The sequence below is a fragment of the Perca fluviatilis genome, chromosome 22 (genome assembly GCF_010015445.1).
Source record: "Perca fluviatilis chromosome 22, GENO_Pfluv_1.0, whole genome shotgun sequence".
NCBI classification, from domain to species: Eukaryota; Metazoa; Chordata; class Actinopteri; order Perciformes; family Percidae; genus Perca; species Perca fluviatilis.
In genome coordinates this window covers 21,012,567-21,073,514 of record NC_053133.1, presented here as the reverse complement: position 1 = coordinate 21,073,514, position 60,948 = coordinate 21,012,567, and the positions used below count along the sequence as shown (strand labels likewise).

Sequence of the window (60,948 nt, the reverse complement as noted above, 5' to 3'; positions counted from 1 at the left end):
CTGATATCTGTGAGAGGGAATAGGGGGTTTAATAGTGGACATATTTGTAAAATGGTATTGTCAAAACATATGTCATCTTCTAAATACAGCATTTGCAAGTGTTTTATTTTGATCTGTTTTATTTGTCCACTGATTTTGCACATTAAAGGAGAACTCCGGACATATTTTATGTTAATCTTGATCGCTATAAATATGCTAGTACACTCGATAGAAGAAAAAAAACTAGCCAAAGTGGTGCTAGTAATACAATTCAAATGTCTGTGCAACATGAACAGGGCCCTTACGTGACAACAAGATGTGTTTTCAACTCAGACATCCTGCTGGTAGCTAGCTCGCCCCACTGTACTAGCATATTTATAGTGATCAAGATTAACTCCTTTAATGTCGGTTTACAGGTTTTGGAGAGTATGACTGCATATGTGAAACATTTTGTAAGAAGCATTTGTTGGCTCCAGAGGGAGCTACGTAAAATCTGATAACTTGCCTCAAGTGATGTCACGTAAGTCTGGAGACTGTAAAAAATGTAAACAAATCTGGATCTGTGGAGAATGAAGTGTTTACCAGACCTCTGTAGCCTGCTCCTCTTCTCTGCTTGAGCCTGGTGGTGAGTGGTGACATTAGCCGCTCCGTAATCTCCGTCCAAATTGTCGGAAGTGGAGATGCATTGTGGGAAATGTAGGTGCCAGGTTTTGACAAGGAAGAAGAATGTGTGGAATAGATAAGACGTTTGCGGCATTAACTCGCTCCTTTATAAAAAAAAAAGTTCATTGTGAGACTGACAATGTTTCAGGACTGCAATGCTAAATTGGTGGTGTACTCCTAATGAGCAGAATACATTGTGATTTTCCATTGCTCTCTCAGAGTCACGATTTTCCAATCTGTCTCTTTTTACAATAGAGGTGGCTAGGGCAAAATTATTATTACAAGAATAAGACCCAGGTTGAAAAATGTCTCCATTTATTCATCTTCACATTTAATGAATTGTCACTGCTTCACCACTTGAGTTAAGATGTCGGGATGCTAGGGATGCCACAAATATCCCAAACACAGATTAATATTCCTTTTGAGAGGCCCAGATTTCTTCGTACCTATACCCCTGTGCAGTGCATTTGGTTGTTTGCTATAAAAGAGTTGAATAGTCAAAGTCGTTCTCATCAAAATATCAGTCAATGGTTGTTGTAATTCTCATGCAAACCAAGTCGCTCTTCTCTGTGTTGTCTGGCTGTGAAATAAGACCCAATTACAGGCGTTCTGTATTCACTCACACTGTGTTTTCCTTCCCCTCCAAGTAATACTCATTTTGATGTCCTGTCAAGAGAAGTAAACAAAAGTATGAGACAGGTCAAATGTTTAGATGCACACAGACATCCAAATAGCCGGCCAGACAGACATGAACACACACACACACACACACACGGACGCACGCTTAACTTTCAATGACAGTGCCATCTTTCAAAGCATTTACGCTTCCAATTAAGTTTAGAGAAAGAGGAGTCTTGAGGAAAACGTTCGCCTCTGCATTAAATTAATTGTGCTCAGTCGGTGACAAGGAGCTGGAAGAAAATAGCTCACATCGTTACGTTCTGATGAACAAAATAATTGGCTTTGAAAAGGGAGGTAAACAGTGTAACAGCTCCATCTCAACTGAAAGACAAAAAGGGAGGAAGCAGAGGAAGAAGCAAGGTCCCTCTGAACAGATGCGCCCACATCTGATGTACTTACCTTGTTAACAGCAGTCAAATTAATTGTCACATCACATGGGGACATTTCCATTTCTGTGCGACTGCCACAGGCCCCCACAGAGGCTGAGGCAGGATGACCTTTTCAGCACAAAGTAGCAGGACTCTCCTGGCCACTACACAACCAGGAGCATTGTGGGACTGTGATTGTGGCATGTGCTGCATGAGCCCTTTTCATAATTAACTAACATAAGTACATGACAGTTAATTTGTTTGCATGCAGCGTTATTGTTCTTCTGTGCCATGCCTTTGCTTTATGGCATTCCTGCATTGCACAGTAGAGTGTACTGTATGTGTGGCTAAAGACAGAGGCAGGGACCAGATTGCTTTGGATTTTTGATGTTGGGCATATCTTTTGGACTTTTTTTGCAGATGCTAATCCATTTAAGTACTTTGTTCGATCACAGAAGCATGAAATTGGTTCAACTGAGACTGTTGGGACTAAATTGTGTGTGGCTAAAACTATCAGTTAAGTGTTTTTTAATGTGTTAGTTAAAAAACTTTTTACTTGTAGCATATGTCACTTTGTGCATGGTTGATTTGAAATGTTCCACCAGAATATGGTATTGATAGAGTCTGGGTCTGCCAAGGTTTCTTCCTAAAAGGGAATTTTTCCTTGCCACTGTTGCAATAGCCACTGCTAATGCTTGCTCTTGAGGGAATTACTGTAATTGTTGGGGTTTTGGAATTTATAGAGTGTGGTCTAGACCTACTCTATCTGTAAAGTGTCTCGAGATAACTCGTTATGATTTGATACTATAAATAAAATTGAATTGAATTGAATTGATACTCAAAATGTTAAAGCTTTTTTTCAAATTTTAAAAATCAGCAAATCATCAAAATTATTATGAGAAATGGGATCCTACATGAATACAAGATAATTCTGCCAAAGTTGTATCAGTTTGAGTTATTTCACAAGAGAGCTTATTAATTCATTAATATTTAATGTTATAGAGACATATTAAAAGGTTGAAACCACACTGTATACAGCAGATGGACATGATCACTGCCTCCTCTCCTACATTGCTCTTTTCTGAGTGCCCATAATAACAGAGGAGCTGCTACAACTGAACATACTGCACAAAGTGAGATTATGTAATGGCTACAGTAGTGTCATTATTTGTCAGCAGTGGGGTGGGGGAAATGACGAAAAATGGTCAATTTGTCTCCAGGATTTTCAAGGCCATTTATGAAATATACTGAGAATCATTTGGTATTCAAGACCTGTATGTTTCTCTTTTCTATGTCTACCTGCAAGTGTGTGGAAAAACCACAACTGGGAGGTCTTTCATTTCGATATACCTCTGCATACGTTTTTGTCACCTCTTTGGGAAGTGTGGAGTTAGGAATTCTGCCCCAGTAGTCAGAGTTAAAGGCAATAGCCTGTCCACCATTTCACTGTGAAACTACACACTTGCTGTTTTAGCCACAGGGCTCCTGTCACACTTTTATTTTACAAAGTATACAGTACAAGTTATGGTGTATTTGATCAATAACTATAAGCTTGATACAGCATCAAGCTGTATCTGTATTCCATTTTGCAATGCTTTAATTTAAATTTGAAGTTACTGTACTTATTAGCTTGTTACTAACCTAGCTCTGGGGAGCTTATTCCCCGGAGTCCTTATGTTTTTTTTTCGCCCAGCAGTTTCCCTTGGATTAGAGTGTCACCTAAATCATGGTTGCAGCTGTCGCCATGGTCCTGCTCCGCGCCCTGCTATGCCCCGCTACACCCTGCTACGCTCTGCAGTGCCCTGCTACACCATGAACTACTACAACCAATATTGTGACTATTATTGCCACTGTTCATCACACCACCAACCGGCACCGTCAGACACCGCCTACCAAGAGTCTGGGTCTGTCAGAGGTTTCTCCCTAAAAGGAAGTTTTCGTCACCACCCGAGGTTTCTCCCTAAAAGGAAGTTTTTCCTCGCCACTGTCGCGCTAAATGCTTGCTCTTGGGGGAATTTCTGGAATTGTTGGGTCTTTGTAAATTATAAAGTGTGGTCTAGACCTACTCTATCTGTAAAGTGTCTTGAGATAACTCTTGTTATGATTTGATACTATAAATACATTGAATTGATTTTAATTGAAGGTGGTGTATTATTTAAATCTCCACTATGAAAGATTTTTAGTTAACCAAACACACCTTTTGTTTAACATAATATTGTCTTCAGCTCTTGGCTATTTCTTTCTTTTCAATTTGTTTAATATCTTTGATGGGGACATATATTTGGCTAACCAATTTCTTTTGTGGCTAACAACAGTTTGTTGGCTAAAAGCTACTCAATACTGTGTCATCTGATTAGCACACAAGCTAGCATGTGCTAGCTAGTAAAATATTAACAACAGCGTGATGGTTAATTAACTAGCTTGCAAAAACATAGGCCTGCTGTTTGTTCAATTAAACAAAGCCACGTTTTGTAGCTACAGTTGATGCTGATGCATGAAGACTAAAGCTTGAAGATAAGACTGGACACTGCGGTGTATATACTCTAAATTTGGAAACACAATACTTCATTAGACTGATTGCTCTTAATTTCACAGCTGAGTGAAGCTTCACTGAAGCGAGTAATTTTTTTGTTGAAGAATCAATTTTAAGTACATCTTTCTTGCCCATTATCTATGCTGTATAATATAACAAACATGGTTGCTACCGAATGTTTGTTTTCATGTTGGGTTGCCTCATGGTTTCCCAACTCCTTCCTGATTTAGTATTTATATTCAACACTTTCAATTTAAAAGCTTTGCTCAATTTAGTATTGCTAATCAATACGTTTGTACTTTTATTCGAATTCTGCCATGGTCCAGCCATCATATTTCCTACTTCTTATGAAGTACCAGGCATAACAAAACTATCCTGAATATCCTGTTTTTCTTATATTTATGTTTTTTGTTATGGATTTTTGCCACCCACGTGATGAGCAACACAGAAAGTAATGCATTCTGTACTATACTATTATTTGTGGCTGTATTGTTGCTAGCTGTATATTTGCTGAGGGAGAGCACTAACAGCACAATGTTTAACAGTTTACATCTATTAGCAAAACAAGCCCGAAGGTACGGCGTTATAATGAGATCATTCTTTAGACTCACTAAGTCAAGGTGAAATGTAAGGGTAAGCTAATCAATTATGCAAACCGGTTATACATGATGCCAAAAAAAGTCCTTGTCAGTATGTCTTTGGATTGTACTAGATAGATGATTTTTAAGTTGATAGATGGGCTCAGATACTGTACTGTCTTGACACATGTATGTTCTTTTGTTTAGACTGTGTTTAATTTCCCTTGAAACCCTTAATGTAGAGTATGTAAATGTTAGTTTTGGTACAGCTTAGCATTAAGAACTTCGGATCATGTTGGGCATTTAATTTAGTGGACCAATACAAAAGGGGTGAATGCGGTTAGTGTGTTTGGGTGTGTGTCCAGGCTCATCTCCAAGCAAGGCTACATGTTCTCTTGCTTCAGCCAAATTGGAAGGTTTTTGATTTCAGTTTGTAAGCACAGGTGCTTCTGGAAGAAGGTTCTCCCAGCGGTTGTGGCAGAAGCCGTGGACATTCTTCTTAATCAGATCCTGCAGGAGCTGAAAGTGAAAAGAGGCCAGCAGTATTTTGGCAGCCATGCAGATCTTTCTTATATAAGTCTTCCTGAAAGCAAGAAAGAGTCTAAGGGAGCTTGCCTGCTATTGTTCATTCGCATTGAACCTTGCAGTGGTAGTGAATGGCTTTGTATGGTGCCTTTGGCATCTGAGGCTTGCAGCTAGCTGACTAGCTTCCAGCCCCTGCTGTGTGCCACAAGCCTCTTGGCTGCTCAACATGCTTCTGCAAGGCCACTTGGACTTTGAGGATAAGGTTGTACTGACATGTTTTACATTTCACCATCTGCATACTTTGGAGATACTACCCTGCAACATTACGTGGCTCAGTTAAAGTGAGAAAAGACAGGGAGATTTTTAGTTATAATCAGTTAAAAAAATTACTTTCTGAAAACTGTTTGGATAGATTATTTGAAAATTTAAGAGAGGATAGCAAATACAGTAGATAGAAAACAAACTAGCTCTATTCCAGAGTTTGGAAACTATGGGGTAAAATTATGAAAACTTGTTGAAAGGATTTTAAGAAACTGATGGAAGAAGCGATGGACATTTTTGTGTTTAGTTATTGAAGGTAGAAAATAATCTGGAAGTTTGTTGGAACTCTGTTGTATCCTTAATGTTTATTTAAACTAATAAAACATCTAAAAATATTAAACATTTTCTGGATAAATACCATAGATTAAAATTTGAGTTTTGGAAAACTGTACATATTTCACATACTGTACAAACATTTTCAGTGCTCAGATTAAAAGTTTGTGTCTCATTAAAAAACTTCCTCCTGGATGCATTTCATTATTTTGCAATTTGTTGGAGCAATTTCTTTTTTTAACTTTAATGAATTACACATTCATAACATTCAACAATAATCATAGCAATGTTACCTCAGGCTCTTCCATTAAGAAAAGAGTTTACCGGTAGATGAAACAAAAACACATTTTTGACCAAATTTCATTCAAGCATGTAACTTTTAATTATTGGCCATTCTGTAGAAACAGTTTACTTACTAATCTTTACAAGCAATATTAAAATACCTGCACTTTTAAATATCTTCTGAACATTTCAAGACCAGATGAATGTTTTCCAGCCGCTATTCTTCCACTTCTATTTGTGTAAGCTGTAATTTTCACATAAAGACATGATCATTTCAACAGAGAACAACAATGTTGTTACCCGATGCAGTATGTGCTTCTTTTGTTTTTCTTTGTGCTGATTGGCTGCATTAGAAAACAGTAATCTGAAATCTTCTGAGAGACAATTTCCTACCTACTCTCACTTTGTTTACAGATAACTAGCTGCTCATGATTTGAGTTTTGTATTGTAAGCACTAGAATTAAGTGGCAGATGCTGACTGTGGCTCTTTCTCCTATTGTTTTCTCCACATAAACATCCAGTTGTGACAAGAATGCTGCATTTACTCAACAGGGATTTGTAGCTTATACACTAACAACATGAATATTAATTATGCTTTCAAACTATCACACAAGGGGCTAAGCCTGCATCTAATTATGGGTTTCAGCTTAATTCTCAAGCCATTTGGAAGGAGTCAGATTTTATTCACATTTGTTTTAAAATTAAATATGGTAATTAAAGCAGATGAGAGAGAAGGAAACGTTAAAGCAAAGCTAAATTTGAAACCTTGGTTGCATGTTACATCTTAGAAAACTAGCTTCTGTGCAACATTATACAGGCGGACAGTGCTGATGACATATTCACTAACTGGGATTGTATTTTCTTTATGTGTATACAGAAAACAATATGTATTTTTAAGATGCTTGGTCCAGTGATGGCTTTAATAATTTCACCACTTACTGTAGCCTCCAAGCAAAATGTATTTATTTTGGATTTATCCTGCAGAGATCTGAAGAGCAGTTAACCATAGTCCTCAAACATTTTCTGGGTTTAAAATTACAACACAAAGAAAGCGGAAGGTAACGGACATCTGGCCGAAAACAGTGACATCCGGGCAGAATTTCCAAATTTCCACTTCCGAGCAATCCTGGAGGTGGAACGTCGTGGATATAGACTATACCTTACGTTACCTGACGATTAACTGTGAGATAAACAACAATCCAATTCAGATTCAGTGCTTAGAAAAGCAGAACAAATACCTCTTACCAAGATAGTTACTAATTAATGGCCGAAACATTGATGCAAATAAGATAAGAGTGCTTTTGATTGCTGAAGGAATTGACTACTGGACAGCTAGCTACTAAGTTAAGTACTTACTTTATTTGGGTTTTCTGCTACTTCTTTGACTGTTCTACTTTCTTTCTATTGCTGCTGCTGTGTATTTGCTGTAATTGGTTTTTGGTTGAGCAAAGTTAGTGGTTTTGTTAGAGTGAAACTAGTTAGTGTGAAGTGTGACTTTAGGAGTGGGGCCTAACGACTCCCAGGTGCTTTGACTGATTAGCGAGGGTGTGGCCTCCCACCGGTAGCCAACACAGTCCCCTCTTTTTATTTAACATTGGTATTTGCGTGAAGCGGCAGCTTCAGCGGCAGCTTCGTCGGACGAAGACTCGGAGGACAAAGACAAAGGAGTCTACGCAGGATCTTCGCGGGAGGCCAAGTGGGAAGTTAAGTAGGCTGATATCTCATATCCGACCTACATTGCTTGGTGACTTAATCCGGAAATGTGCTGCTTCTCCATTCCTGTCCGCGTGTCCTCTCGGAGATACTACAAACCACGCATTAGCTCGCAAGATTTCCGCAACCCCACCACTCTTACCTATCCCACCCGTTCCACACACACACAACACCTTGTTGCAGGTGGCCTGTGGAACTGCCAGTCTGCCACTCGCAAGACTGAGTTCATATCTGGCTTTGCATCCCTGCAATCCCTTGACTTCCTTGCTCTCACAGAGACCTGGATTACACCAACCAACACATCCACCCCTGCTGCTCTCTCTTCTGCCTACTCTTTCACTCACACACCCAGACCCACTGGGAGAGGTGGAGGTACTGGCCTTCTCATTAACCCCAAGTGGAGATTTTCTCTCTACCAACTGCCAGAGTTCACTCCTCTCTCTTTTGAACTTCATGCTTTCACCATAACTCATCCGGGGCAACTAGTCATCATTGTTATCTACCGCCCACCTGGTCCTCTGGGGGAATTTTTGGAGTAGCTGGATGTCCTTCTTTCAAACATCCCTGAAACTGGCCCTCTGCTGGTACTTCTGGGTGATTTCAACATCCAGACAGAGAAGTCAGCTGTCTTTCTTCACCTTCTCTCTTCTTTTGCCCTCTCACTCTCTCCTTCACCACCCACTCACAAAGCTGGTAACCGCCTAGATCTCATATTCACTAGAAACTGCTCTACATCCAACCTCACTGTTACTCCACTCCATATCTCGGACCATTTCTTCATCTCATACTCTCTCCCACTCTCACAAGCTCACAACCATATCTCAAGAGACACTGTACCTGTCCGCCGTAATATTCGCTCACTCTCTCCTTCTTCACTGGCGGCATGTTCTCTAGCTACCCTCCCTCCTTCTGACTCTTTCTTGCTCATGCCTCGCAACGCTGCCGCAGACACTCTACTCTCTACTCTATCCTCCTCTCTCGACTCTCTCTGCCCTCTTACTTCACGACCGGCTCATAAGTCCTCCCCAGCACCGTGGTTATCTGACTCAGTACGTGCTGAAAGATCAAATATACGGGCAGCAGAAAGGAAATGGCGGAAATCTAAACACCCAGATGATCTGCTTACTTATCAGTCTCTTCTTTCCTCCTTCGCTGCCTCTATTTCTGCAGCAAAAAGCTCCTTCTATCAAACCAAAATTGAATCCGCTTACTCAAACCCCAAAAAACTTTTCTCCATCTTCTCTAACCTGCTAGATCCCCCCATTTCACCTCCTCCCTCCTCCCTTCTACCAATCCACTTTGTCAACTACTTTGTAAAAAAGATAGATGATATACGCTCTTCATTCTCCACCACACCTTCTGAAATCACCTTACCATCTGTCACATCTAGTACTCTTGCCTCTTTCACCCCTCTATCTCCAAATCAAATTCTTACTTTGATTACCTCTGCCCCGCAACCACCGCCCCCTGGATCCTATCCCTTCTCACCTTCTCCAGTCCATTGCTCCTGACCTCCCTTCCTTTCCTCACTCATCTCATTAACATCTCCCTGTCAACTGGCTGTTTCCCCGATGCCCTCAAAGAGGCAAGAGTTACCCCGCTACTCAAAAAACCAACACTCGACTCCTCTGATGTAAATAACTATAGACCTGTCTCCCTTCTTCCTTTTCTATCTAAAACTCTTGAGCGTGCCATTTATAATCAACTCTCTACTTATCTCAACCAGAACAACCTTCTCGATCCCCACCAGTCTGGCTTCAAGGCTGGCCACTCAACAGAAACCGCCCTCCTTGCTGTCACTGAGCAGCTTCACATTGCTAAAACAACCTCTCTCTCTTCCATCATCATCCTTCTAGACCTTTCAGCTGCCTTTGACACAGTGAACCACCAGATCCTCATTTCAACACTCCAGAATCTGGGTGTCTCAGGCTCTGCGCTCTCTTTGCTGACATCTTACCTGTCAGACCGAACCTACCGGGTAACTTGGAGAGGATCCAGCTCAGAGCCTTGCCCACTCAAAACTGGGGTTCCTCAGGGATCAGTCCTGGGTCCCCTCCTCTTCTCTCTATATACCAACTCCCTTGGGTCTGTCATTCAGTCGCGCGGGCTTTTCTTATCACAGCTACGCGGACGACACCCAACTAATTCTTTCCTTTCCTGAGTCTGACACTCCAAGTAGCAGCACGTATCTCGGCCTGTCTGACCGACATCTCTTCTTGGATGTCCACTAACCATCTGAAACTCAACCTTGACAAGACTGAGCTCCTTTTCCTTCCAGGGAAGGGCTCTCCTACCCAAAACCTGACTATAACAATCGACAACTCTGTGGTAGTCCCCACCCAGACTGCTAGAAACCTGGGTGTGACACTTCGACGACCAACTCTCCTTCACTGCCAACATTGCTGCAACCACCCGATCGTGCAGATACATGCTGCATAACATCAGAAGGATACGTTCACTTCTAACGCAGAAGGCGGCTCAGGTTCTGGTTCAGGCTCTAGTCATCTCACGTCTAGACTACTGCAACTCCCTGCTGGTTGATTGGCCTGCCTGCATGTGCCATCCGACCCCTGCAGCTCATTCAGAACGCAGCAGCTCGACTTTTCTTCAACCTCCCCAAGTTCTCTCACACTACACCTCTCCTCCGCTCTCTTCACTGGTTACCAGTGGCTGCCCGCCGATCCGCTTCAAGACACTAGTACTTACATACAGGGCCATGAACGGATCAGCCCCAGCTTACATCCAGGACATGGTCAAACCATATACCCCAACCCGCCCGCCCCGGCTCTGCATCAGCCAAACTGCTTGCTGCCCCCCCACAGCGAGGGAGAACTAATCACTCAACCAAATCCATACTGTTCACTGTCCTGGCTCCCAAATGGTGGAATGAGCTCCCCACCGACATCAGGATGGCTGAAAGCCTACACATCTACCGCCGAAGGCTAAAAACACATCTCTTCCGACTACACCTCGGTTAAAAAAAAAAAAAAAAACTCTTTAACCTGCACTTTTGTTTCTTTGTAGCTTAGCTTATTTAAAGCTAATGTACTTGCACTTACTACTTGTTGTCTAGAGTTTGGACCTTCTCAGTTGAATGCACTTAATTGTAAGTCGCTTTGGATAAAAGTGTCAGCTAAATGACATGTAATGTAATGTAATGTAATAAGATTCCTTTATTGTCATTGCATGATACATACAATGAGATTCAGGTGCACTACAAAATGTATTTATTTTTTATTTATATTTATCTAACATCTAACATTCACACACATGCAACTCACATACATGATTATCAACATATGCATGTTAAAAAGTTAAGGAGTAAAAGAGTTTTGTGTATTGCAACAGTTGTAATAATAAATTAAATAAATATAATAATTTGGCATAATGCACAATTGTGTTTATAAGGTGTGTGATTTCAGTGCACAGTTTAGTGTAGTAATGGCTTTTCGATAAAAACTGTTGGTGGACTTGTATCTCTTCCCTGAGGGGAAGAGTTCAAACCCTTCATGTGCTGGGGGATGTTAGTCAGCATGAGCCTTCATCATACACTACAGAAGTAAGCTCTCTTTTTAAAGGACACATCATGCAATAGATAGGAAAACAACTGCACTTTTAAAGTTGCGAGAAGACAAATAAAGACTTTTTTTTAAATTACTAAAACATTTTTTGATGAAATAAGAGAGTAATGAAAAAAAGGTGAGAACGATAGGGGGCATAGGGAGGAAAAATAAGATGAGATAACCCTTAATTAGTCCCACAGCGGGAACATTTGCAGTGATACAGCAGCAAATGGGATAGTGAAATAACGAGTAGCATACGTTTTAAAAGCTAAATATATTAAGTAGACAGACTGAGCTGTTAAATTCATATTATTGCACATGGGAAATATTGATATTGAACAGTTTGCTATACATTGATATTGCACATAAGTGAGTTATCAGTTTTGGTATGTGCAGTCTACTTGTAATTATTTATTGTAAAGTCGGACAGGAAGGAAGGACCTGCAGTATCTTTCCTTCACACACCAGGTGAAGCAGAAGAAAGAGAAAAAAGGCATAGCATCGTAGAAACATTAATAAATAAGCAGCTCATGTAACCTAAAATACAAAAATCACATTTAATTTTAAGAGGCTCCATTTATTTCAAAACTCTCCACATCATTCATTTCTTCCATCATAGCTCTTCAACACCAAGTGCAGTACTTTTTTGAGACTAGAGGTGTGACCTACATGTCAAGTCAAAATCATTGGTGTATATCTTTGTGAGTCAAAGAGCTTTACAGTATCATAGTATAGAAATCACCAAGTAAAAAACATGAAAAAAGAGCATGTGGTTGAGGGGATGCATTCCAAATGAAGCCATATACAGTGTGTTTTATTTCACCAATTATTATTCATGACTCTTAATTATATAGATATATGGATTATTAATAATGTGCACTCTCATTGCATGTCTAACAATCTGTCATCACAACAGTTGACCTTTCTCAACATAATTGAACAGATTTCCCTCAACCTCTTTCCTTTTAAAGGCTTTGCTCTCATCCTAGTTTGTATTCCTCGTTGCGCTTCCTCCTGGCATACACATTACTATTTGCTTTGCCCCCTGCTGTGCCTCAGTTGTTTGTCATGCAACAATGAAAGACGTGCTGAACTCCATGCAAACCCGCTGTCTTTTCCATTGACTTTTTTTCTTTGTAGAAATTCTCTGCTTTTTGGAACCTCAACAACTCATTAGTTGGTCTCTGGTAAGACAGCGGATTCATTCATCTATCCGCCAACAATGAAACATAATTCTGCAATGTGTTAATGCTTTGTTGTGCTTCTCCACTTCACAGACAGTTATTATAAGCAGTTGCTTGTTTTCACTTGGAAGATGTTGATGGAGAGTGATGGACTGTGATCAGAATGAAAATGTGTCCTCCAACATCTGACCTTGACAGACCATCAAATGCACACAGGCCCGTATTCACAAACTGTGCCTTTAAACGAGCCGTCAGGACTTCTGTACAGTTGTGATGTCACAACTGGGTAGAAAGTGCCGTTACAGTCATTTCCCGGCTGCAATGACCGGTGCCAGAAGCACAGATGTGAAAGACCCGGAAAAACTGACCAATCAGAGCAGAATGGGCTTTTTTTTGGGAGGGGGGGCTTAAAGAGACAGGTGCTAAAACAAAGCATTTCAGAAAGTATGAAACAAATAATGTCTTTTTTCTAACATTAAAGCATGTAAACATGTTCTAGTAGAAAACCAAAATACTACTATGAACCTAAAAATGAGCATGATATGACACCTTTAAGGTTTTCAGGTTGGCCAACAAACTGCATGCCTTTTCAAGTTGGAACTTCTACTTTCAAGTAAAAAATTTCAGTAAGAAAAGAGAGAATTTGCTGCTTAGCCTTTTGAGATAATGTGGGATATTTTGGCAACAATCCACAGCCCGACTTTACATGTTTTGACATCCAGGCATTGCAGCACAGCTCTCCAGGGAACTAGTTTGGTGCTCATTGATTGTCAATCTGAAGAACATAAGGTGATATCTCTTTTGTGTTTCAGCGTGTGCTTAGATTTTAATGAACTGTTTCTCCTAACACCTCCTCCTGAGAAAATCACAACACCGACAGTTAATGCAGCATGGTGAAGAAATCTTGTTGATGCCATTCTTTCCCCAAAAATCACTTCTGCAAAGTTATTATAAGAAATTAAAAGGATAATTGTGTGGTATTTTTGAGGCAGCAGTCTTCACAGTGTTATGTGGCAGTGGATTTCTTTGGGAAAAATGTTCTCATATTGTTCCTTAATTCCTTTCTTTAATTGTCATCTTAAAAGAAAAAGTTTAAAGATTCAGTTGCAGAGTAGAGCTGTTTGTAGTAATATACTGGATACCATTTGTTGACTGACAAATAAATCATTAATCTTGATTAAAGTTAATACACATGGAAAAAAGAAAAATTCCAATCATCATTTCAAAACCTCATTTATTCAGCATTTTCCCTGACTTGTCTTTGGTTGTCATGCTTACAGAATCTACTTGAGTTGGTTAAAAAGGAGCTCAAACACGATTTCTGAATGCATCAAACTGTATCTTTTGTGAGGCCTGATTCACCGCAGGCAGCACAGCTTAAAAAAGAAACTTTCTCAAGGACATAAAGCAAGCACTTAAAATGAGTGAGTAGAGCCAATGCGGTCCGTAGACTGTTTCAATGAGAAAATGTGTAATTAATTCATCTTTTCTCAATTCCATTGCCTGTCAGGCATCCCTATGGCACGCTGCGCCTTTATTATTTTGCAATTAATGACAACTCACTATCAATCACAAAGAGTTCCTTAACTCTGCTTGATTATGGACTGCTCATCTTCCCATCTTCAACAATGAGTAATTGCCTGGGATCAACTTGGGGAGTCTATGACAAATGAAGGTTAACAAATGAGGACTTTGAAGTATCTTGTCTGAAAGCGATTAATAACTACTTGACAACTTGTGTAAGCATCGGGACAGAGGAGAGATGTTTATGTGGTCAACATGGAAAAACAGGATGTCCAGAGATTGTGACGGTGCTGGCATATGTCTAAGGTTTTAGCGATTATCATCAATGTTCCAGAGATGCCGGCTAAAAGAAGATGGAGCGAGTGGAAGAAGCAAGTGCAGAGAGAGATTTTTCTACAAAGGCCTAGGGCTGAAAGGAAGCTCTGATAAGGCTTCTAAGCATATGTCTTTGCCAAGACTTGCACTGTGGTGGAAATGGAATCATAACAGACAAGAAAAGATAAGCTATAAAATAATCATGCTTTCATTCTTTCAGCCATAACATAATAGAAGCATCAATCTCAACATTGCAGCTATTAACACTTAAAACACCACACAAATTAAAGTCCAAACAAAGTGCTGGTGTTGAATTAAGCAGGATTAAGCAACTGTGGTGTTTTCAAGCTCTAATTAGATTTAACTAATATGTTTATTAGTCTTAGCTATTGAAGATATTTGAAAAGTGGGTTGATAATGATGACGTAAATACAATTACTAAACAACTGTCCTTCAGGTTTGATCTTTTAATACCTTTAAGCACATCTGCAGCCACCAGAAGCACCTGCTTTTTATATTATATTATTAGACCAATGTCTTATGGCACCTACAATGGTGGCAATGTATGATTTTTACTATTTAATTATCTAGAAAGAATATGCAATTGTTGGGTGCGCTAAAACAGTGAAGTGAGTAAATATAACAATTAAGTAGTCAGACATAACCTTGCACAAAAATGGATAATTATTTAAATAATAATAAAATGAGACCAACATTTGTTGTAAACTGTATATCATATACAGTATTGTAAATCATTGTTGATAGCGTGGACTTACATTATTCCTATACCACATCAAAAGAGTGTATATCATTTTGAATAGTCATGAAAAAACATAATATTTTACCATTTACTTATACTACAATTTATACTTGTGGAGACGGACATACTTATGAGACAATCATGGCAATCAGTTTATTGCTTGGATAAATGTTTCATCATTGTTAATACTTGTACATTCACATGCAGCCATTTCAGGTGAATAGGAGAACGCGTAATGCCTCTTAGATTGTTTTTCAGATCACATTTTAGATCAAAATCTACATTTACAGGTACATTCATTCATATACACACCATATGCACAATGTTCATACTGAACATAATGTATTTGCCAAACGTTTCCACTCATTGTGTTCCACTTGTTTTCTTGTTCTGCCTGTATAATATCTATGTAGTTTAATTTAGATAACTAAACTTGGTTAAGATTAGGGTAGTCTATATCCTTGACATTCCACTTCCAGGATCGCTCCGGTGCTGCAGGAAATTCCGCCAGATGCATGTATTTTCGCCAATGTCCGTTTCCTTCCTCTTTCTTTGTGTTGGAATTTTAAACTCCAGTGGATTTATGATGACTATAGTTGACTGCTCCTCAGATCTCTGCAGGGTAAATTTAGACAGCTAGCTAGACTATCTGTCCAATCAGAGTTTTCTTTCGCACGACTATTTTGCAGCGGCTCATGCGTATCTTAGCACCGCCCATGACGATTGTAATTGGTTCAAACAAAGAAATGCCAATAAACCAGAGCAGGTTTTTCTCCCATCCCCGAACGCTGTGTAGACTGGCCAGACCCTCCTCCGCTCTGCAGCGTGTGGATGGTCTGGCAATGCGAGACTAAGATTAGGGAAACATTGTAGTCATGAAAGTCCACACTGAGTTCAAGTACTACGACACCCATCACCTTTACATTTCCCAGCACTCACACTCTTCCTAAATGTTCCCAGTAAATCACTGTTGCAAATTTGCAAATTAATGAAAATTATATGAGCCAGGGCTCTGCAGGTCTTCTTTTATCTGCGCTCTGTGTATTTTTAGTTATATCCCAGTGTTATTTGCACAATATTTAAAAAAATAAAGGCTCAGAATGATTTTACAAAAGGCTCCAGAAAGCCTGAATTAATGCTGCGTGATATGTTTTGTGGAAGGACCAAAGCCAGCTGGACTAATGTCATCCAATGCTTTATGATGAGAAATTACTAAACTGTGGTACATTAAGTATATTGGTGGAAAATAACTTGGCATTCACACTCGCTTAAAAAATAATTGGATGGGGAATACATAAATATATGGTTTGTTGATATATATATTGTTTAAAGTTTGAAAAAGCTGTTGATTTATAAGCGTAATAATGATTAGTTATACATCAGCTGTCCAACTCAAGTGTCCCCTGTCGATTGTAGCTTTGCTGGATAAATGACTGCACCCTTTGCTACTACACAGTGCATGGAGGCAAAGAAAAATATCTGACAGTATGATGATACTAAATAGAGTCAAAGCAGGGACAGGAACTGTGAAGTATCAGTCTGGCTTTCACCACAGAGCTGGTGACTCAGCACAGGCCAGCAGTGGATTTCAATAAATCAAAAAACTAACTGGACTCTCGGGGTGGCCATGGCTGAGTGTTTCTCATTACAGCTGGGTAAGTCAACAAAGAGCTGAGTGACAGTTTGGAGAGGAGCCAGGGAATAATCTACACACATTGGACGTTGTAAGCAACTTTCCTGCAGATTCTTACTTTACCTGTTTTCCCACAATGCATCAACACTCCCCTTTGATTTGTCTGTGGAGTGAAATGTGTCTTGGATTTACTGTCCACAACAGGACCACTGCAGGAACTCTAAGTGCTCGAGCCAACAGTCCTGTACTTTGACTAATTCTGCAGCCATCAGTGGAGGAAAAAAGCAGCTTAATCACAGAAATGCTAAATGCTCCACTATGTTCACCAGCTAGTTACCAACGTTATACTGTATGTCTGCTGTGCTGAGCAGTTAGTGTAGAGTGGGTTTATAGAGCCTCTTTGCTGAAAACAGCTGCCTGCTGTGGCCTAAAACAACACTATAAGAGCAGTGAAAGCAAACAAAAACAGTAAAGTTGCAGCCGGACAGCTGATCGATGAGCTGGAAGTCAGTATAAAGCTCTGTAAAGCTGAGGGGAGCTTCAGATTCATCTGATAATTCTCTGTAGATTCATCACCACCAACGACCCCTTTCACACGATTTCAAAAATATTGATTAAAGCCACTTTAACCAGCTGCTGTGAGTTTCATACATATATACAATGTTAATCATGCTTTGGTTTCCATTGTTGGGAAAATAAATGAGAACGGTTAACAGTGAACATTAATGCCTCATTGTGCTGATAATAAAACATAATGCAGGTGGCATTAAAGTACAGTCCATGCAAAATCTATTTGCTGGTGCTAATTGATTTTATGTGTAATATATTTTTTGGAGAGCAGCATGTGAAAGAATTATAGTAGTAAAAAATGGAAATATATGAATGGACATTCAGTACTATATAGTATCACTGCAGTGTCTTGGCTCTTCTTCAGTAATGCTCATAGCTGGGAAGGGCTGCACGATATGAAGAAAAATATCTAATTGTGATTATTTTTACTGATATTGCGATTGCAATGAGTCACAATATTGGAGGGTATGAACTTTTTTTGTATCATTATTCTCATTTTCCTTGAAAAATATCACATTTAAAATGATTATATTGTGACTATGATTATAATGATGATATATGTGATTTGTTTTTTGCACTACAATACTTAATTCAGAATGGTTTGACACATATTTTGCCTTTAACAAATATTGCTGCCCCCCTGCAATTTGGATGTTGCACTAATCCATATTGCCATTCCGATAAAATTGCGATTAATTGTGCAGCCCTATAACTGGGACAGGCTTTGGGTTAAAGGTGGTCTCCAGTTTACCAGCAAGTGTCAACTTCTCTCAATGTCTCCTTGAACAAGACACTAAACCCTTAATTGTTCGGTGGCTCTGTGCTTCCTGTCCGACTCTCTGGTAAAATTCATAAGCATATGAACTAATGCATTGTATGTGCTTTAGAGATATTGGCAGAGAAAATACTATACACCGGTTTATTGTAGTATGATAATTGTTAATACATGTATAGTAGCATTTATCCTTGAATCAAAATGGATTTAACTGAATTAGGAAAACTCTACAGCCATTATTTTAAATGGTGCCATTATAAGCAGCGTCTGTCATTACAAACCCATTTAAGCAATACTCTCGCCTTTCAGCACTGACATTATCTATTCCTTTACATAACTCCAGTGAATGCAAAAGAAGCTGTGAATGTCTTTGGAAGAAGCAAACAAAATTACAAGCTCTACTTACGCAAGCAAACATAATTAACGGGCACAAAATCTGACAGTGCACCTGTTATAGTCCTAAAAACCCATCCTGCCTAAGGAGAAAATCTGCTGCAGATCTGCTTCCTCTATAATGATGCCGCCGTTCTAAAATTGTAAAATTGTCTCATTGTCTCAGTTTTGTGTAAAATGCGAGCAATTTTCTGTAAATGTTTCCGAACACACCATGGTGACTGTGGTTTTCACCTCTTATTTTTTGTGAAGCTCCAGTGAATTCTGCCCTCAGTGCTCATGGACCTGCATCCTAAGTGGCCGCTGTGTTTGTGCGCACATACGTGGAACTGCCTGTGTGTGTGTGTGTGTGTGTGTGTGTGTGTGTGTGTGTTTTCAACACTTGACTATAATGAGCTCTGGAAATCTTCCGGACTGCTCTAATAGCTGCATTCTAAACCATACCCCTGGGCAAAAGGGTCGCGTTGCGTCGGTGGGAGCCGAGGCGAGCACCAGCGCCTGGCAGCCTGCAGCCAAGCCATCCATCAGCACAGCTTAGGCCATTGCTACTGCTCACAACTGTGGCAGAAGCGCAGGCTGACACCCACTGCCCTGGCTGCAAATACAGAGACAAATCGCACTTATACAATACATGTTGATATATGATGTTGCTGTGTTAATACATTGTTTATTATCTAAGAGTAGAAAAAGGAGTCACAGACGCAGCCAGTCGACATTTCAATATGCTCCAAAAATAGCGGCAACTACTTATCTCCCCTAAGATTAATACATGCTTTTATTACTGGTTGCTCAATCCATTAGCAGTTTCAGAGAAGTGGTTTGACTTTAAAGATTCCAGAAATTTAAAATAGAAAATTGTATGTGTCTGTATAAATACAACCTATGTGACGGATATTTAGGGAAACAAGTTCCTCAGTGTTATGTACTACAACTCGTATCAGTGTGGCTCTGAAAATGCCAAGCTCATTACCATCAACCGGCCCAGCTTGATGAAAACTAAGCCGTGATTTCAGAAGAAGCTGATATGAGAAGGGAGGATTAGCAGTCTGTCAGCGCGCGGGAGGAGAATTCAGACAGAGCCCCGCACAGCTGTCTGTGGCATCAAAGTTCATCTTTATTAAAAAATCTAATGAGAGGATTTCCAAATACTGACTCGAATAAATCACATATGATCAATGTAGCAGATACAAAGTTTTATTTAGCTCGATCGCAACTTTCTTAAATCTATTTTCATAATTTAAGACAAGTTCAAAGTTTCACTGACGATAATCACTGGTCCATAAATAGCACAACCCCTGGCGATCAATGTCACACAGTTATTACAAAGCTCATCATAAAAAAAGCTACACGTATCACACATAGATTCCAGTGTAATGCTGAGCAGTCAAATCCTTTGTTTCTGAACTCTAAAAGCTAACACTATGTAATCCAATGTGAAATACTTTATGAGGAGAATTATTCAAAAGCAGTAAAACCACAGAGACAAATGTAGTATTAAATACAAAAACAAAGACTTCATTCTCTGTGACCAATACATATTGAATGTGAAAAGACAGCAGAGGCAATTAAAGAGGAAGAAGTCTTGAGTTCCAATATTAATCAAGATTTTCTTTATGTATGGCTTGTTAAATAATGTAGCCAATTCATAATGCCTAACATAAGAGGTAACAAAAGCACTGTACCACAGGTATAAAAGTGCTCAATCCTTCAGAAATAATCAGATAAATCTTCACTTAAAATAATTTATCTTCTTGTAGCGTGCCTGGATAATCCTTTACTGTGACAGCAGGAAAGTGGGAGCATAGGCCATTGATCGTAGCAGCGATTGTAAGGAGGCACTGGATTGAATCAAGCAATCACCCACAATTACATTGATTGGGTGAATCTCCAATAGAGCACCACGGCTAAACAAAAAGGAAGCAGTTGGAGACCAGGGAGGACATTGTGAGGTGATGAATGATTCACTGTGTATTCTGCACCTGTAATTTTGTTTGACAAGCTGATGAGACTGCGTCGTGTGCCACACTGCATGCTAATACACTTCATGCACATTGTAGTCCTGACCGCCTATTTGAAGCAATTTTACCACCTAATGCTGGAAAGAAAGAACCTTGTGTGAGAGGAGTTTTTGATGAACAGGAAGTGGCCCCAACCACATTATTAGTCCCTCCATGTACCAGAAAAGACAAACCCTCTGACAGCTTACATCTGGATGGAAATGACCTATTCCATTTTTGTGTCCTGTCTTCCCTACACCTGTTTATTACTCACATTCGTGCTAGCGCTCCTCGTCCAGAAATCATATCCTATCACCCTCCTCCAAGACTGAGAAGACTGACTTCCCCCTTATTTTGTTTCATTCCTTTCCCATGTGATTAAATCCTTCCATCTGGACGAGGCATGTGCACAGTGATTTATGCCAGTTGTGAGGACAGGCATCCAGCATCTTAACACTGCAAGCTGGTTTGTGTTCAAAAGTGGATAAACTGGTGCACCATTTGACTAAGCTTTAACATCTTGCAAGCCCTTTAGAAGTTCCCATGTGTATAATATGATTTTGAAAATGGCTGAATAGTGATATTGTTTTGTTTGTCTGGGGTATATTTATTTGTAACCAATACAGGAAAGTGTAAAGGCCCGATTAACATATAATATACAGTAGTACAGAAGGGTGGTGGCTAGAGTTAGTTTCTGAATGCCGGCTCCATTTCAATGCTAGCTCTCATGCAAAACCTTTATCTAACCATTTATCTAACCTCGCTACATTCTAATTGCAGTAGAAAACGTTTAGGTAATGTTAGCATGATTGTCGTTTTATGTCAACGCCTACTGCCCTTTTCCACTGGTTGTTATTTATGACTTTATTTAAGTACAATAACAGTAACAGAGGATTCAAAATGTAATATGCAGGTTTAATACTAGATTTGGATTGGACAAAGTGCCATTGGGCCTGAACGTTAAAGGACAACACTGAATCCAGTGAATTAAAATCGTCAGATAAAGTATATCTTTTATTTATTGTATGGACTTTGCCCTTTATAACTGCTGGGCTCAAAACTTCCCTTCTACTTCTGACTAAATTGTATGAGATGTTACATCTAGGGGAACACAGGGAATAATATACTAACAAGTTATAATACATTTGCTCAAAAACCTTTGAATGTGACCAAAATGACAAGAAAACACTGCAGAAATATGTAAGTGTAACAATGAATGACATTTATTTACAGGACAATGATTGAAAGAGATAAAACTAACATTGCATAGCAAATAAGGTGTCAGGGTCTCCAAGGCTAAAATAATAAACAAAAAGCCCACACTCATTGGTCTAATCAAACAGAAAGACAATACTAAGCTCCCAAACTGACCACAAAACAGGAGAAAAAGGGGAAGCAGAATAACTCTTTTGTTGTCCTCGGGTCAAATTTGAGCTGTTTTCAAAGTTTTATATATCAGAAATATGGGTTTCTTTCAACCAAATTGCCCCAAAATTAACATGGATGCATGAAAGTACATTGTATTGTAGCCATACAACAATCTCCCAGGTCAAATTAATGATTACTTTCACTACATGTTGGGTGTTGAAAATGGTTTCAAAACAGTATCATGACTAAACTTTGACATAAACCAGTCTGTGATTCAGTCAACATCCTCTGATCATAACTATTAGTCAAGATAATTCTTTTTTTCCCTCTAAATTATAATTGGGTTTATTGACCATGAATAAAAAAAAAAAAAAAAGCATCAAAGGCATAAAATAAAACAACAAAAACGTTGGGGAAAAAGCGCCAAGAAAGGTAATCTTCAAATTTTGACCAGGAAGGACAACAAGTTCATGGTCAACGGGAAGACAACAAGGGATACGTGGCAGAGAACCCCTACAAGTTACCATGACTAATTGAACAGTTGTATCGGTAGATACATAAATAAATTAAGAATTTAATGAAAGGATCTAAACATGTTCCTCAGGTGATTAGTCCAAGGAACAAAACTTTTGGGTCTTGTTTCTTAGCCAGTTAAAAGCCCATTACTTTGTCTCTCTGCTCTTCCATGTGCCCACTCTGCTCTCTGCCTTTGCTGACGCATCAGACTAGACATCTGAGTTAGCTGGAGGGATGTGTGGAGCACACAGGGTGGCCGATACTTTGAATTACAAAGTCAAAAGCTGTTTTTGTTTGCTGTGGGAGCAGTTTTTTTCAGTTTCCTTAAAAAGCTGTAACATTTATACACTTTGCTTCTTATTTCCAAGAAAACCAGATGGAGCTGGCTTATTTTTAAAGCATCTACAATTACTGAGTGTAAAATGGATGCCTACAACAACTGCCGGCAGTACCGAGTTTGGCAAAGCCAACCGATAACTTCTCATCAAGTCCTGGTAATGCACTGGCACGATGAATGTTTCTTCACAATGACACTACTTATATTAACAAAGATGGTTCTATTTCTTATAACTAAAAGGTTGTTTTTAACTAGAGTTTGTCCAATGCATTTATTTTGAAGTTTTACTGTTCTATCCACCCTTGGTTAACCAGGAAAGTGGAAAAAATCTAATAAAATGTAATCCTGTCATATGCATTACAATTAGAGATGGTAAGAATTACAGGTTGTAGCACATACTGTACTGCACTTTGCATCAACATTTGCACAGTGCAATTGTGCCTGAGCAATATGTTCTCTACAAAACTATGAGTCCAAATTATTTGTCAAGCTCTGCAGTTAATGAAGTAAAGTAATCCCAAGGTACTTGTGTCTGTATATACAATACATAGTATTTACTGTGGGCAACACCACACCAATCCGCTACATTATTCAACACAGCAAGAGAATTTTACATTTGATATTATCTGTATTTTGTACCACAGAAGATATTAACATCCCAACATTTGTAGCTGTTACAAACATTTACATTTGAGAACATCATGTGTAAGAGTAGCCTATAGTATCTGATATTGTAATCCTATTACCCTACTTTATCTTGCTAGCTAACGTTACTGTAACAAAGCAGCATAGTCACTAAGACTGTAATATTTGCAAGTTCATCATTTAAATGACAAATCAACATTACAAACTTTAAATAAGGCTGGTGTGGAATAAAAGAAATCTTTTTGAGCAAATGTATGGAGGAAGCATATATTTATTATTAACAAAAACATTGATTTTAATCATTTTCACCCATTTACTGAATGGAAGAGAGTATAGTTCCAATGATGTATGTGTGTAAGGGTTAATCATGTCAACACTGTCTTTCAGTAGATGTGGAGAGTTACACTCACTTATTGCCAAATATAGTTACATTCCAAACAAAATATGTAACTGTCTAGCCTGCTGGAAATGTACTTATAGAAGAAGAAAGTGCATTGGTTTGTGCTACAATAAAGCTGCAAACAAACAAATCTTACACGGGGAAGCTGAGACGGCTTTTACTTCAATATATTTGGTTTCCTTTGAGATGGCTAATTAAATTTAAAGTGCTGATACACACAAAAGAGTTCAACAGCCTTTGATTAAACTGACATGTTTCATTATGTAACATATGTTGTATTAAATATCACAGGAAGAAACCTCCCTGGGAACAATTAACCTGCAGCTCCACATCAACCATCGCCATGACATACTGTATCGAATCTGTACTTTTTTTGAGGAGTTATAAAGGAATACTTTGCTTGTTGTGTTGTGTTAGTAGCAAATATCAGTGTGGATTGTGGAAATGTCCACTCAAACCCCCCCAAAAAAAATATCAATTGAAGCCAATTATAATCACAATTTTAAAGGATATTGCCAATTAACCAACAAGCTCCTTCACCCCCTCGACCCTACAATATGTCCTGATGTGTATTCCTGACCCACATCCTTTTGGAATAAATTGTTTCTGTCACTGCTAATTAATGTGACCTGGACCTAACTCCTGAACTTTGACGCCTATCTCTGCTCCACTGGAATATGTCCAGTTTTAAACAAATTTTAGTGTGCTGGTACTTAAAAGTAGCCACTTTGATCAAACCAGCAAAACAAATGCATTTGTTGTATTACAGTATATCCGTATAAGTTATAGTTATGTATAAACTACTCCCTTTAAGGACAGTTAAATGTAAATATGTAAATGTAAATTCATGTACAGCAAATGTAAACTCAATTAATTACCATGTCCTCTGGCTAACAGACATGTTATTTATTTTGTTCGCTCCCATTTAAGGACCAATTAAGTGTTTTCCTCAACTCATTCTGTTTGTCTCTTTCGATAAACTCCAATGCAGCCCATCTACACTGTGTTAATTAATCAATTTTAAGCTTTGTAGGTCTAAAACAGTAAGTAAGTAAATCCATCCAAACCATTCTTCAGAGTCTTCTTGTTGGACCTGCTTGGGTTTTCCATCATTGTAAAAACTGTCTTCATTGGTATTGTGCAATGTGTGCTGGCTGCTTATGTTTGCAGTTTAGGTAAACGTTGCTTTTACTTGCACACACTTGCAGATGGAAATGGGAAGATTAGTTTTGTTATCATGGGTCAATATCTTTGAAAATATCTGACACAAGAGCAGGGACACATGGAAGGAGATAAAGCAGACAAAAAAGTCTTTTGGACTCATTTTGGTAGCTTTTCATAGCTGCATACAAAGTCAATAGAACGAAGGCATAGACACAAATATGCACTATGCGGCATGAATTAGGGCAAAGACACATCAGTGCAAGTTTAAAATGGGCACTGTAACACAAGGTCAAATTTCACTTCACATTCACGCTGAACACAGTTTTAGTCACAGAAGCACTGTCAATGCCTTGTGACAGCTGTCAGCATTGAATACCGCCTAATATTTGGCATTTGGTTGATGTTTAAACTAGTCAGTACAATATATACCACTATGAAACCACTGAAAAACAAGACTAAGAGTCTTTCATGGCAATCCATCTCATAGATGTTGAGATCAGTCTGGACCAAAGTGGTGGCAGACCAACCTCGCAATTCAACTAGTGGAAATGTACTGTATATCAGTCTAGTCTTTATAGTAGATTTAAAACATTATACATTTCACTTTACAGGAATTAGACATAAAATTGAGTCATATTTTAAAAGACAAGAGCTCAAAGTATATGTTTCTTTGGCCTGCAAGATGTTCAAATCATCCCCAGCTACATGCTGACTTTGGCTCTTTGCAATGTCTTGGCAACGAGGGTTATGGGAGCTTATGAACTCAGAGCTGCCCATGTTAGGAGCCACTGAGACTCAACCATATGGACCAGAAAACAACAAAAGCATTCGCTGCAATGTGGTGCAGGCCAGGGTGTTGATACTCAGTGGACTCAATGGACCGTGCACTAGTATCACTCAGTAATTTCCTTTTAAATGACAGTGTATGTGGTTCCATGCAGACTGGTAGAAATGTCAAGTTGAATACTGCACTTAAAACATCTTCACTGACTTATGAAGACCGTTGTCTTTTTAACAAACCTTTATTTTACTGTTAGGATTTTCCCGATTTAATACCCTCACAATAAATATTTAAGCCCAAAATTAGTTTGAGTGGATCCATGAGGGCATGTTGTCAAAAGCAATGGCATAACAGAAATCTAATATGAATAAGCTTCGATGTGAATAAAGCAACAGCAAGGCCTCAGTGCAGACTGCATAATCCAGTAGTCCCAGAAGCTGCCTGGGTTGAATGAGGGGAAAAAATGCATAAAGCTGTTAAATCAATTAGTCAGAGCCTGGCCTAATAATTGCAATATAACCAGATAATATCCAGCCCAAAGAGCTTTCTCTGCCCTTTCGCCATCTTTCTCTTTGGCTCGGTCATACCTACAGGTATTTGAAATGGGCTGACTCTCAAAGGGAGAGGGAGACAACGAGGCAGACATGTCATTGGTGCTGGAACATCAGGGCCAGTCTGTTAGGGCTGTCTCTCTCTGTCACAGTCTCAGCCACTTCTCTGTTATCTGTACTGAACACATGTCCACCCGTGCTATTACACACTGACTGCTAATGGAGCATAAGACTGAGGTGGACCTCCCATTCACTGTTGGCTCCACCACTGCCTCTGACTCAAAATGCTATTCTTGGCTGCACAGAGACACACGGAGAGAGAAATGAACATGCATGCAAACAAGTTCTTGAAAATAACACATTTTCTATGAATTAAAATGTATTCCAGATTTTTTTTTTTTTTCGAATCAATGAAAAAACGCCCTTTTTTTACTGTTGGAAAAAAAATGATTATTTCCACGGAGACAGACGATAGACTGCATTGCTGAAGGCAAAATAGCTGTAATAGAAATGGTAATGTCCTCCCTCTATCTGATCATGTTCAGTCTGAGATGCATTCGCAGGGTGGCAATTTGAGTTATAGAGCTTTCCTATTTCCTTCCTCTGTGTCTTTCTGGATGCTTCTAATAACATGGTGGGATACTGAGAGAGAGGACTGTTTAGAGCCTGACAGAAAAGCAACTTAATGAATTTGATGTCACTCTTTGATCTTTCAAACCCAGCACATGCACACACACAACGCATTTATTTTCTCTAATCCTTTTCATGATGCTGTGGGGCTGGAGTCTGTCCCAGTATGTACTGGGCAGAAGTCATGGAAATACCCTGGACAGGTTGTGAGTACATAAGGGGGCTAACCGAGATAAACAGACACATTCTTATGGGTTAGTCTTTTTCTTTCCCCTCTGCTCTCTCAGTTCAGTCTTGTTCTTACTACTGTATTCATTCATTCCAACATGTAACATGATGGGAGAAGCTGGAAACACAGGAAAACCTTGTTGACTCCGCATGACCTTCTTGCTGCAACTCTATATCATGTGGAAGAGAATAAGTCACACCATAGCCAAAACCTATAGCATCAGCAAACCTGTCTCCTCAAAACATTTTAACACAACAAAAGCACTTAATGGTTTTGCACATAACTGCTGCTTGGATTATGGTCTCATTTTTTCATCCAGTCTACAAGTGTTGAATACCACAGAAGTCATAGGTAGATGGTTGGGGTGGATTTTTGCAATATAAAAAGTTCTAGGCCCATACGCTACTAAAACACTTTGGTAGGGTTAAGGAGAATTCATGATTTGGTTAAATACTGAACAAGTAAACATAAAATGTTGACATTTTTAATATTTAAAAAGGGGCTGTACTTGAAATACTGAAACAGCAGGCTGTGATCATAGACTGTGAAAATAATGGACGTAGCATCAGTGACATCACCCGTTTGTGGACTGTTTTTTTATTATTATTATTTTTGGGGCATTTTTAGACCTTTATTCAACAGGACAGATGAAGATAAGAAAAGGGTAGAGAGAGGGGTAATGACATGCAGCAAAGGGTCGCAGGTCGGAGTCGAACCCAGCCCGCTGCGTCGACGAGTAAACCTCTATATATGGGCGCCCACTCTACCAACTGAGCCATCCGGGCGCCCTGCTTGTGGACTGTTTTGAAGCCACTGAACTAAGTACTCCTACAGCAACCACTTCTATGTGGTTTAGTAGCCAGTGTTGTCTATAGTTGCAATGTCCCTGTGCTAAGCTAAATGCTAAAGAGAGAAAGTTGCAGATTTTCAACCTTCTTAATCGAGTCATCCGGCAGAGTTTAACACAAATTTGTTTTGAACAGTAGGTCATGTGAGAATTGCAGCACTACAGTCAAAACCTTTAGCCAGTCAAACAATAGGCCTTTTTTAACAGATGTAATTTGACTTGTAAATAATTAATTGACTGATGACTGAATTCCATTTAGCCGCTTTGATTTCAGGTTCCCGATATTGTGCATGCTGGCTCACTGTTACCCTCACTAGCTATGTTTCCATCCACGCGTTTTTATCCGAATTAAGTGATATCGAATGAAAAATGCCTTATGGAAACAGTAAAATCCGATTGAATTTCATGAATATCGACTCAAAGAAAATACTTTCGGTCTCATCAGATTTTCTCTTGATCGATATACGGCTTATGCGATAAACGCTGATGGAATCGTTATTTGCCGAATAAACAATGAATTGCGATTAAGTTTTAGGTCATTTTATGGTTGCAACCCGCAATAAAACGAAGAAGAATTAGTTTCAGTTCATTTCCGCCCAGTATTTCCGCTCTGTTTGCACACATGACAGGTGTCAACACAAACAGATGTAAGCGGACAAACGAGGAGACAAGATACTTTTTAAATTTACTTTACCAGAAAAATATAATGGCTATTTTAGATAGCAAAAATCTAAGAAACGCCATAATTTATCAGGAGCTCGCGAAGGAAATGACCAACAAAGGTTACGACAGGGACATTCTAAAACACTTAAAGTGATGGTTCGGAGTAATTCACCCTAGGGTCCTTTGCACCATGACCTCGAGCCAAACACCCCCCCAGAAGCTTTTTTCACCTGGGTCGAACATTGGGAGCGTTAGCGTAGAGTAGCGTTATCAGCTGAATAACTTAGCTTAGCGCAGGAGCTAATGGACCCACGTTTGTATCTCGTAAGTTACCCCACTAATAATGCCCGAAATGATACCAAATGTCTACGAGTAGTACAAATAGGTTATGCACTCATAAAACGATGGATTGGAAAGTTTGTAAGTACACCAGAAGTTTATGTAAATAACACTTGCCTGCTGGCTTCTGCTCTTTGTTGTTGCTGCTGTAAGACGAGTGCTTAGGGCCGTCTACAAATTACAACACCGAAAAGAGATGCAACAAAAATATTTATTAATTAAACTTTTTTTTTAAAGTAAGTGTTGTAGTATAACTAGCAGGAGACAAGTAATAATTGAGGTAAGTTTGGAGACATTACCTTATTTAATCATTAAATGAATAAATATTTTTGTTGTATCTCTTTTCGGTGTAGTAATTTGTAGACGGCCCTAAGCGCTCGTCTAACTGCAGGTAGCAGCAGCAGCAGCAGCAACAGAGAGCAGAAGAGAGCAGGCAAGTGTTCATAAACTTCTGGTGTACTTACAAACTTTCCAATCCTTCGTTTTATGAGTACATAACTTATTTGTACTACTTGTAGACGTTTGGTATCATTTCGGGCATTATTAGTGGGGTAACTTACGAGATACAAACGTGGGTCCATTAGCCCCTGCGCTAAGCTATTCAGTTGATAACGCTACTCTACGCTAACTCTCCCAATGTTCGACCCAGGTGAAAAAAGCTTCTGGGGGGGTGTTTGGCTCGAGGTCATGGTGCAAAGGACCCTAGGGTGAATTACTCCGAACCATCACTTTGTGAAAAAGCTTAACGTGGTTTAATGTATCTAAACAACGATCAATCATCACCAGATGTATCATGGTCATATCTTGTCATGAACACTTAAGCCTGTCAAAAAAACTAAATCAAAATCCAACAATTATAGAAGTTAGGCTTCTCTGTCCCGTTTGCAGCTCGTTCAGAACTCAGCTGCCAGACTTTTAACTGGTACTAAGAAGAGAGAACACATTACTCCGGTTTTAATGAAACTACATTGGTTACCCATACGATACAGAATCCATTACAAAGCGCTGTTGTATGTTTTTAAGTCCCTGCATGGTCTAGCCCCTGAGTATGTTACTGATTTAATCAGCCAATGTCAATTCAGCAGATCTCTGCGATCAAATGATCAGTCACTTCTTGTAGTTCCACGAACGCGCTTAAAGTGTAAAGGTGATCGGGCTTTCTCTGTTGCAGCTCCTAGGCTTTGGAATGACCTTCCTCTCTCTGTAAAAACCTGTCCTTCTCTGGGGGGTTTTCAGAGTGCTCTTAAAACTCACTTGTTTTCCTTAGCATTTGATAATGCTTTGTAAGTTGTTTGTTTTGTTTGTATTGTTTTTTAGGTTTTTATGTTTTTATACCTTATGTACAGCACTTTGGTTCCACTTGTGGTTTTGAAAGTGCTTTATAAATAAAGTTGAGTTGAGTTGAGAGTTATCTCACGTTAATGTTTTCTTCATCAATTGGCCCTATGGCGAGGAAAAAGCTTATCGTGGTTTAATGTACCTAAACAATGATCAATGATTACCAAATTTCTCTCTCATATTGCTCCTCATAACCACTGAAAACTGTCAAATAATCTAACCCAATGTCCAATTATTATGGACATTATTTAACATTAAGCGTTTCTGCTTCATTATGGAAAAGCTTAATGTTGAATGTACCTAAACAATGATCAATCATCACCAAATTTCTCTCTGATATTACCCCTCATAACCACTGAAAACGGTCAAATCTAACCCAATGTCCAAATATTATGGACGTTATCTGACACAATGATGAAGAAAACATTAACGTGAGATAACTTCTATAATCGTTGGATTTCGATTTAGTTTTTTTGACAGGCTTAAGTGTTCATGACAAGATATGAACATGATACATCTGGTGATGATTGATCGTTGTTTAGATACATTAAACCACGTTAAGCTTTTTCACGTTAAGCGTTTTAGAATGTCCCTTACAACAAGCCGTGGGACGTCCTGCGGAGTAAATGGAAGGCGTTCAAACAGCGATACATGTCTCAAAAAAGAGAGTTGTCTCGCAGCGGTGCCGGAGAGAAAATAAAAGGCAAGTTCCACCTTTTTGATGAGCTGGATCAGATCCTCAGCCAAAGGCCCATCGTAGCTTAGCTTGTCTTCTAATATTAACAACAATTACTTTTGTCTAGCAAAACTTTGTTCGCAAAAGTTCGCTTGAATGTTGTGTGATTCAGTGCAAAAATGAATGGAAACACCTTAAAATGTCTCAAATCAATTCGATATACCAATTTAATCGCAAAACAGCATGTGACTTCATTACGCACAGGTTTTTATTCGCTTTAAAGCTTTTGGATGGAAACACACTTTTACCAGCTTTATTCGCATGAGTTTTTTTACCGAACTTCAGATAATTCGATTGACAAGTGGATGGAAACTTAGCTACTGTCAACACTTGAGTAGACCAGAGCCATCGTTAGTGTCATTGGTAACACCTGTGCTTTTTCTTCTATGACAAGTAAAAATGTCTGCTGTGAGAAAGGCCAATGTGCATCTGTTTTGGCCATTTACCTTATATCGATATATTGGTAAAACAAGAAGACCTGTGATATAAAGTCATACTGTATGTCCCACGACATGCGGTCTCATTATTCTTATTTTGTGCCATCCAACAGACTACTAAACCACATAGAAGTGGTTGCTGTAGGAGTACTTAGTTGAGAATGTAAATAGATTTTTTTCCAGAGGGACTTAAAGAAGAATAATATCTTGCTATTTAATGTAAATGTGTGGCTTTTGCTCTTCATGTTGCCATTACTGTAGTTCCTACATAGCAATTGTACTTTTTTATGTTTTTCTTCCCATTATGTGAGCCATGTCTGGGCAATTTACATAAACCAGACCAATTGTTTCTCTCTATTCTTTTTTTGTATGCTTATACATGTGTGTATGCAGATATGTACCTGTTGGTAGATGCATACATATACCCAACACAATAACCTGTATCGTCTATATATAGATACCTGAAGACTTTTCACCGCACCCAACTAGGTGGTTGAGGAGCTAATTGAAAACGCCTTGCTCCTCTAAGCACCTGCCTCCTGATTAGCCATTTCTCTGAAAGCCTAAGTCTCCAGACTGTTGTTCATCTAGAGATTAATATGCTCTGTAAAGTGTTGATGATGATGGCCATGTTCACAATTTTTTTTTTACGCATCTGAAGAGCCTCTCAGTGTTTGCCAATGTTAGATCCTTTATTCTAGATGATGAAATGAAATGTCACGCAGGGAATCAAACTTTCCTTGTTGCATTCTGGTTGCATTCCTGTTATTTTCTTGTATGCAATCGATTGGTCTGCTAATCACAGCAAATAAAAAAGGCTTTGAGGAAAAACATCTTAGAACATCAGATCATGTGGCATCACATTAATCACACTGTTTCAGAATTATTCTCTGTGCTGGAGAGACCACAGAGGCCAGCTGCGCTAAACAAAAGGCAGCAAGGAAAAAGAAGACTTAGTGGATGACAGTGACCAATGATCACCACTGCACCCTCAGGCTGAACCCTGAGGCCATTTAATCTGGTGTTCCTTACTTTCTTATCACCCCAAAGTGTATAGGCTCAGCATTCACTCTGAGATCTAAACCTGATCAAAAAGTCCATGTTTTACACACACTAACTTTCCAATAGTTGTCAGACTTATTAAAAAAAAGTGTCAGAAAGAGGATTCTTAAAAAAGACAAATAATACCGTAATTATATATTATTTTGGTGGGTTTTGAGAGAATAAAAGCATGGAAATGAGGAGCATGGATGTGAAAACACATCCTGCTGTGTCTTGAATATAAGCAGAGAAACGTACAAGAGTAGAGGTGAGTACTATAAATACTTTTAGCTGATTTGACCTCCAATTAGTAAACTCAAGGGCAAAAGCAAGGCATCTCCCTTCTGAACATTAAATATGGTGAGGAAACTCAATGGTAAGGCTGTTGTCTGAAATTTCTCAACATTACTATTAGCTACCTCCAGATTATCTGGAGGATAAACAACACAGCTCATACAATATTTATATTGACGTATACAACAACGTTTTGGGAAAGAGATTTGAGCTTCAGGCTGTTTTTAACTTGGGAAGGCTGCAGCGGAACAAAGCACAACTGTTTGTTTTTCATAACAAGCCTGAATAATGTGGAACATTTGAGTGTTTTTATGGCAGAAAATCAAATATCATAAATCATTGGTCATCAGGTCTGCATGAAGAAAGTTTCATACAAAAAAGTATCTCTGAATCGTCGTCCACATCTAAGATTTTTTTCAGCTATTTAAATATCTCTGATGTCGTGCTCATTGACAGCTAATTCCCCAGTTGTAAAAGTAATAGAGTCAATCTCATAAACATGCAGACATTATATTTTATGTGACAGGTCTGAAAAATAGTCAAAAGAAAATGGCCACGAAAGTGTGGACAAACTGGAATAAGACTGACACAGCTATACATATTGTTGTAACTCAACTTACAGAAATACAAACTGCTAAAAGTGGCACATTTCTTCCAAAAGATATGATACACAAACTTCCTTTAATTTATATTGACAATGGATCACGTAACTACTTGTACTGTATGTGAAAGAGATTCCTTGTAGGAATAAACCCACAGATAATTCTATTCCAACTGCTGTTCCCCTCAGCTCTACGGAGCATATTAGCATCTTTTACCTTATTGTTCTGGTTTTTCAGCCCGCAACCCTACTCGGAACCCATTGGCCATCGGTCTGATGACGATTTAGACTCTTCAAGCAATAATTTTGGGGTTCTGGTGTAGCCATTGGATATCCAGGCCAAGACTTCCTCTTCTGTGCGTCGGCCATTGTTTACAGTCCAAGTCGATAGATTCTGTAGGTGTTTAAGGTCCAGATGACATTTCGGTTAATTCTATAAACAGAAATACAAATAAAGTTAGTAAATAATAGTAATCAGACAATAGCTGATGGGTTCCCATTTGCATTTTGGCTAATGCTTTCCGCCTCTTTTGCTCTCCACCTGGATCGTTTACCTGCATGCAACCAATGTCCACTCAAACATGCTTGGTCAATACTACTCGGACTGCAAACGGAATCCATGCTTCGAAATCTTTTCTACGGATTCAGCATTCATATCTACATATCTGTTTATAGAGATTAGCGAATAGCTGGTGAAGACAGTGGCACATTTGGCAGCTAAAGAACCACATATTTCCCCCTGGAGTTGGTGGAGACCAAATCAGAGCCAAAAGAAGAGTAAACATTGAACTTATACTCGCAATGTGGCCAGAAACACGACAAATTGCTTTGATTCTGCTGGATGTGAAAATATGCAACGGTTTGCTAATAAATTCACAACCTAAAAGATAATAATATGTCAGTGTTGTGGGTATTAAAAAGACCAATATATCTGATTGACAAAGAGTTGTGACACTGTTCACACACATGGCCAATCCATTATTGCCACTTTAATTTGCTTTTAGCAACTCCTACTTCCATCTTAATAACACATGAGCAGCCTTTGTCATGATCATGAAAATACTGCAGCATTAACTCAAGCTTCTAAGCAATCAAAGCAGGATATGTGAAACGTAAGGTAACCTGCCTTTCTCTCAGAAAATAACTGCTAAAAATACACTTGTTTTTTGCTGTCCCCCATTTACTGTCACTATAAATGCAACTTCATCAGAACAATTTTAACATAAACCAGTGACTCTCAGTAATTGTCCAGAGACAGTGGAAGAACAATTACCACTTCTATTCCTGGGTGAGCGGCTGTTCAGGAATCCTAAAGTGGCCCACCAGTGTAGAGAGCCAACATGCTCTAGCTTTCAATGTGATAAGGCAGCAATTGATTTGTATGATCCACTTATGATGTTCAAACTTACGTTCTGAAGTCACTTTGGGACTGAAATTAATGAATTTCTTTTCTCTAGGAAGAAATTCATCAACCCTTTGTATCAGTTTCTTCTTTAGAATACATAGAAAAGAATAACAATGTTCAAGTTATACATTGAAATGGTAACAGGCAAATATTGACATGTATCTGAAGACTAAAGGATTATCCCTGTATATAAGAGCCATACATTTCAGAATTCTTTTTTTGACAAAGTCATCTTTTCAGACGATTGTTTCCATGAATAGAACATTTTCATCATACTGATTAGAAAGATGGATATTAGTTCCAAGGCTTTTAATGTGGTGATTGTCCCTGTTGCCCTGTTTGAATAAATTAATCAGATCAAAGTTACATCCCTGGCGATGGGAACGACACATGCATCAGCCCCAGATCTGCTTTCTCCTTGGGGAGGGGAAGTGGCCATTAGTCAAGAAAATGATTTAATCACTTCTGTCAATGGCAGCGTTGTGAATAAGCTCATTGCATCACTGAGCACCATGAGGGGCATTAGCCACGATCACATTCCCTTTCGAGGGAGCTTTCAACTTTACTTTGTAGCCCAAGAATAGCAGCTCTTCTAGCGATACATTGGCTGTTTTTCAGCTGTTACTTTCTGTCTTTACATCTCATTGTAATGCTGTATAAAAATGGACTGAAAAGGCCCTGCAGTACATGAGCACAGGCATGTATTCCATTTAAGCCCATTGCCTTAAAAGCAAGTGTCATTCAGCCAGATGTCCTCTTGGTCTGTCTAAAGAAATGGTGGAATGAGAAACCTCAAATTTATCTGTCCTCTGTTTGCTTTGTTGTTGTGGTACTCTGTATGTTCTTTTGTTTTCCAGGTCAGACGCTTCATTCTGGTTTCTAAAGCCTGTTTGGAAATGAAAACTCCAAGTGCAGCACAGAGGTGGTGTTCAGAAATTCAGAGCCCTCACAATGTTAAGCTAGATGGTTTGAAAAGTCAGTGTCATTTTAAAAATACACCAGTGTTGGTCAAAGTTGTGGATAAATGGAATAATTACTGTTTAGTTTTCATCCAGCATGTGAATCTTTGGTCTTTGACCTCTCCACCATTATGCTAGCAGTCTCATTTTCAGTATACTGCCCGCTTTACTGTCACCTAATGCTCTAAGCAAAAAAACTGTTGTAGTGTTTTGTTGCTAGCTTATTTTACTCAACAGCTAACAGACTAACAGGGTAACCATACCATTAGGCAGTGTTGGGAAAGTTCACTTTCTACATGAACTAGTTCAAAGTTCAGTTCACAAATTTTAAAATGAACTTGTTCAGTTCATACTTCAAAATTTTGAACTAAGTTCACAGTTCCAAAAATGAACTAGTTCATAGTTCTTTTTTTCCATATGTTGCTGCCAGCTATTATTTTTCAAAATTATTGCCACAGTCCATATAGAACCACAGACCGCAATTATTTTATCAGTTTTAACACTGAAACTATACGTCAGATTTAATCTTCATATCCAATCAGTTCAATGTGCCGTTTCGGGTTTGATGTGGATGTGACTGAAGTGCGGATTTTCTTTTTGAAAGCCGGTGGGCAAAGTTTGCACAGAAATGTAAGATTTTTTGCATCCTCACCGACCTTGTCATGAAACTTGTTTAAATGATCATATAAAGCCTCCTTGCTGCTTCGTCGCCTCCATGCTGCTTTTTGTTTTGATGACGCATGCGGCGGTGCGACACTGGTGGCTGGTGTTGCCAGATTGGGTGTTTTTTCCCCTACATATTAAGGCCTGTTTACAGTGTGTTTTAGCTGGGTTTTCGCCTGGAAGGTTCTATAGAAATCTGGCACCCTATTGAATCAATTGACTACAACAATTGTTTCACATGTAGTCAAGCACAAAGACCATGAATTAAGTCAATTGTGAATTCCCTGCATGTGTGTAAGCTGCTGTCATTCACATGTCACATCACTGCTTAGGATGCCGAGGTTTGACCTTCTCATCAGAGCAGGGTTTCAACGAAGAGCAAGAAATTGGTGTACCATTAAAACGGGCCGGGCTCTACGGGCTCTGGATCAATTGGGGAATATGCTTTTATGATAGACCCCCACATGATTTACTGTTGCCGTAAATGTGCTTTAGGTGATATTGCAGAGCTCAAAGGAATTAAGTGCATATATTCGAAATGAATTGTCTATCAAAAAAATCACTTGACCCTGAGAGGGTTTGAACTGTGATAAAGACCGGGCCAGTGTGAGCAGGTGATGAGAGGCATCCATCAAAGCATCCATAAAATTGAAAACATAGAGATGAAATGTGTTAAATATTAATACCTGATACATACTGTAGGTTTTTGCTGGACAGAAGCAATGTCTGGATCAATTATTTTGGGTACTGTACAATTTTAAACAATATGCTACGACTAATATATTCTAAATATTTTTCTAAATAGACTTTCTTTCTCACTTTTTCTCTCATGCATATACTGTAAGTGTGACAGCAACAGAAAATCAAGGCAGGATGATGTAAAATGAAGAGACTGTAAAAACTAATGATGTATGCCATTAAATATATGAATATAGATGAACTATTTGCACCTTTTGCCACTAAACGTTATTGTCTAATCCTTGTACTCCCTGTGGCTTTGTAGCCCCAAAAGTTTATGAAGTGTAGTACGATGCAGTGTGACCTTGGCTGAACTTGTGGCAGTTGGCCATCAAAACACTGCTCTCTACTCTCTTCCTCTTTCATCTCTCACCTATATCTCCTGCAACCCTGAGATTATCGCCACATGCAAGGGGCATCAGAACATAAACCAGCACAGCAGGAAAATGAAGGTTGAGTACAGGAATAGATGCAGATAATATACTGCTACCCACTACATTGATATTACTGTTTCAAATGCATTAATGGGCTATGATATTAACAGTCAGTCTCTGGTTCAGAGGAGTCTCCTTCCTCCCCCTTTCCTATCTGTAGCACGGCATTTAAGCAGCCTCTCAGTGCAGGACCTGCACACATGGAGGAAGGAGATTTGGATGGTTGGGAGCCGGTGTTTTCTCCCTCAATGAGAACATGACTAAGAATAATAGTGCCCAGTGATGCGTTGCGGCTGTCTGCACTGTTGTGCACAACAACGTTGATTAGATTACTTCCCTGACTAATGGCCACTTCCCCTCCCTTAGAGGAGAAAGTGAATCTCTATCTGATAGTCACTCTTCCATTCAGCCCTGGCTCTTTCCACCACTTCTTTATTTACAGTGCATCCATCTTAGCTGGCTCAGAAATGCAGGATTCATTAAAACTTAATTTGATATTTTAATTTTTTGTCACAAATTCAGCAAACCATGAAAACCAGAAGAAACTGTCCATGTACCTGTACTCGAGGTAGATGTAGGCTTTAAACTTGCTTTAAATTGCCCTTTACATAATGTTTTTAAATGATCACATGAGATCAGTATTACCTGCAGAGTCTGAGGAGTCTCAATCTCCTTGCACTCTAACCTTTATTCTTCATTCCAGAGTTTATCTTTGCCACACCATAACCCTGATGATATTCCCACGGGCAGCAACACGTCAAGTTAGCACATCAATTGCAATTCCTTGCCTTACTCAAATACCCCAACTACTGAATATTAACATAAAGTATAAACAAACCTTGAAAATATGAAGTAACAAATGGAATGGGAATAGATGACATGAAAGAGGCTGAAGATTGAGGGCCAATACTTACCTCCAATTAAAATAATGATTGCAGATGGGTGGAAAAGATCTAACCTTGAATTCAACAAGATTAAGATTTACAGACATGCTAGGAGCTCTGTGAGGCTGTACTTTGGCACAGTGGTGCTTTGAACTAGAAGCTAACCTCAGCATGCTCACAATGAAAATGCTAACATGCTAATGTTTAGCTGATACAATGTATACTGTGGTCACCTTAGTGTGTTAGCATACTAACAGTTGCTAATTATCCCTAACACAAATTACAAAACGTATTGTTGAGATATTTTACTGGATTGCTAAAAATGTCTGATGATTCTAGGTGAAAGGTCAGAGGATCACCAACGTCATTAGGGTCCATCTTCTCGGGACTGTGATAGTCTGTACCAAATTTCATGGCAATCCAACCAATAGTTGTCTACACATTTCACTCAAAACCACAAATGTCAACCTCATGGTGGAGCAGGAGTAAAAGTTGGTTACTAAAGTTATTATTATGCATCTTCTTGGGACCATGACATTTTTCTTGGCAATCCAACTAGTAGATGACCTCCAGGTGGTACTTGATGAAAAGTCAGGGCGCCACCAAAGTCATTAAGATTTATCCTCTGTAGAATATGGATGTATAGACCAAATTTCATTCCAATCACTCCAACAGTTGTCAACATGTTTCACTAAAACCATGTGAACTTCATAGTGGCCCCAGAGGAAAGGTTAGGGGTCATCCTCTCAGGACTGTGAACGTCTGTACCAAATTTACCAAACAATTGTAGAGACATTTCAATTGAAACCACAAATGTCAACCTCATTGTGGTGCAAGACTAAAAGTCAGGGGATCACCAAATTCAGTAGGTTTCATCCTCTGGGGTGGTCATTAAAGTCTGTACAAGATTTAATAGCAATACATGGAATCGTTATAAAAATATTGCATTCTACACCATTTGTTGGATCGACTGACCGTCTGTCACTTCCATCCATAAAGCCATAAAAAACAATTTGAGAACTGAAAGATATCTTTCAGTTTTGTCAGTACCAGTGCGAACATCGCTCATCATCTGGAACAGCTTTGAAGCCATGTGATGTCTGGGAGTGAACATTATTGGTAATTACAAGGGGATATGAATCCTAATTGTTACACAGATAAAGCATACACAGTCAGGACATTTGGCCCACGGGCAGGAATTTGTTTCCCCCCCTGAAAGATTGCTTCCTATTTGTCTATTATCTTCTGTAATCCCAGTCATCTCTCACATGGACAAATAAGCATTACAGTGTTTACACACACAAAACCTGTTCAAACACACATGGCTCCTCGCAGCACAACAGATGGATGCTTCTTCTCTGTAAAATTAGGCTGTTTTAACCAAAAAACAAGTTGACATGATCAATGAGGTGTGATGGCAGGATGCCTCCAAAATCTGGAAATCATTGATCAAAATTGTATCAGCTATTGTCAGGCCGCTGACAGGTTTATGGTCTGGTTTGGATTTGAAACACTTGCCATCGCAATCATTGCTTGTTACGGTCGTCTAGGGTTCTAATTTTCACCCCATTATGAATGAGTTGGTTGTTTGATGAAAGACATCTGTCTCAATTCCAATGTATTATCCCCAGCAGCCGGTTGGTAGAGTGGACAGACTAGTTTGGCAGATAATACCTATTTTATAGTCTATGGGAAATACGCAGGAAAATGCCCTTTAAAATGAACCCATATACTGTATTGGAGTTTATCTGACCACCATCTGCCATAGCCCAGAATAGCAGGTTGTGTTTGTATGTGTGTGCGTGTACATTTCTGTGTAAATGTTTGGTATCTCTATCTGATGTTTGCTCAGTTAATCAATAGCGGTGATGCTGTACTCAGATGACATATAGTCCAGGCATCCCTATCTCCTCACCCTAATCAGATTAGCACTGAATACCGTCTATGTACACACTGGCCTCCTGGCCAGGATTTGGAGTTCTGAGATGCTGCCAATCTCGCCACAGAAGAAGAAGCAAGAACACTGACTGAAAATTGTAAGTCTATTGGCAGCTTTATCAAAATAACACCAGAGTTTGGTGATAAGAAAGCAATTACACAACCTTTTAAATGTTCAATTAATGTTTTCTGCATGTCAAGCAAACACACATGGTCAACATTACAAGTCTCCAGAATGCAGGTGCATGATATCTCCCTGGAATTTAATCTTGACTCAAGAAATGTATAAATGAGCAGCAGAGATTATATCCTAACTGGCAAACAGCTGAATGCAAACATTAGCTGCAATCATGAAAGCCATTTCTTGGATGATTTCTATCAGCGAGCATCAATTCTGCATAGGGTAGTGGCATCAGCATGGAGCATTATTTCCAAGGGGTAAGAGAAAACACTCCTCTACATTTGGAATTGTTTCATATTTCTATTCCTGCCTCCTCATCCATGTAATACTATTCTCTCATAATCAGTTGAGGATTTAATTTCACAGAACGGATTCAAAACAAATGGATCCGGCAGCCGTTTGCCATTCACCATATTCATCAATCTCCTTCTTATTGAAAATTATTCTGCGAGGCCTCGCTGCTCTACGTAAATCCATTTAATTTACTGAACTGGTTCCTCCGAGCATTTTTTTTCTTACCTCTTATTCCTGACAGTCCCTGCAACCAAATGTTCATTCTGAGAGGAAACAATATCAAATCAAAGTTCTGCTGGCCTCAGCCTCTTCACCTCACTGGGTCGTTTTCCCTGATTGGTTGGGATCTCCTCAAATACCTGTGGAGTGGAAACATCCTGTCGATGAGGAGACAAAGGTAAAAACAGACCTGTGTCAAGTCAAATGAAAAGGGAGAGCTGCACACAATCACCAAGTCATTACAATGCCGGTCATCCTTCGAAGAAGTGAAAACATGCATAGTCTGTTTTTCTTTTGTCAAGCGTTCTTAGAAATCCCATTGACCCCTGCCCCTGTGTGTGAGATGTTTTTTTTTTTTTGTCTTTAGAATAGCGTATTGTCTTACTGGAGTGCTGTAAAGTTAATCGTTTAATCAGGTGAACTGTCCACAATCCATTCATGTCGTCTTTAATCCACAGGTAATCCACAAACAGGGCCTCGTCCAGAACAGTTCGGTACACAGGGGGGTAGTCAGCCAGTCCAGGTCACAGCACTTAATCACACAGTTTTAGTTCAGTTCACTTCTCAGTCCTTTTCCACCAACTTGTCTCACTCAGCTCCACTCCTTTTCTCTCTCTGCCTCTTTTGTTCCCAGTTCACAACCTGCTTCCCCTTTTCCCTCCAAAACCCCAATCACCTAATTAATCCTAGCCTCTCCTTGTTGGAAGAGGAAGTCCATAAAAGGCTCAGGGGTGGAGCCAACGGGCCGCAAGATACCTCCCTTCGATTACCACTCCCCTCACCTCTCCCTGCAATCTACCACACTACACTCATGACCTTAATATTCGTATGAGGAACTGTATCAAAATGATGTATCTAAAAAGACCTTTTTCTGTTTTAATATAATCCCACATTCACCTCTGACTGAGATACATTTTCTCAAAAAGTTCATTTATCTACAGACAAGTGCCCCTTTCTTAGTTCTAATCGCATATCAAGAATTGGCAATGACTTTGTCTTGCTCTTCCACATTCATTATGGATTCTCTGGTAATTTTAATTAATTACAGAAATGCCTGCAGTTAATCATCATTATTCTCTTTGGGTATTTGGGTTATTTTCTGTATTCAAAGGTCGAGGAACTTGTGCATGTTGATAAGAAATCACAGAGATCGCTCCAACACTGTGTGCATGAATAAAAAACAGCTTTTGGAGAAGAAAAAGTGCCCTTTGGCAGTTTGAATGACTATTAATTTGACCTCTCTGCATTAATGTATGTCTGTTTAATTGTGTGTGTGTGTGTGTGTGTGTGTGTGTGGTGTGTGTGTGTGTGTGTGTGTGTGTGTGTGTGTGTGTGTGTGTGTGTGTGAGTGTTTGCTAATATTTCTTTACATTCTAAGCAATATTATAGTGTTTTGCATACACTTAATGAATTCCCACAAATGTTTAACTGTTTTAAATACTGTAACTTTCCATAATTTTGGGAATTCTAGGCCTGTATTTATCAAGTATCTAATATTCACTGGGAATCAGGAATAATATTCAAAGTTAACCATAAAAACACTCCTATCTGAACATACCAACATGTTCTCCAATCCATACAGAAATAGGTCATATATTCCTACCCTCTAATATGATCAACAGATGCATTTCCTAAAGTAGTGCCCCTACCAGGGGCAGCATATCAAACCGGTGGTTTTAAACACATCATAAACGATGTGAAACAGTCGCAGTTTGGTTACGTTTAGGCACAAAACTTCTTGGTTAGGTTTAGGTGATGTTGAACGTGATGTAACTTAAGTCAACGAGGAATTTTGGTTTCACACGTGACACTAACAGTGATCTCCTTGGTCAAAGTGCTGTGTTTGATTGACCCGTCAATCCACCCCAACCTCCTACCTATGCTGACTCTTTATGCTACGTCCCCCGACTTCCTTCTTTTCTCCAGTCGTAATGGACCTTTTTCACAGCAGACATTTTGACTTGTCATAGTAGGAAAAGATCAGCTGAAATTGATAACCTTAACAATGGCTCAATTCCATCAAGTGTCCCAGTAAGCTATTTCAGTGAGTCAGCATGCACAATACCAGGGCCTCTCCTAAGTGGAATGCAGCCATCATTAATGGTTTTGAATACACCTGTGCATTTCCTACTATGACATGTAAACATGGCTGCCGTGAAAAATGTCTATTACTACCAAGGGGGTAAGCGAGCGTCTGGAATGCGTAGCTCCTATGGCGCCATTTTGATGCTAATAAGTGATCACTCGCCGTTAGCGTCCCATTGACTGCCATTCATTTTGACGTCACTTTGACAGCGAATAACTTTACATTTGAACCGTTTAAAGACTATTCGTCCATTTTTTATTTCTAAAGAAACATGAAAATGTATAAAAGGCTCCATTACCTTGTACCTCACGTTATGGCTCCATAGCAGACGTTTTTGTAAAAATAGGCTAACGATTGTGTCATAACCAAGTTACTTACTGTCGCATAGTAGAGGAATTACCGTATAGTACAGGAGAAGCTCGCAGAAAGTTTCGACTTATGTTAGCTGTTTAGGTTTAATTAATAATGTTAACTAGCATGTTAGTGATCAATAATTAGCCTGTGCCCATGTTATCTCCTTACATATACCTACACTCTCCGTCTCTGCAAGATTGGGAATGATTGAGATTCTCTTGGCACAGCTACCAGAAGACTTACAACTTTCAGACACGTTGCTCACGTCACATTTACGTCGTCTCTCTCAGTTGGAGGCTGCGCAGAAAAGAAAGAGATCACCGGAAAAGTGCTTCTAATAGCCTTCACTGGTCTCCATCCAGAGCAACGGGGTCTATTGGTCCATTATATATATGTCAATGATTACTACGCCAACTAGAGGTCGCTGCCACAATAAAAGTAAATGTTGGTCATAATACCCTGCACTTTCAAACTACCTATGGTGTTGTTTTTTGGAGGACAATCTCCAACATACTGTAGTTTTAATGCATGTTGCAGTTTGGAGTATTAAACAGAAGTGAAATTCAAAATCGAAACTAAATGTTTTCTGTATATAGGCAAATTACATTTACATTACTCTTTTTCATGACAGACCTGACAACAGGGAAGATTCATCGTCAGACGACCACACAACCAGCAATTAAGCAACACATACAGTTCATAAAAAATGTTTACAAGAATCATGAAAAAAACCTAACCCTAAACAGGATAAAAGAATCTAGCTTGAGGGCAGTTTGTAGTTCCATCTTTTAAAAGTTGCATAGTATCTGAAACCAGTTGTATAATTGGTGACTTAGCTGTTCGGGTTATTATGCAAAGTATTATGCCAATTTATAAATAAATAGCTTGAATCTCATAATGATTTTTATCAGTAGGCCATTTGCGTAGGGAATCAGAAATGACAAGCAACTTGTGTGGCCTAAGCCATACATACATATAGTTTTAGATTTTTTTTCTCAGTTGCGTGACATATCCAAGTCATCCCTACCCAATCACATCGTTTTACAATGGCTACACCACTGCCTTACACAGGTAATGTTGCCGACCTGTGAAAAATTATGAATGTAATTGAAAATACACCATAACAATAAAATATATTTAAAATAACTAACAAACTAGCACACAATACACATAAATGCAGCTTGTTTTTCCAAGGCTTCAAACTGAATAGTTTGAGAGATTTTTAAGAATAGATTTCGATTTATTTCTGCCAAACTGTCAGTTACGAAAGATCAGATTACTTCCTAATTAATGAAAGTTGATAAAAATCTTAAGGTAATCTTAAAGAATAGAAAGTCAGTTAGGACAAATAAACACAGTCCTGTTTTCCGCTTGATGTAAATTACACTGACTTGCTATAGGAACATGCTAAAAAACATAATGCAAATACAGGTTTGTGTCGAATGACTCCAGTTTTCAGATGCAAACATTTGCATAAAGAACAAAAATGGCTCGTGTCAATAAGCGGCAACCATACAATGGCATACTTTGGCATCTTACACCCTATTGTTTTCCTGCACTAATCTAGGGCTCGGTCTACGGCTGCAGATTAATTCCATTTTTCTTCTAATTTGCATATTTAATTATGCAAAGGAATTCTGTTGACTTTGCCGGGCTTCATAAGAGCCTTTATTTATTTCCACCAATGAGGAATACTCTGATCACAATTAAATGATAAATGATTAAGTGTTGCTTATGGAAATCACAGTCTGTCTTGTTAAGATGCAAGTTTTTTTTTTCTATAATGAATAGCTCTGAATTAGTATGAATGTTCACATCCACACTGGGTCGAGGATTTGGCACTCTCCGATGCATGGTGATTGTTGCTTTACATAAATCATGTAGTCCTTCAAACTCAAAAACAATATTCTCCTCTAAACGGTTTCCTCTGTAAACAAACCTTTCCTTGCAATTTTCTCATACTGGCATTCCAATGCTAATTAGCCCTTTTAAAAAGTCTAACGTTTCCATACTTCTGTATCTTTTGGTGAGAAATCTTGTTGTGCATGAGGTAGAGGAGTTGATAAGGATGAGGAAACAGTTAGATATTTGTTTTTGTTTTTCATAAGTAAAAGGTAAGCTAAAAAATGCACATAATGGAATCAATCTTTTTAAGATCCTCCTGTGCTCTCTTAAGGTAATTGGTGTGTGTTAATGTTCAATTGAAGGTAAACGGCGTCCAGTGAATCTGAGGCAGATTAAAGGAGAAGATACGCTTGGATGTTAATAAAACTCAAAGAGACACATTTCTTTAACTCATGTGAAAAATACCTGGCTTTTGTTCTAAAAGAGGGAGTATGACTGCAAGAATACCCTCCAAAAAACTTTAGAATCAACTTTGGGTACATTTAAACGAATATTAAAGGTGCTGAAGGTAGGATTGCGAAGATCCAGGACTTAGCCAAAAAATGTTAACATTGACAACTTCTCAGTCCGTCCCCCCTTTCCACTAAAGCCCAAAACAGTCTCCTAAGCCCCTCCCTCCACAAGGGAGAATGAATGCGTGTGAATGAGCAGTGATTGACAAGCAGTTAGACACCCCCCCTGGTCCTGATTGGTGCATCTGAACAGGGAGCTGTGGATTTTTGCAAATTGCACTACAGGCTGTAGGTGGTGCCTGCTTCATGTAGTTCTACTGGAACATAGGGTCAGTTTCAGCAAATATGACAGAAAGTTAGTTTTATAAGGCTTACCTACTGCACCTTTAAAATACAAGCTAATAATTTTGGCTATCAAACAGCTGAATTCTTAGTAAGAGAGTTGATGTGCCTCAGTGGGTGTCAGTTTTCAGAAATGCAACAATGCTTGAAGCCATAAAATTTCTATATTTGTCACATTTAGGGATGAAATAATTAAATGGCACAATTATACATATCTGATCCATGGCACACATGGATTTTGTCTTTAAAAAAAACCTTCCGTTTCATTTGTTTGTGCGTGGTTCAGCCAGAGGTTGCAGTGATCCCCCGGTAGGCCAGAAACTCTGATCTTTCATTACACATTGTATTGAACAGCCTGTGGGGAGTAAATACAGTTGCTTGTTCTTTCCCCCTCAGACAGCCTTTTGTGCTTTAAACATGTCTTTGTTGTTTATTCGGAATAGAGCACAATGCAGAACTGTCTCACATTGTGTAAGAAATGTTCTCCATTGTTTCATTAATCAGCAGCGTGTAATCTGTATTTCTTGTTCTAGGCCGGTGAGTTACAAATGAGAGGACAGCTGTGCAATAGCAAAAGAAAACACATGATGCAACGATAAGAGCCTACAGGTGAAACAGCAGCCAGACAAATAGTCCTTAAAGGTCCAACATGTAATATATTTACTGTAATAAATCCAAAAATGACCCCAATGCATCATCAGATATTGAGAAAACATGCTAACTTGAAACACTATCTTTTCCAACAACAATGCTAATGCCAGTAATTTCACCTTTTGAAATTTCCATTCCGTGATGTAATTTCTGTTTTTGTTTTGGCCTGTGTGTTGTTATCAACTGCTCAGTTTGACAGCCAAGCCAGATTGCCAGATATACCTGTAAAAATGTAAACCCACCGCACTACAGCTGTAACGTTGGTACAGCCATGAAAGCAGCAACATCAAGTTAAATTAGGTAAATTAATAATATTAAATCTGGTTTGTGTGGCTGTTTGTGATACAGAAAAAGAGATATTGATCAATTTTCCAATTTTATTAATTAATGAATTAATAATTAAATTCAAACATGCTGCAGAGTAAAGTACAATCACATTAATTGAATGTATTTTATGGCACAAGGCACAAGCCAAAATAATGTATCCGTATACATTCTGGGAACTATATTCTTAGAAGGCGAAGCACTGCTACTTGTATTCTCTGCTCCTGACAGTGCTTCATTGTCTGTCTCATGTGACCTTGTTATTTGTACATGCTGTGACTATACAAATCACAACATGTAAATAGGAAACGGTTGGCGTTATTTTTTCACTTATTGGGAGCAGTAGGCTAGATGGAGCCGGTTACCTCCAGGATCTGTGCCAAGCTAGGCTAGCGGTGGGTGTGTCAGACGGAGTTACGACACGCACAGAGATGAGAAAGGTATGTATGGACTTATCTAACTCTGGGGGATAAGGTGAATAAGCTAAAGTCCCAATAAGTCAGCGTGTTCCTTAAATTGTACATTTACACAAGTCTGAGGACATGCCCAAGCCACAACAAAAAATAATTTTCATATACAATTAACCCTTTAATATTACAATGTTTAAAATCTTTACAAACATCAATCTGCTTTTGGCAGCTGGTTTCAATCAAGAAGCCATCCATTTTAAATAAAAAAGTAGTCTCAGAAGGAAACTTAGAAAGCTGAAGTGGTTTGCTTTCAAATGCTGTCCCCTGTGGTGTTTTACTTTCACCATGGTACTCCGTTGCTACCCAACCCATTTTGAAGTCCTGCTGATAGTCTAATTTTATGGGTTGGAGACCCAGTCCAATGACATTTTGAGAGCATGTAGTTTCCTTAAATTGATGCACAGTGATTCCTCATTACACAGGATGTTAGAGCAGGGAAGGACACAGGGAGGGATCATTTATAGACATTAAAAATGATGGCCTATCAGGTAAAGAGAGACATAAATGTATGTTTGATTGGTAAAGGTGAGATGAGCTTACCATTAAAGTTATAACCGTTAAAATTATCATGAAATGAAACAATTTTTTATAATATGTGTAAATGGATTGTTTTTGTCAGCAATCCATTTGTGTACATTATGTAATTAACTTTCTATAGCTGTAGTACTTTTCATTGTTAGTGGTGGAGTCTGCCAAAATCAGGATGGAAATTGTCTAACTACACACCTGGCAAAGAATGCATACAGTCCAGCATTGCTTTTATTTTTATTTGACCTCACTGACATCAGCCTCACTGTTACAGCCATGTGAAAGATCTAACTGAAAACTGAACATTTCCTACTGTTGCTGCTTCACATTAAAAGAGTTGAGCTGGCCAAATAGGGGGTGGCTTTTAATTTTGAAGGAGTCACAGTTGTGGTTGGCCAATTGTCTGACTTTTTAAAAGAACATGAGTATGTTTGGCTGCGCTGAAATAAGATACACCAGCTACTCTTTAATTTCTGATAAAGTAACTGCTCAAGGACCCGGTACAAAAAACAAAACTTATAAGCAACATTGAGTGTCCGGCTGATCTGCTCCCATAAATGGGCATTTCCATCAAAGGAGTGACAGTTGACGACATCAGCGATTTTCTGAAAAGTTCAGAGATTATCAACTAGAAGCGCTAATAGTGGCCGCAGAAAAAAAGCGGAGTGCTCTGAAAAAAGAGACTAGGAGCAGTGTCTTTTCGCTAGGCGACATGTCGTCATGGGCAACAATTGAAAAAAAGACGCCGGCACTTAGAAAAAAACACTATATGCATCCAGTCCCTAAACTTAAAAACTGAGAAGGTTGCAACCTTCTCAGTTTTTTATATGTCATTACCAAAATACATTAAAGCTATAGTGTGCGTTTCTGTTGCCCCCATGAGGAATTCTAAGTAATGACAACAAAACTGTCAACATGTCCACGTGATACAAGCCTTCCATGATCGTGCACGCGCCCCTCTTCCGTGCAGTTGCTAGTATGCAAGGAGGACACGGAGGATTAAAAAAACAGCATTCTTCTGAAGAGGTTATTATCTTCACTCGAGCTTCTGTGAGGGAAAGTCACTGGACAATGAAGAAATACAGAGAGAGTTGTGTGGAGCTTATAGTCTTAATTAGCTTTGTAGCAACTCATTTGGCAATGGCTTGAATGTAACGGACGTTCATTAATATCAAAAAGTTACGCACTAAAGCTTTAAAGCAGCCTAAATACCAAATATAAATACAATACAGAAATAAAGATTTTAAACATTTACAATCGGCCTAATTACAAAATGTTTACTGCCAAGGCATTTTGGAGATATACTCATTCATTCTCATTTATTTTTTGAGGGGACTAACTGCTCGACTGTGGCACAGTGAGATGACATAGTAAAAAGGTAGGATAATAATAAAAAGCGACAAAGTCCACATAAGAAGGAGATCGGAGTGGATGGATGGGTCAGACAAACACAGGACTTTTACCCAGGAGACTGCTGTCCGTGCCCTGTATGAAACCAAAAGTCAACAGTGGCTTCATTACTTCATGTAAGTTACAGTATTTCAAGTTACGGAAGACACTACAGGTAAATAGGATAAACATTTTAACTAATAGATACGCCCAATAAACTTCCCTATTGATTACTTACATTGAGACAATGTCAGTCTTCTGAAATGTTACATTTATTTCATGCAAATGAGGCATTATCTAATGCTAATTTTTGGTCAATTTAGGAGAAATCTGCAGGCATAAATAGACAACATGTAGTAAAAATAAACACCTAGATGTGTATTTTAGATGTTTTCTTTCCACTAGTATGAAAGAAGACATGTTATGGAAGCAAAATAGCCCACAATCTCTAAATTGACCAGTGCATGGAAAAATTGTCATGTTTGTCATTAGACCAAAATATCAGATGTAACCTAGGACTGAGAAGATGTGGGGGTTCATTTATAGTTTTCCCCATCGAGGATTACCTAACAAAGGGAACTGGGGGGGCTTTTTGTGCCTATTGGACAGCTTACAGTGTAAATAGATGGTAAATTTGGGAAGAGAGAGGGCTATGACATGTATGGCATAGCCCTCTCTGTTGTGCTCTGCGCTGAAGCAGTGGAAAGGCTCATGGGACTGTGTTCTAAACTGTTCCTGTCTTTGTTGAAGTATGTTTTAATGATGTCCTGTTAATGTTTTGGGTGTGCATTTTTGTTATCTGGGTTTTGGTGTTGTGTGGTTGATTTAGTGTTCATGTCTATCTACGTATGTATGTATTGGTGTAACCGAGACCGAGATGGGGATTGATGGCTTCTGGGCAGTGAGGATGTGTTCAATGTTAATTAGGTAGTTTGGAAATTTTTGGAAATTTTCCATTCACTACACTTCACCTTTTAACCTTCAGCTGCAGTTAAACAAAAAAACTTGAATTGTCACATGACCAAGAAAAATCTAAACTACAAATGTTAATTAAAAAATTAACGACTCAGAGGGTGAACACAGATGTTGGTCAGTGGAGTGAACACAAAGGTTTTCTCTCACGCATAAGTAAAGACAGTAAATTAAGGAAAATCCAAAGTGGAGTGATTGAGGTTTTGTATAAGGAGCAGAAATTGCTCCTATTTAGCATAGGTAAACACCCCGTTAATTCCCATAAAAGGGCATGAGATGGCTGGGCCGTGTGCACACACAAAAGACGTGGTAAAGACGGTGGAGGCCTTGACTCCAAAAGAAAGAAAATCTTTAGTAATTCTGAAGTGGAGGCACTGTAGCAAGAAGTTAGCGAAATATGAGACATCATATTTAGTAGTGTCAGCAATGGATACAGAGCAGCAATTACTCATGCAGTGAATGATGATTCTGGAAAAGGGCGCAGAACTGATGAAGTAAAAAAGAAATGGTTTGATCTAAGATCTGAGGCATACAAAAAGAAATACGCCATTGTGTGGGGTAGTCTTAGTGGGGAAATATGCACAAATTGTAAAGGAGAGAAATATCAAATTTTCAATTAGAACGGACGAAAACAGTAAAACTACTTACTTTGCACAAACATGTCAGCTCTCAATTGTGCGTAGGAGTGCTCTTGAGCGTGAGTAGATTTAGTTCTTACCTAAGAACAAATCCCAAATAAGAAAACATTGGTGAATGCCAGAATCTTCGTGAAAACTGCGTAAGTGGGGTTAAAGAACAAATTTCTTCTGAAGAACGTTTGGTGAATGAGGCCCATTGTGGTTTTGGTTAAATTTGAAAAAGGTAAACGCATCATGTCTCGTGTTATAAGTCACTTTTGTTTTTTTAAACATTTAACTAAGACCACAATCTTTCCCTAACCTTAAACAAGTGGTTTGAGTGACTAAACATGAGCATAATAATGCTGTAGTTACTATGGTAATTGGATATTGTATTGCAAGAATGGATATTGAAGGAATAGTTGTTCTTGTATTCTATCTTATTTCTTATTTTCTTATTTTCTTTTCTCACAGCGTGTGCTGTGTCTTTTATTTTTCTGTTGTAGCACTGAAATTTCCCAAATTGGGATCAATAAAGTCTATCTAATCTAATCTAACAAATATATAAACGCATTTACTGTTGTAAATTAGGAGAATATAAATATTATTTTAAGATAAGGTTTAATCAAGGCCACACCCCTGTCTTTGCCCTTCCATCATCTGCACAAACACCATCTTCTCAACAAGGTTGTGTCACGGCTGCTATAAGAACATTTAAATGGAGGTAGTTTCATCATGCACTGTTTAGTCTTGTGGTGTACTGAAGCTAAATCATTTCTTCGTTCTTCATGTTCCTATCCTGGCAAACTAACATGAAGAGACAAGCAGTCCCATGCTTAACTATAAGTCATTTAGGATATCAAGTCACCCTGAATTCCACATCTGCAGAGTCTGGGAGGAAACTGGAGAACTGGGGCGACATGGAGAATATGTTATCTCCAAACAGAAAGCACCGTGGCGACAAACACTAGTCCTTCTTTATGCGAGATGACAGTCCAACCACTTAGCCACTGTGATGCCCAAATAGATCTGGGTTAAAGGCCTGATGTTTTACACTTTATCCTCTGTGGCTTCGTTCATCATTCTTTTAATATCTGCATCCGACTACTGTATGAATTCTTACTCTGGTTTATGACACATGGAGTGACAAAACTTTTTTTAAGCTCAAATTATTGGAAATGTGGATATTATTACAATGGATTAGCTTAAACATCTTTTGCCCCAAACCACTGACAGAACAAAACATGACCATTTATTTGCCTGTACATACAGTTACACTGAAAGACTGTGATAATATGAGAGCTTGCTTCTCACTGTAGAATGACTTGTACATATATTCTGTTTAGCCGCGGAGAAAATTCAAGCTGGATAATTTTTCATAAGACTGGACCGTCATGAAAAGTTACAAAGCTGATGTCATAAAGCTCAGAAGTAATAATAAGACAAAAGAAGAAGAGGCAGATTGAACAGACTGCAGGCGAGCAGCTTGAGAATAAAAGGGAAATTATGCTGAGGGAGAGAAGAAAGAGAATGTGATAAAAATAAGAGGGGTAGAAAGAAAGGGGTACTGAAGCAGTAGGCGATCCTGACAAGTACGAATCCTGCCTGATCACAAGAGTTGTTCTCAGATCAGATGCTGAAGTCAGCGCATTTGAAGCAGCAGAAGCCGCCATGGGAATAAATTCTTCCAAACCGAGGGAAGACGAAGGAGAAAAACAAGAGGCAAAGCTATGGAGATGGAGAGAGAGCGAGGACAGAAAGTGAAGATGTTCAAGGCCTGCTGGTTGTTGAATCCACTGTAGGAACGTAACTTGATGAATCACACAAGGATAACTGAAGATGAACTAGAAGGGAGGTACTTTTTAGGCCTGTTAGCCAGAGCGTGGAACCCTAAAAGGATGGCAATGTCCAGCAGTCAGTTCCTTGATTGCTTTGCAGTTCACAGACTACTTTCACAAAGATGTACTGTGTAATAGTTTGGTCTGATACAAGTTGCCCTGAAATACAGACAATTTAAAGACCAATTTTAAACCCAGAAAGTTAACAAAGCACAATTTTCAGCACACTCCATTTGCTTCATACACACTCTCAGTTGTTGATGCTCTTCAGGCATTCAGAGCAAACAGATAATGTACTGAAATCAGTATCATTCTAAAGATGATGCCACATGCATGTCTTATGTGATGGATGGTATTGATGGGAGAGATTCCTATGCTCTAGCCTTCACGTCGGACAATTCATGATGGTTGTGTATAGACTTGGTCGTGTTAGGGTTAAAATAAGTTGTGGTGGTCTTGTGCAGTATCCCATAATCCACTGTGTGCGTCAGTTGTTGGAGAATAAATGTTAAGGAGATCCTCGTCAGCTCATAAGGTCAGGAAGGATCATTTGACTGCTTAATATTTAGCTGGTATCTTCATCAGTAACTGGTAAATAAATATAGCTCATAAAGCAGATCAATGCAAATTCCACTGCAGGATGTAAATAATGAAAAACAGTCATCAACTGCATTGTTTGTTCTTGTTAGCAACCTTGACACGTTAATCACAGGTTGTAAAAATTTATAACATTGAGATATCATAAACCTACTAGTCAGCTTGTTGAATATACTTGTACTGTAAATTAAGGAACATGGTACTTGTTTCTGTTGGTATGTAATGCTTTCTAGTTAAATTGTATGTGGACCTTCACAAATGTGAAAAAAAATCTTCATTTTGTTCTAAATAAAAGTAAAAGTGCTCCACTCCACGACATGTGGAGACCATCCCTGTCAGCACTGAAACAAGGACTCTACAACCCACGTCTTCTGTGGGTCAGCCAAATGGCCAACTTAGTCTGGGGTAAGAGACAATTAAAAGAAACCGCACAACTATACAGAATACATGGAAACACGACTGCAGGGCCATCCCAGGGTATCGCAAAAATCATTCAACATTTCAACAGTTGAATAATGTGCAAATACTGTAAAGTGCTGCAGAGAGTTGGTCAAAAAGTGCTTATCCTCCTTGTAGTTGTGTAGCAAGGGGCAAGTAGGAGAGCCAGTTCTATGCTCCTTTAGGATAACATTACTTTATTACAGTGTACTGCACATGCCAGCATTACTGTTCTCCAATGAAGGTAATAGCTTGATTAAAAGATGAATGTGGTTCACAGGAATCCCAACCTTGTAATTAACTCATGAGTTGCCTAATAATCAAGGGAGTTTGTAGAAAGATGTGTTATGAGAATCACAAGAGAAGAGGAAAATTGAATCTTTGTGGCACAGAATCAAAACTCCAAAAGAAGCCAGACTGAACTGTACACATGCCAACGTTATCAGTACATTGACTCCATTAATCATGTTTAACTCACTCCAATTAGGACCTTAATGCAATCAAGATGACCTGGTTAAAGTGTATATTTTACATGTTTACATGCCAGTTTCAGTAGGGAGTACATCTTGATTTATACCTGGTATTAACATGCAATATATGTTAGGATATGTTATCTGTATAGGGAAAAACACATTGCGCATTGCCATTAGGATCGGCTTGCCTGTCTTGTGGTCAGATCTCTGCTAAATTAGGACTGTTAATTAGGGTTTATTAAATTAGCGCTGGACCCAGATATTCTATTTGGATATTCGTTTGTTGGTTGTTAGGGTTATGTTTAGGTGTTAGGGTTAGGGGTGGTTTTCAATTTTGGGGTTCGGATATTGTTTATTTTTTTTCTTGTTCAATCATGCATAAAACACACCAAACCTTTTGGAAGGTTTTTTATTCAGTAACAAATAATATAAACAACAGTACTGTAGAATAACAGAATCCTTAAAGGAACACGCCGACTTATTGGGAATTTAGTGTATTCACCATAACCCCCAGAGTAAGACAAGTCGATACATACCCTTCTCATCTCCGTGCGTGCTGTAACGCTGTCTGACGGCATCAGCCCATCACAGAACAGGCAGGTGACTGGTTCCAGTAATCCTACTGCTCCCAATTGTGACAAAAGTGACAAAATAACGCCAACATGTTCCTATTCACATGTTGTGATTTGTAGAGTCACAGCGTGTACAAAAAACAACGTAACATGAGACACAGCCGTCTTGGTCCGTGTACTTGGCGGCCAACGGATTTTCGTTTTGAAAGGAAAAAAACAAAAACGAAAAAGGCCAGTTTCCCAATTACCATTAGTAAATAGGAAAACAAAAAACGGAAAACAACCCATTATTCTTGTGGGGATATAGCAGCTGCGTTGGGTTCACAGTTTGAACAATACGGGGGTTTTCTGAGAGGAGTGTGCGGAGGTGGTGTGCTCAGCAGGGACTTGTGGCGAAACACAAGTTGACTTTTATTATGAAGTGGTCACAGGAGATTAGCGCTGACTGCTCTCATTCATCAAAAATGAGTCTACACAACAAGACAACCATCATAGTCTAATAATAATAATAATAATGAAGCAAAAACATTTTCAAAATTTCTCATTTTCACATAAAAGGTCTCTAATGTTGTTTTGCGCCATTGCTTTGGCAAAGTATCTGTCAAACAAACTAAAATCGAAACCATGATTTGGCTTTCCCTTATCAAATCGCAAAAGACTCAGATTTAATACAACAATATCTGTCAAACAAACAGGGCTATAATTAGTATAAATAAGATATAAAATCAATATAAATGTGATTTTTGGAGGTTAAAAAGCAACTAAGTAACTCTACATTTTAAATTAGCTACTTTTACTAGTAATTTTACTTGTACTTGAGTAAACAACAAAGTAACAGTACTTTTACTTAAGTAGAACATTTTTTTACTCTTTTCACTTCTGATTTATTTAAATCTAAAAATTGCATAGACCTAGCCCTAGTCTGTATATCGGCCTAGCTGTGGTCAGCTTTTTATTTACTTTAAGAGTAGCATTCATTTGTATGTTTAACAAAAGCAGTAAATTAATTTTTTTTAAAATAAAAAAATAAATAAAAACTTGCCTCAGCAACCTTCAGCGATTTCAACTTCAAGTTGGCCATCAGGACAGAAGTCCCTGACAAGTCCCTGCTGAGCACACCACCTCCGCACATTATTATTATTATTAGACTATGATGGTTGTCTTGTTGTGTAGACTCATTTTTGATGAATGAGAGCAGTCAGCGCTAATCTCCTGTGACCAGTAATGCTGTCACCTCATAATAAAAGTCGACTTGTGTTTCGCCAGTGAAATGATTTTAATATTTGCATATTAAAAGCGATATGCAGACCAGGGCTAAGTCTATGCAATTTTTAGATTTAAATAAATCAGCAGAAGTGAAAAGAGTAAAAAAAAATTCTACTTAAGTAAAAGTACTGTTACTTTGTTGTTTACTCAAGTACAAGTAAAATTACTAGTAAAAGTAGCTAATTTAAAATGTAGAGTTACTTAGTTGCTTTTTAACCTCCAAAAATCACATTTATATTGATTTTATATCTTATTTATACTAATTATAGCCCTGTTTGTTTGACAGATATTGTTGTATTAAATCAGTCTTTTGAGATTTGATAAGGGAAAGTTTTTAGTTTGTTTGACAGATATTTGCCAAAGCAATGGCGCAAAACAACATTAGAGACCTTTTATGTGAAAATGAGAAATTTTGAAAATGTTTTCGCTTCATTATTATTATTATTATTAGACTATGATGGTTGTCTTGTTGTGTAGACTCATTTTTGATGAATGAGAGCAGTCAGCGCTAATCTCCTGTGACCACTTCATAATAAAAGTCAACTTGTGTTTCGCCACAAGTCCCTGCTGAGCACACCACCTCCGCACACTCCTCTCAGAAAACCCCCGTATCGTTCCAAACTGTGAACCCAACGCAGCTGCTATATCCCCACAAGACATCCCATTCTTTCGGTTTTCTAATATAAAACTAGCATATTCGTCTAAAAACATGTTTACGTCCGTATCATTCTAACTGTCAATGGTCTCATTGATGTCCAAATGATTTCCGGGTATGCAGTCGCTTACTACCTACGATCGCTTCCGGGTCACGAAAAAAATGAATGAGGAATAAGATTTATACAAACAATTTAATTTCCGAGTTCCATCTACAAACACATCAAAGAAAATCGGATAACGAGATAGTTTTTCGTTTTCTGTTTTTTAATATCAAAACAAAAAACGAATAATGGGTTGTTTTCCATTTTTTGTTTTCCTATTTACTAATGGTAATTGGGAAACTGTCCGTTTTTCGTTTTTGTTTTTTTCCTTTCAAAACGAAAATCCGTTGGCTGCCAAGTACACGGACCCGTCTTCTAACCGTAAACAAACCGGGAACTATATTCTCAGACAGGCTTGCTGCGAGCATATCACTCCGCCCAAGTACTATATTCTTCTGCCTGAGAATATAGTTCCCGGTTTGTTTACGGTTAGAAGATGGCTGTGTCTCATGTTACGTTGTTTTTTGTACACGCTGTGACTCTACAAATCACAACATGTAAATAGGAACATGTTGGCGTTATTTTGTCACTTATTTGGAGCAGTAGGATTACTGGAACCAGTCACCTGCCTGTTCTGTGATGGGCTGATGCCGCTGGAGCCGTCAGACAGCGTTACAGCACGCACGGAGATGAGAAGGGTATGTATCGACTTGTCTTACTCTGGGGGTTACGGTGAATAAGCTAAATTCCCAATAAGTCGGCGTGCTCCTTTAAAATGAATGCCAAATTAAACCAAAAGAAAGCTATGCAGTCCCATCTAAACCGAGAACGGTGAAATGTCTGGCTGAGTCCTTCCTGTGTTTGAATATTGGCTGTTGATTAACACCGAAAATCATCATCAGCAGTATTCAACAGATTACATTCCTTTACTCTAAAGAGACTTTCACTAGCAAGTACCATGCCACAACAATATGTTATTTTTAAGATTTAATTAAAGTTCAGGAAGTATTGGATGTTGAGAAAGATAAATGGATTTAGAGGGGCTAGGTCAAGGTTAAGGTCTGTTAGGCTAATCTGACAGGACGTAGCCTACTGAAGACCGAGCGGAGGGAGACTCAGTGTGGTGGGTTCCATCTCAGGTGTGTTCCCACCCGAGCTGATTACATACAAGCCCCCCAGACGGTACCCAGAATGAGACATGAGAGAGGTATACACCAGATTGAATAGGTAGGAATGAAGGGAGAAGCGAAGGGAGAATGAAGAGAAGTGGGAAGGGATGAGGTAGTAAGGAAACTTCGGAGACAAACAATGTAGGATGGGTTGACAAGGTAGGCTTGACAGGTGATTAGAGGTGTCGTTGAGGCATGGCCCTGCTCTCATACCTAAGTTATGAACTTCACATGATTGCTTGAAACTGTGAATAAGTGAATAGACTTCTATAGGTTGTAAAAAATACACCCAACAAGATGAAATGTCACCAAACTCCGCCTCTTCCTGCTATCTCAAGCTACCTGACGAAAGGCTACAAAAAAGTGTTGTTTGTGTGTTAAAGGGGTGATAGAATGATTATATAGGGTATTTCACACTGTTTCTTAAGATCTCCTAATAGGGTATTTAACATTGGTTGGGCTGAAAATGGCCCAGGTGCTATTTTTTTGGCCCTTATGCATCCCTGTGTAATGGCTCTATTTGGAACGACAGCTTTTCTTCCAAATATCGTATGCTCATGAATATTTAGATGAGCTGCGCGCTGACTGGTTGAGAAACCACATACACAATACATTGGAGACGATACAGCAGGTCTCATATTTTAGACACACACACACACACACACACACACACACACTGCTGCCCTGCGCACAGCGCACACACACACACTGACACACGCACACACCGCTGCACACCGCACACAAACACAGACACACTGTCTGTTACATGCCCAGACATGCCCAGGCGCGAGCTGCGGCTAAAACAGCCGAGACAAAATAAAAAAGTTTCAACACTTTCATTATAACTATAGTGTTGTTGTAACGTTACTCTTGCGACATAAAAAAAACTCCACCAAAGAATTACAACTCACCTCGTAGCTAGTAAGCGCAGGGAGCGGAGAGTGAACCCCTGCAAGCCTGTCTTCTGCAAGTGCCTCTGCAGCGCTGCGTTAGATCCACAAGTCCCTCTCGTCCGATATACTCTTTCTAAACCCTTTTCTCTGGGCCAGTAGGCTATTCCATTGTACAGTCTGGAACACTGCATTTACGACCGTGGACGACGTGGTTCTTTTTTAATATCCTTGCAAAACCTCCAAACTTGCTTATTTTCTAAAGTACACAGCGCAGCTCATGTGGGAGATCCTGACAGAGCTCCAGCTCAGCGGGTCTGTGAAGGGGAGAGGCCGACAGGGAAGGCAGCAAACCCGGCCAGCAGCCGCCACCTGTCCCGGCAGATTGTGGAGCTCGTAAAGTCCGACACTGTCTTACCAAATTTGCAATTTGCCATCAATTTTCATAAAACGGCCCATATTTGAGCTTTTCATAGTTGATTTCTCGCATAAAAAAGTCTCAGAAGTGAATTTTGTAATGGAATAGCAGAGATCTGCACGACCTAGATTTAGAAGACTAACTGACCTCAGATCAGTTAGTGGCCTATGTAAATTTTGGGGCGTTACAAAGATAGAAGGTAGAGCCAAATGAGGAGGAATTGAGAAGTTGACGTCAACTTTTAGCTTTGTTTAGATACGCCCGTTTTCAGCAGCAGTTTCAAATTGTGAGATTTGCAGAGGAAAGAGGTGTCAATGGGATTTTGAGGTCCTATGTATGTCCTATTTACCATGTAAATTTTGTCATTTTTCAACTATGAAAATCGGTTTTGCATTCTATCACCCCTTTAACAAGTCTGCCTCCCTAATTTTCATGTTGAGATATGATCACAATGCTGGCATAATCAAGATAAGAAAAAATCATATTAATATCAGATGTAAATGCAAAGACAAGCCAGTGATCAGATCCAGATAAATCCAGATACAAACTGCATATTTAATAACAGGTGTAAACAACACATTTGATTATAATCAAATGAAGACACTGGTAGTCACATGTTCAGTGTATCTAACAGGCAAAGGTTAAAGAGAGGCTGTGACAGCGACAGGCAGCCATGTCAATCATGGTAGTGATGCCATGGTAGTAATGCCAAACAGGAAGTTATAGGAGAGAGAGACCCGACTCAATTGCAGAATGTCAGCACACTCCTGATGAAGATGTTTAGACGTCCAGGGAAAAAGGAATAGCCTAAGTGTTTTAACACCCTGCCATTATAAGTCAAGCGATAGTGAACATTTGTCTCCAACAGTAAATGTCAAGGGCAGAGGCAAAGTCAGAGGAATGAGCCTATATACTGTAAAATAAGCCATTTGTCCCTGTTCTGCATCCCATTACAGAGGCTCCAATTTGTAGCCGCAGCACAGCACCGTAGAGGAAGAAGAGGGGGAAAATATCCTCTATCACCTTTTACAGCCCACATTATCTCTAAAAAGCCGCCATGCAACACTGTTCCAGTCCTCTTTTGCATTTTGGAAGCATCCTGAGGAGGTAGAGTGGATAATAGCGTTAGATTTTTGATTTGAATCAATGGTTTGTTCAAATGGCTAACATCATAACAGATTAACTCTGCTCTGTTTTTCTTTTCACTTACCTGCCGGAAATCTTCTAACTGGAATGA

The 60,948-nt window shown here is 39.0% G+C and overlaps 1 long non-coding RNA gene across 3 annotated transcripts; it reads right to left on the bottom strand.

Annotated features, from left to right (window-relative positions):
• Positions 1-940: 940 nt before the first annotated feature.
• Positions 941-41,914, bottom strand: LOC120552160. 3 transcript variants are annotated; one of them, XR_005637966.1, is made up of 3 exons: positions 41,269-41,914; positions 33,765-33,980; positions 941-1,308 (listed from the first exon to the last, which is right to left on the bottom strand). It is a non-coding gene; the product is annotated as an uncharacterized LOC120552160 (long non-coding RNA). The 3 variants fall into 3 exon arrangements; XR_005637965.1 differs by lacking the exon at positions 941-1,308 and adding an exon at positions 23,750-26,282; XR_005637964.1 differs by lacking the exon at positions 941-1,308 and having other exon boundaries at positions 33,443-33,980.
• Between the last annotated feature and the right edge of the window lie 19,034 nt (positions 41,915-60,948).